This window comes from Anomaloglossus baeobatrachus, chromosome 11, assembly GCF_048569485.1.
Source record: "Anomaloglossus baeobatrachus isolate aAnoBae1 chromosome 11, aAnoBae1.hap1, whole genome shotgun sequence".
NCBI classification, from domain to species: Eukaryota; Metazoa; Chordata; class Amphibia; order Anura; family Aromobatidae; genus Anomaloglossus; species Anomaloglossus baeobatrachus.
The window spans coordinates 17,134,266-17,206,354 of NC_134363.1; the positions used below are offsets into that span (position 1 = coordinate 17,134,266).

The window sequence follows — 72,089 nt, forward strand, 5'->3', positions numbered from 1 at the left end:
TGACTTGTTCATCTTGGTTCTTTTAGAAACACAGCAAGGGGACTCCAACCACAGTCTCCCTCGTTTCCACTAACTGGGCCACACACACCCCACTTGACTGGCATCAGTTGACCTTCCCTTTTGAAAAAGAAAAAGATGCTTGGCATGAAGCACTCTCAAAAATACGCGTGCATTTCCCGTCCCCTGGCTGACCCAGGGGAAGAAAAGTCCTCTGAGAGCCATGACTTGTTCATCTTGGTTCTTTTAGAAACACAGCGAGGGGACTCCAACCACAGTCTCCCTCGTTGCCACTAATTGGGCCACACACACCCCACTTGACTGGCATCAGTTGACCCCCCCTTTTGAAAAAGAAAAAGATGCTTGGCATGAAGCACTCACAAAAATACGCGTGCCTTTCCCGTTTCCTGGATGACCCAGGGGAAGAAAAGTCCTCTGAGAGCCATGACTTGTTCATCTTGGTTCTTTTAGAAACACAGCGAGGGGACTCCAACCACAGTCTCCCTTGTTGCCACTAATTGGGCCACACACACCCCACTTGACTGGCATCAGTTGACCCCCCCTTTTGAAAAAGAAAAAGATGCTTGGCATGAAGCACTCTCAAAAATACGCGTGCCTTTCCCGTCCCCTGGATGACCCAGGGGAAGAAAAGTCCTCTGAGAGCCATGTCCACATTGTCAGTGGACAGACACATGTGCTTATCTGCCAGCAGACCCCAAGCAGCACTGAAGACAGGTTCCAAGAGAACGCTGGCTGCAGGACACGACAAGATCCCCAAGGCGTACGTGGCGAGCTCAGGCAAATTATCAAGATTGGAAGCCTAAAATGAGCAGGGCTCAAGTTGCACAATAATGGAATCGATGTTTCCTTGCATATACTCATATATCTGTGTGTCCTCCTCTTTTTCCTTGTCCAGATGTTTTGTTTTCGCATGAGTATATGTCCTTGTCACTTTCCCATGTGTTTGTGTTGTGTTGTGAGTTGTTTGTCACCTTTTGGACACCTTTGAGGGTGTTTTCTAGGTGTTTTTCTGTGTTTGTGATTGCCTGCCATTGTTTCCTATGCAGTTCGAGTTCGGTTCGTCGAATTTTCGACGAGCCGAACTCGAACGGGAGCTCCGTTCGGCGAACCGACCTCGAGCCGAACCGGACCGGTTCGCTCATCTCTAGTTATGAACGCTGCTGCTTCTGCTGTGTTTGACAGCTAAGGAGCAATCATAACAGCGACTTACAAGGTCGCTTTTGCATCACAGAAAATGGTGACGTAACAGCGACGTCGTTGTTGCTGTCGCTATGTGTGAACCCAGCTTAATACACATTTTTGATCATTGGTAAATGTACCAGATTTTTAGGATTATAAGACACACTTTTCCTCCCAAAAAGTTGGGAGGAAAATGAGGGGTGCGTCTTATAATCTGAATGTTGCTTAACAGAGATGGTGGAGTGAGGTCGCAGAAGCAATGCCATGGGCGTTGTGCTGGAGCTGTGCGGTGGCTGCGGGCCGATGACATTTTGCTTTGCTGGGGCTGCAGGCACTGTGTTGTGGCTGCGGGTGATGTGCTGGAGCTCCAGGCTACGGGCGCCATCCTTAAAATGTTGGATGTGCTGACTAGTGATGAGCGAGTACTAAAAAGCTCGGGTGCTCGAAGCTCGGGCCGAGCCTCCCAAGATACTCGTGTGCTCGGGCCAAGCAACGAGCCCAATGTTATCCTATGGGAGACCCGAGTATTTTTGTGAAATGACCCCCCGGCAGCATGGAGAAACCCTAAAAATGGCACAAAAGTCTCAGAAGAGTGCTCAAATGACATGGCAACAGCATGGGGAAGACCCCTTGAAGCATTTATCACTGAAAAGTCACAGCTGTGAACAATTTTGTCCGCGTTTTACGCCATTTTTACGGACTCACCAGAAAACCTTCCAAAATGACCCCAAAATGATTTTTCATGGCGGAAATGTTAAGGGCACATACCCAATAGTGAGATAGAGCTGGTGTATGTTACTTTTTGAGATTAATACATGAAAGATTTTACGTGAAAACATTGTGTGGCACTCCGATGTCCCTGAGAAGAGACGTACATGAAGGCCTCTTGAGTCTAATGTGCCCATTTTGAGGAAGTGAGTCTTTGTAGTATTTTCCTTTGCCAGGGCAGTCCAAAATTGTGAGGTTCACCAATGCCCCTGCATACAGACGTGCATGAGGGCCTGTAAACCTGAAGTGCCCATTGTAAGGAAGTGGGTCTATTTCAGTATAGCCCTTTGCCAGGGCAGCCAAAAATTGGGAGGCTCCACATTGTCCCTGGATAGAGACGTGCATGATGGCCTGTAAACCTGAAGTGCCCATTGTAAGGAAGTGGGTCTATTTCAGTATAGCCCTTTGCCAGGGCAGCCAAAAATTGGGAGGCTCCACATTGTCCCTGGATAGAGACGTGCATGATGGCCTGTAAACCTGAAGTGCCCATTGTAAGGAAGTGGGTCTATTTCAGTATAGCCCTTTGCCAGGGCAGCCAAAAATTGGGAGGCTCCACATTGTCCCTGGATAGAGACGTGCATGAGGGCCTGTAAACCTGAAGTGCCCATTGTAATGAAGTGGGTCTATTTCAGTATAGCCCTTTGCCAGGGCAGCCAAAAATTGGGAGGCTCCACATTGTCCCTGGATAGAGACGTGCATGATGGCCTGTAAACCTGAAGTGCCCATTGTAAGGAAGTGGGTCTATTTCAGTATAGCACTTTGCCAGGGCAGCCAAAAATTGGGAGGCTCCACATTGTCCCTGGATAGAGACGTGCATGATGGCCTGTAAACCTGAAGTGCCCATTGTAAGGAAGTGGGTCTATTTCAGTATAGCCCTTTGCCAGGGCAGCCAAAAATTGGGAGGCTCCACATTGTCCCTGGATAGAGACGTGCATGAGGGCCTGTAAACCTGAAGTGCCCATTGTAAGGAAGTGGGTCTATTTCAGTATAGCCCTTTGCCAGGGCAGCCAAAAATTGGAAGGCTCCACATTGTCCCTGGATAGAGACGTGCATGAGGGCCTCAAAACATTAAGTGTCCATTTTAAGGAAGTGGGTGTATTATAGTATAGCCCTTAGGCAGGGCAGCCAAAAATTGGGAGGCTCCACGTTGTCCCTGGGTAGAGACGTGCATGAGGGCCTCAAAACATTGTTCCCATTGCAAAGGAGCGGGTCTCCTGTCGTTGTAATGTCCATTCTGCAAAGAATGGGCGAAAAAATTTACCACTGGGGGTATACCTGAAACAAAGGCCTAAGTATTGCAATTTGTAACGGTCATCATCATGGTGGCGCATGAGGAGAAGGAGGAGCAGTCCAGCGATTATCCAAAGTCCAGAAGTGTGTACCCATGGGTGAGTGGAGGTACATGGCAAACTTTAAATTCCGCTCTCATTTGCTGGTGGTGTGGTGAAGTCTGTCCCAATCCAACCCTTGTTCATCTTGATCAGAGTCAGCCTGTCAGCATTTTCAGTTGACAGGTGGGTGCGTTTATCTGTAATGATTCCACCTGCGGCACTAAAAACACGCTCTGACAAAACGCTAGCAGCAGGGCAGGCCAGGACTTCCAAGGCGTAGAGAGCCAATTCATGCCACGTGTCCAGCTTGGATACCCAATAATTGTAAGGCACAGAGGAATGTCGGAGTACAGTTGTTCGATCTGCAAGGTACTCCTTCAGCATCTGGGCAAACTTAGGATTTCTTGTGGCACTACCCCGCACCTCAGGGGCTGTGGTACGTGAGGGGCTGAGAAAACTGTCCCACATCTTAAAGACTGTTCCCCTACCTCTGGCGGATTGGACTTGTGCCTCTCTCGGCTGTACGCCTCGGTTGTCCACTGATTCCTGACCTATGCCGCTAGCGTTTTGTGAGGGGAATGCTTTGCCTACTTCCGTGAGTATGGCCTTCCGGAACTGCTGCATTTTGGTTGACCTCTCCTCCACGGGAATAAGAGACAAAAAGTTCTCCTTGTAGCGTTGGTCTAACAGTGTTACCAACCAGTAATGATTGTCGGCCAAGATGTTCTTAACGCGAGGGTCACGAGACAGGCAGCTTACCATAAAGTCAGCCATGTGCGCCAGACTCTTAACAGCCAGGACTTCAGTAGCCTGACCAACAAGATGACTGAACATGCTGTCCTCCGCCTCCTCCTCCTCCTCCTCCTCCTCCTCATCTACCCTGTCCTCTGGCCAGCCACGCTGAACCGAGGATATGACTGGTGTGCATGTCATATCCTCAATTTGGCCGGAGAGTTGCTCCATGTCTTCATCCTCCTCCTCGTCATAGTCCTCCACTGCACGTTGTGATGAGACGAGGCTGGGCTGTGTGTTATCACCCACACCCACTACTGTTTCTTGCTGCAACTCATCGCGCTCCGCCTGCAATGCATCATGTTTGTTTTTCAGCAGAGACCGTTTTAGAAGGCAGAGTAGCGGTATGGTGACGCTAATAATGGCGTCATCACCACTCACCATCTTGGTGGAGTCCTCAAAGTTTTGGAGGATGGTACATAGGTCTGACATCCATCTCCACTCCTCAGGTGTTATGTGTGGAGTTTGACCCATTTCCCGACGGCTTAGGTGATGCAGGTACTCAACAACTGCCCTCTTCTGCTCACATATCCTGACCAACATGTGCAGAGTTGAATTCCAACGCGTGGGGACATCACACACCAGTCTGTGAGCCGGAAGATGCAAACGGCGCTGAAAGCCGGCAAGGCCGGCTGAAGCAGTAGGTGACTTTCGAAAATGTGCAGACAGGCGGCGAACTTTTACCAGCAGATCAGACAGCTCTGGGTGTGACTTTAGAAACCGCTGAACCACGAGGTTGAGCACATGGGCCACGCATGGAACATGTGTCAGCTGGCCTCGCCTCAAAGCCGCCACCAGGTTCCGGCCATTGTCACACACGACCTTTCCTGGCTTTAGGTTCAGAGGTGTGAGCCAGTGATCTGCCTGCTGTTTCAGAGCTGTCCACAGCTCTTCTGCATTGTGGGGTTTGTCACCTATGCAGATTAGCTTCAGCACAGCCTGTTGCCGCTTCGCCGAGGCAGTGCTGCAGTGCTTCCAGCTTGTGACTGGTGTGGAGGGCACAGTGGATGAGGATGCGCAGGAGGAGGAGGAGGCTGAAGAGCATGACATTCCGGAGCTGTAGAGTGTGGGTGAAACACTGACTGAGGTAGGGCCTGCAAACCTTGGTGTGGGAAGGACGTGTTCCGTCCCTCGCTCAGACTGGGTCCCAGCTTCCACAATATTAACCCAGTGTGCCGTCAACGAGATGTAGCGGCCTTGCCCACAAGCACTTGTCCAAATGTCTGTGGTTAGGTGGACCTTGGGTGAAACAGCGTTGTTCAGGGCACGTGTGATGTTTTGTGACACGTGGTTATGCAACGCGGGGACGGCACACCGGGAGAAATAGTGGCGGCTGGGGACCGAGTAACGTGGGGCAGCTGCCGCCATCAGGTCACGGAATGCTTCTGTCTCCACCAGCCTAAAAGGCAACATTTCCAGCGCAAGCAGTCGCGAAATGTTAGCATTTAGAACTGTGGCATGTGGGGTGTTGGCAGTGTATTTGCGCCTGCGTTCAAAGGTTTGCTGAATGGATAACTGAACGCTGCGCTGGGACAAGGACGTGCTTGATGATGGTGTTCTTTCTGCGTAGGCAACTGCAGGTGCAGGAGTGGAGGAGGCTTGTTCGCAGGCAGCATGGACAGAGGATTGGCTCGCATGCACAACCAGCGAAGACGTAGCAGTGACATCAGCAAGCACTGCTCCTCGACTCTGTTGTACTTCCCACAAAGTCGGGTGCTTGGCTGACATGTGCCTGATCATGCTGGTGGTGGTCAGGCTGCTAGTTTTGGTACCCCTGCTGATGCTGGCACGGCAGGTGTTGCAAATGGCCTTTTTTGAATCATCTGGATCCAACTTAAAAAACTGCCAGACTCGGGAAGACCTAACATTTGTACAGGCACCTTGTGTCGTCGTGTTGTTCCGGGGAACGGTTGCCTGACTTCTGCCTGGGGCCACCACCCTGCTTCTTACTGCCTGTTGGGATGCTACGCCTCCCTCCCCCTGTGCACTGCTGTCCTCGCTCTGCATATCCTCCTGCCAGGTTGGGTCAGTTACTGGATCATCCACCACGTCGTCTTCCTCTTCCGCACCCTGCTCCTCCTCCTGACTTCCTGACAATTGTGTCTCATCATCGTCCACCACTTGTTGGGACACGTTGCCAACTTCGTGAGAACGTGGCTGCTCAAATATTTGGCTATCTGTACAGACGATCTCCTCATGACCCACTTCAATATGAGCTGGCGAGAGGCCAGAATGTGTGAATGGAAACGTGAACAGCTCTTCCGAGTGTCCAAGTGTGGGATCATTAATGTCCGAGGAGGACGTGTACTCAGCCTGGTGGTAGGAAGGAGGATCAGGTTCAGAAATGTGCGGTGCAGTATCACGGCTACTGACACTTGACCGTGTGGAAGACAGAGTGTTTGTGGTGGTGCCAATCTGACTGGAAGCATTATCTGCTATCCAACTAACAACCTGTTGACACTGGTCTTGGTTCAAGAGCGGTGTACTGCTGCGGTCCCCAAGAATTTGGGACAGGACGTGCGAGCGACTAGATGTGGCCCTTTGTTGTGGCGAAATTAGAGCTTGCCCACGACCTCGGCCTCTGCCTGCACCACCATCACGTCCACTTCCTTGTTCCTTGCCAATGCCCTTGCGCATTTTGCAATGCTGTGCACTGCTGACGTGTATATTTACTACTTGTGCGTTATATCAAAGTTTCTGGAAATTGCACACAAGTGAACCTGTATGCTGCCACCAACAGGCACACACGTGCGGTTTTAAAACCAAGCACGGACGCAATAAGAACCTAACAGGTTTTTTTGGGGAGCGACAATTACAGACAAGTCAGACACTATCTGGACTGTTTTACACTGTGTACACCAGCCCCAGATATGATGAAGGCTGGTATACGGTCACCACTACCCTGCCTGCCTGCCTGTATACTGGTACAATAGTCCTGACAAGGACTCTTTTGGTCACTAGCCTGTATTCAGACCTGGCTATACCCTGCCTGTATATAGCAACAATAGTCCTGAGAAGAACTATGCTACTGTACTCCGACCTGGCTATACCCTGCCTGCCTGTATACAACTAGAATAGTCCTGAGAAGGACTTTTGGTCACACTGTTTGCAGCCCTGCAACTGAAAAAGCTATAAAGGGCCGCAAAGCTTTCCCTGAATCAGCGACACTCTCCCTGCACTGACAGTCTGGATAGCTGTGAGCACAGCACAGCGCGCCGGCCGATATAAAGGCTCGGTCACGCTGTGTAGGCCGGCCAATCACTGCAATTCCACAACTAACAGGGCTGTGGCATTGCAGTGGTCTGCCAGCCAATCCCTGCATGAGGGCTGGCTCTCAAAAGAGCGCCAACATGCAGAAATGAAGACCACGAGTACAGCACGAGTATCGCGAGATTACTCGGTCCCCGCCGAGCAGCCCGAGTACAGCGATACTCGTGCGAGTACCGAGTAGTGACAAGCATGCTCGCTCATCACTAGTGCTGACTTCAAAATTATGGTGCCCAGGGTTTACACGAACACAGATGGAACTCTTGGCTCAAGATCTCATCTGCGCACTCGCCACCTCTGGGTGCCATTTTCTTCATGTCCGCTGCTGGGAGATTAATGGGCCTGAGGCGGCTCATACACAGATGAGACCTTGAGCTGAGAGCTCCATCTGCGTACACATTGATTCCAGGCACCATTACTTTGAAGTCTGCACCGCCGAGAATTTCAGGATGGTGCCTGCAGCTTTAGCATAGCACATCACCCTTGACCTGCAGCCCCAGCACAGTGCAGCTTCCTTGGCCTGCAGCCCAAACAAAGCACAGCTGCAGCAAAACGCCTGCAGCCCCAGCACAGCCCCTGCAGCATCGTCCTATTCCACCACTGCCCCTGCCTTCTGTGACCTTGCTGCACCACCGCTTCCACCTGCTCCCAGTAAAACACCACTGGATTGTAAGACAGATCCCACTTTTTTTTATCTTTTTCTTCCCCTAACTTTGAGGTGCATATTATAATCGGGTGCATCTTATAAACCAAAAAATATTGTACTGTTAAGATCTATGGACAGAACAAAGATCCCCGAGTGTCTGCCTATGCCGTTATATACTTATTCCTTCTATATGATGTCAACGAATCATAAATAGGCATCAATACACAGGAGGAAAATGAGCATGTGCACACCAAAAGCTTAAAGTAGGTTTCTCAGTGTAATACATAAAATAATATACAGCCTTATGTTCTCCATGCAGAAAAATATGTGACTATGAAAAGTGAAGAGGATAGCAGGCATAAGTGTGATCACTTGCAATTCTTCAGTCAGTGTGGGGTACATGCATTACAGCAAAATTTACAGCATTGTTAAAGCAGGTCTGATATTGTGCCTGTAATGTGACAAAACTTAGCTCTGCTGTACTGCTCCTCTGAACAAACAGACTTTCATGATGAAAGTTGAAGGTGTTAGTTGTTACACACATTTTTGCTTTGCTCCAATCAATGTATCATCATGCACAGTTCAGTATGGAGTATTGACTTGCACTGAGAAACCTGCACTATTCTTCTGTGATGGAGTGTTCTTCTTTCTCATGTATGTTTCTGCTGGCTGATAATTGGTCAAAAGGAGGAAAAAGTACATATCACCAAAGGCAAACTCTCAACACCACGTCTAATATTGTAGTGTGTTGTTAAATATATGTCATGATATGTGCCAGGCTCAGGTACTGCTAAACCATAGCATGTATCTCTCCCCAGGTTTACAGGTCATGGGAGGTGCTTATTGCAATCTACCTTGTTTCGGTGATTAGGCCACTATATCTTTGTGCTGCAATTACTGGAACACTGCCAGTAATAGTTCCTGCTCTGTAGGATGTGAGTCTCACTACTGATCTGTCCTACCTTCCAGCTACCATTGTGACCTAAGCCCTCCCCATATCATCTGTCTGCCCAGTTCCTCCTGGCCTCCGAGTCTTGTTCCGTGTCTCTTTTGTTCCTTCATCTCCCTGTACCATCTGTCTGCTCAGCTCCTCCTGACTTTCTGATCCCGTCCTATGACTCTCCCGTCCCTGTTTGTAGCTTTGATCTCCCGGCCTTTGACCTTGCTTTGTTGTACTTGACTTAAGCTCCACTTTTCCCTTCTGTCATTGGCATTACTTCCTGGTTCCTGACCTCTGGCTAACACCTGACCACGATTTGGTTTTCCCCTGGTTTTGACTTGATATCCCGATACTGATTTGGCCTGCTGACTATTCTATTGTTTTTGTGCCCTCTAGCGGGTAGTCTGCTAACTGCATCTAGAAACAACTTCTCCAGTGTTTCTCAGTGACCTCACTAGTACAGCGTGACATTAAGCTATTATTTACCCCTAGCTGCCATCTGTTTTCCCCTAGCCATATAGATGTAAGGCTGCGGCTGTATTTAATTTACAGAGCCCAAAACTTGTTCAATCAACTCTAAGGAAAACTTGACACATATTTGAAGCTTTTTAAGCTATTTATGCACATATTTTCACCCCATTTTAAATTTTGGGAAATAATTTGTTGAAGTGTGTGCAGTGAATTCGTGAATTCGTATATACTGGCCAGTGGTTGAATGTATCCTATTCACAGGCACCTCAACCTGCCTATTAAATGCATGCCAATACCTACAGGATTATTTCTATGTATGACATTAATTAAATTGTAATAAACTGGATTTAAGAATGTAAACAAGAGCAAACTACAATATTACAACAAACAGAACATGAACATATTTCAACTACAATCATCATTTTGAGTCACTACTAAGATAAACAGATATTTTTCAGTGGAAATAAATTTTGCTCGAATCTTACAATAACTAAGCATTAGCAAAATATGGAATTTGTTTGTAATTTGCATTAGCATATATGCGGCAAAATGCCAAGAAAAAATAGGCCATCAAAAAAATAAATAAAATAGAATAATATTAAAAAATAAAATATATATATATATATATATATATATATATATATATATATATAATCTTTATTCCTTTTAAAATCTTCCTTCTGTTTTCTGATTCAGTGTGGATCACTTTGTAATCTTTGTGCCTCTCACACTGTGTAGACCTTCAGGCTGTCATAGCACTTGGAAGAGTTCTACGCATGCTTGATCAAAAGTCCTGGTGAATGTCATGACATCATAATGCCAATGACCTCTCGCATGCTTGCACAGAACCCTATTGAGTAACATGTAAGAAAGAGTTTAAAAGACCCCAATATTCCAACATGAGAAATAAGAGATCAGAAGATGCGATGAGGACTGGATTAGTGATGGTGAATCGCAAAAGGGCTGGAGAGGAGAGTGGAAAGGCGAGTATAAGGATTATTTGAATTTTTCTGAAGTCTGAAATGACCCTGGAAGATAACAAGGGACATTAACTCTTCATGACATGTCATATTAGTTTGAAAAAGAGAAGGCTGAGAGGAGAATTAATAGTGGTCTACAAATATCTGAAGGTAGTCACTGTGCAGAGGGAACTACCCTTTTCTCAATAGCACAAGGAAGTACAAGAAGCAATGGGATGAAACTTAAAGGAAGGAGATTCAGATTAGACATTAGGAAAAAACTTTCTCAGAGTGAGGGCAGTCAGGGAGTGGAACAGGTGACCACGGGAGATGCTGAGCTCTCCATCAATGGAAATCTTCAAGCCGAAACTGGATAAACATATAGCTGGGATGATTTAGGAAAGCCTGCACTCGCAGTGGGTTGGACCCGATGGCCCTTGAGGTCCCTTCCACCTCTATCATTCTATGATTCTATGATTCTATGACATACACTAATCTCATATGTCATGCTCCTGCCTTTGACTTGTGCTTGCATGTCAAGCCCGCATCTTTTCAGTTGATTTATTCAGCCATCATATGCTTCTAATAGCCACGGATGGATTGTAAATCCACCCACACTAGTAACTAGTTAAATCCCACTGTAAATTTCTGACTGCGGGATTTATCATGAGCCGGTAGAGGTGGTTCGAAAGGGGGGGAATGGTGCATTTGTGACACGATCGCAAATTGACAATGGTTTGTCTTAACTGCTAGGGGTCAGCTGATGACCACTGTGTCTATCATAACTATCATCCTGTGAATTCCATTTATGACCCGACATACAGGCTGCATATAAAATTGTTTTTGAGTTATTTTGGGACTGATTTGTCTTGCATATATGAGGCTGGTATAAAGAAAATCTTTAGATCACTATTTTCAGCCCATTACATCTGATTTAATTGTGCACAGATTTAGAGTGAATTATTTTAGTACGAAAATCAAAAGTAGAATTATTTTTATTCCTCTCAAGAATAACCTCTTCATGACCAATGATGTACTGGTACGCCATTGGTCGTGAAGCGATAATCGCTGCCGGCTGCTGCAGTGAGCCGGAGGTGATCCCTGCACATGTCTGCTTACTTGGTCTGGAGCTAACTGTAGCCTATACTGCGACCTTGACCTGCAAAGTCTCTGGACTTGTCTCCCATCGATCACATCTGGCATGTCACTGAATTGCACAGGAGCTGACAGCAGCGGATCTTGATAACTTCCATGCCCAAGTATATTTGCATTCTAATTTGTTACAACTTTATCACTAAAAATGATAAAAGTATTCTAGGAGCGATACCTTTATTGACTAACAAGAAAACATATATTTGCAAGATTTCAAAGCACAAAGGCTCCTTTGTCAGGTAGGTTTAGAAATGAACTATTGAGACAAACGTACAACATATATCAGATGTTACAAGACAACTGCCCATCGGAAAGATGGAGTGATGTGTACTAACGATAAACCTGCCTGACGAAGGAGCCTTTGTGCTTTGAAAGCTTGTAAACATATTTTTTTCTTGGTTAGCCAATAAAACTGCTATAATAGCGTATGCACCTTCCTGTTTTACTCATTCAATTATCGGGCCATGGCGGGACCTCTGTCCGGGCTCTGAACAAGGCGTGGATAACAGGAGTTGGATTTACTGCTACTACTACTGGCAAGGGAGAAATATTAGGTAAGACTGCTAATTGAGGCTTTGTTCGGGGCAGGTCCAGAGGCACGGGGCCAAATTAGCTATCTGCGTAGATATAATAAATGACTCAAAACAATGACCACAGAGACTGTGTTCACTCTTTGAGCCAGTGTTGGCGACTGACCGGTATAATGAATAGCTCAGATATTAGTAAAACATTTCAACCTTCAGACATGTAAAAAGTATCAAAATCTGTCTTTTCTCATACATCGCAGCCGTATAGGGAGATTTGGGGAGACGCATAGGAACATAGGACCACATTTCATCCCACAGATAACACATTCCTTCTTTGTGTGAAACCACTGATAAGACTTTCACTCATCATTATGAAGGCCTTCCCTGTTCATTGTTTGTACATTTACACATTAGTTTAATTCTCTTTGGTTAACCCTTTTTTGAACATATAACTTGCAACTTTAAACTATGTTATAAAGCAAAACTATTGCAATTGTTATATAGGCACAGATATTTATGCAATGACATCTATATTTTTATTATTTACATACACAGATAATCTTATTACATTTGAATAAACAATCTATAGCCCAGGCTACCTTCATGCTATTATTCCTAGAATACTTTGCCATTTTTGGGCATAAACATACTTTTCTATCAATATTTCTGGCTAACACGGTAGCACAATATAATTTTGTATTGTACATCAATTTGTTAAAACATAACCCAATTGACAAACAAATAAATCATCCGCTTTGTGAGTCCTAATAACACAAAGATAATGGTTCATTTTGGTGACAATTATTTAGTATTACAAATAAAGATTGTGCGTATATGATGTGTGTCAAACTTTACGATGTTTTTATAAAAATGTATAAAAGGCTGTTAATAAATCCTCTCGTATTTCTAGGCAGAATATTTGGAACTCTGTATTAGACACAACAAACTCCAAAACCTATACTGCAATAGAAAAGTACAAGACCAAAATTTATTTTAATCGTTAAAATATAAAATCTTGCTCAGCTTTAAAATTGACTTTAGGCATCTGAAAGGGAAACAAATAATAAGAAGCTTGTGCAAACAACCAAAGTGTATCCACTTACAATTCCGCAGAGAATGTGAATAAACAAACAAGACACCGTGTTCTCTTTTTGGGGCAAAATTAATTTGACATATGTTTTTATGTAATTCTAGTATCATAGGTCATTACATCATTGTTGTATTTGGGAAGAATATTTATTCTGGCAAATTTGGAACATGTGATGTGTCATTGCAAATGTTTTGGGATCAATCTCTTACATCTCATGATACCTTTCCAAAGAGAATTTATAGGATCCCGGTGTACAGACAACAGGACAATCCGAAAAGAATCCGAGAAGACGCCCAATCATCCACAATCAAGGAAAACTTTACACATATTTGAAGCTTTTTAAGCTATTTATGCACATATTTTCACCCCATTTTAAATTTTGGGAAATAATTTGTTGAAGTGTGTGCAGTGAATTCGTGAATTCGTATATACTGGCCAGTGGTTGAATGTATCCTGTTCACTGGCACCTCAACCTGCCTATTGAATGCATGCCAATACCTACAGGATTATTTCTGTGTATGACATTAATTAAATTGTAATAAACTGGATTTAAGAATGTAAGCAAGAGCAAACTACAATATTACAACAAACAGAACATGAACATATTTCAACTACAATCATCATTTTGAGTCACTACTAAGATAAACAGATATTTTTCAGTGGAAATAAATTTTGCTCGAATCTTACAATAACTAAGCATTAGCAAAATATGGAATTTGTTTGTAATTTGCATTAGCATATATGCAGCAAAATGCCAAGAAAAAATAAGCCATCAAAAAAAAAAAATAGAATAATATTAAAATATATATATATATATATATATATATATATATGTATATATATACATACATATATATATATATATATATATATATATATATATATATATATATAAAATCTTTATTCCTTTTAAAATCTTCCTTCTGTTTTCTGATTCAGTGTGGATCACTTTGTAATCTTTGTGCCTCTCACACTGTGTAGACCTTCAGGCTGTCATAGCACTTGGAAGAGTTCTACGCATGCTTGATCAAAAGTCCTGGTGAATGTCATGACATCATAATGCCAATGACCTCTCACATGCTTGCACAGAACCCTATTGAGTAACATGTAAGAAAGAGTTTAAAAGACCCCAATATTCCAACATGAGAAATAAGAGATCAGAAGATGCGATGAGGACTGGATTAGTGATGGTGAATCGCAAAAGGGCTGGAGAGGAGAGTGGAAAGGCGAGTATAAGGATTATTTGAATTTTTCTGAAGTCTGAAATGACCCTGGAAGATAACAAGGGACATTAACTCTTCATGAAATGTCATATTAGTTTGAAAAAGAGAAGGCTGAGAGGAGAATTAATAGTGGTCTACAAATATCTGAAGGTAGTCACTGTGCAGAGGGAACTACCCTTTTCTCAATAGCACAAGGAAGTACAAGAAGCAATGGGATGAAACTTAAAGGAAGGAGATTCAGATTAGACATTAGGAAAAAACTTTCTCAGAGTGAGGGCAGTCAGGGAGTGGAACAGGTGACCACGGGAGATGCTGAGCTCTCCATCAATGGAAATCTTCAAGCCGAAACTGGATAAACATATAGCTGGGATGATTTAGGAAAGCCTGCACTCGCAGTGGGTTGGACCCGATGGCCCTTGAGGTCCCTTCCACCTCTATCATTCTATGATTCTATGACATACACTAATCTCATATGTCATGCTCCTGCCTTTGACTTGTGCTTGCATGTCAAGCCCGCATCTTTTCAGCTGATTTATTCAGCCATCATATGCTTCTAATAGCCACGGATGGATTGTAAATCCACCCACACTAGTAACTAGTTAAATCCCACTGTAAATTTCTGACTGCGGGATTTATCATGAGCCGGTTGAGGTGGTTCGAAAGGGGGGGAGAGGTGCATCTGTGACACGATCGCGAATTGCCAATGGTTTGTCTTAACTGATAGGGGTCAGCTGATGACCACTGTGTCTATCATTACTATCATCCTGTGAATTCCATTTATAACACAACATACAGGCTGCACATAAAATTGTTTTTGAGTTATTTTGGGACTGAGTTGTCTTATATGAGACTGGTATAAAGCAAATCTTTAGATCACTATTTTCAGCCCATTACATCTGATTTAATTGTGCACAGAAATAGAGTGAATTATTTTAGTAAGAAAATCAAAAGTAGATTTATTTTTATTCCTCTCAAGAATAACCCCTTCATGACCAATGATGTACTGGTACGCCATTGGTCGTGAAGCGATAATCGCTGCCGGCTGCTGCAGTGAGCCAGAGGTGATCCCTGCACATATGTGCTTACTTGGTCTGGAGCTAACTGCGGCCTTAACTGCGACCTTGACCTGCAAAGTCTCTGGACTTGTCTCCCATCGATCACATCTGGCATGTTACTGAGTTGCACTAGAGCTGCCAGCAGCAGATCTTGATAACTTACATGTCCAAGTATATTTGCATTCTAATTTATTACAACTTTTTCACTAAAGATGACAAAAGATTTCTAGGAGCGATACCTTTAATGGCTAACCAGAAAAAATATATTTGAAAGATTTCACAGCACAAAGGCTCCTTTGTCAGGTAGGTTTACAAATGAACAATTGAAACAAACGTACAACATATATGAGATGTTACAACAAGACAATTGTGCATCGGAAAGATAGAATGATGTGTTTTAACAATAAACCTGCCTGACAAAGGAGCCTTTGTGCTTTGAAAGCTTGTAAACATATTTTTTTCTGGTTAGCCAATAAAACTGCTATAATCGCATATGCACCTTCCTGTGTTACTCATACAATTATCGGGCCATGGTGGGACCTCTGTCCAGGCTCTGAACAAGACGTGGATAACAGGAGTTGGATTTATACTGGCAAGGGAGAAATATTAGGTAAGACTGCAAATTGAGGCTTTGTTCAGGGCAGGTCCAGAGGCACGGGCCAAATTAGCTATCTGCGTAGATATAATAAATGACTCAAAACAATGACCACAGAGACTGTGTTCACTCTTTGAGCCAGTGTTGGCGACTGACCCGTGTAATGAATAGCTCAGATATTAGTAAAACATTTCAACCTTCAGACATGTAAAAAGTATCAAAATCTGTCTTTTCTCATACATCGAAGCTGTATAGGGAGATTTGGGGAGATGCGTAGGAACATAGGACCACATTTCATCCCACAGATAAAACATTCCTTCTTTGTGTGAAACCACTGATAAGACTTTCACTCATCATTATGAAGACCTTCCCTGTTCATTGTTTGTACATATACCCATCAGTTTCACTCTCTTTGGTTAACCCTTTTTTGAACATATAACTTGAAACTACAAACTATGTTATAAAGCAAAACTATTGTAATTGTTATATAGACACAGATATTTATGCAATGACATCTATACTTTGATTATTTACATACACAGATAATCTTATTACATTTGAACAAACAATCTATAGCCCAGGCTACCTTCACACTATTATTCCTAGAATACTTTGCCATTTTTGGGCATAAACATACTTTTCCATCAATATTTCTGGCTAACATGGTAGCACAATATAATTTTGTATTGTACATCAATTTGTTAAAACCTAACCCAATTGACAAACAAATAAATCATCCGCTTTGTGAGTCCTAATAACACAAGGATAATGGTTCATTTTGGTGACAATTATTTAGTATTATAAAAAAAGATTGTGCGTATATGATGTGTGTCAAACTTTACAATATTTTTATAAAAATGAATAAAAGGCTGTTAATAAATCCTCTCGTATTTCTAGGCAGAATTTTTGGAACTCTGTATTAGACACAACGGACTCCAAAACCTATACTGCAATAGAAAAGTACAAGACCAAAATTTATTTTAATCGTTAAAATATAAAATCTTGCTCAGCTTTAAAATTGACTTTAGGCATCTGAAAGGGAAACAATTAATAAGAAGCTTGTGCAAACAACCAAAGTGTATCCACTTACAATTCCGCAGAGAAAGTGAATAAACAAACAAGACACCGTGTTCTCTTTTTGGGGCAAAATTAATTTGACATATGTTTTTATGTAATTCTAGTATCATAGGTCATTAAATCATTGTTGTATTTGGGAAGAATATTTATTCTGGCAAATTTGGAACATGTGATGTGTCATTGCAAATGTTTTGGGATCAATCTCTTACATCTCATGATACCTTTCCAAAGAGAATTTATAGGATCCCGGTGTACAGACAACAGGACAATCCGAAAAGAATCCGAGAAGACGCCCAATCATCCACAATGAAGAACCTGGTCCCTTTGCTTTGCATGGTATCCAGCCTTATTGGAGCAGGTAAGACTTTTGTAGTCATTGCACATCATAATCACATTGTATACTGAGGACTATCATCAAGCTTTATTGTAATATCACTTTATGATGTTTGCCAGTATATGCGAATATAATTGGAAAAATGAAATGAATGGTGCATGTTTATATAATTGGTAAAATGCAATTAATGTTGTATGTTAATTAGGGATGATCGAATACTTCTATTATCCGGCTTTGCGAATATTTTCCGAATACCTCGCCGCAATTCGACTATTCGCGAATATTCAATGCGTAATGTAAGTCTATGGGAAACCTGAATAACAACTATTCGGAACTATTCGGGCTTCCATAGACTTACATTGCGCATCGAATAGTCGAATAGGGGCGAGGTATTCGGAAAATTTTTGCGAGCCGGATAATCGAAGTATTCGATGATCCCTAATGTTAATATAATTGGAAAAATGCAATGAATGGTGCAGTTAATGTAATTGTAAAAATGCAATTAATGTTGCATGTTAATATGATAGGAAAAATGAAATGAATAGTGCGTATTAAACCATTTTCAAAAATTAAAATAAACTTTAATAAATAAATAGCAAAATATTACAAAGAGTCATCTTTAATAATTCCTTAGGAGTGTTCATACGGATTAATCCCTTACAGTGGTGGTATGAGTCAATCATTAACTTTTGGTTAAGTCTGCATGACCACATCAAGAAAAAAATGGACAATTTTTAATCTGTATAGTCATCTTTGTTTGCTTTAAACATCAGCAGTGAATACAATTGACAAGATCTAAAACTCTTATATTAAGAATGGCAATGTATCCAAAAAATCAGATAATGTATGGTTGATCGTTATTAGGGATGATCAAATACCTCAAATATTCGACAATGCCCATATTTGCCGAATAGATTGCCGCTATTCGACTATTTGTGAATATTAAATGCACAATGCAAGTCTATGGGAAACCCGAATAGTTGCCGAATAGCAACTATTCGGGCTTCCCATAGACTTACATTGTGCATCGAATATTTGCATAGCAGCGACCTCTTCAGTGGATATTCGTGAAGCCGAATATTGCCGAATATTTGTGATATTCGATCATCCCTAATCGTTGTGGAATCCGAGTTTTCGAGTTTAATTGAAAATATGGAAGAAATTAGTGCACCAATGGATTTTTTTTCTCTAGAACATTTGGTCCATATGAAAAAATGAACAGCTTAGTTGGATAACATTGTCGTTAGTGTTGAGCTAGTAGGTAACTATTCGTACTCTCTATACTGTTAGCGAGTACTGTCCGCTACTCGCATATTCATTACAAGTAGCGGGCACAATGTAAGTTTATGGGAAATATTCACTAAGTAGCAAGTAACCCGAAAGCAGTACTATTCGCTACTCGTACGAAAAGTACGGCTTCCAGGTTGGTTACTACTCACTCAACACTAGTTGTCGTAGCACTGTCTATGTGATGTCAGTTTTCTTTTACACAGAATCACTCAAAATGAAAAATCGATCATATGAACATAGTCTTTAATTAAAACTGTAATTGCTACATATCCTTTTCCAGTTTCGGACATTAGTGACAATATACAATATTGTTGCAGCTGTACTGCTCTGACTCAAAGGTCAGATTACGGGATCACCAGTGAGGTCCAAATTGAATTAGTAATCTTAGATATCAAACGCTTGGAGAAGGGACACTTGTTGTGAGCAAAATCATTATTTAAAAATTAAATTAAACCATTTATAGACCAATGTGATATTGCATAAATGCTTCTAGTGGAAATTTACCAGTTAACCTCTACTGCTGTGTCATATGACCTTTAAGTCTCAAAACAATTTTTTAACAGAACTGAGAGTCCTCAGTGGTTGATACCTTTTAATGGCTAACTGAAAAATGGTAATAATAGCAAGCTTTCGAGACTGCTCAGGTCTCTTCATCAGGCTCAGTATAACACAATCTGAAGAGTCACATATTTATATACAACAGGACATAGAATGGAGCAGTAAATAAGACAAATTATGTGAAGCAGAACTATTAGTATGTCAAGGGGACAATCAGTTGTGGCAGTAAATATTGTAGCAGTTCATAAATAAGCATTGTGAAAGTTTTATTGTCCTCTGATTGGGGTCTGGTCTGGGCTGTGATGCCCCCAGATGGTCTGAGGAGCACATTTCTTAATTGATGTAAAAATACACAAATCCATGTGACACATTCATTCCTGCTCTGAATGTGTAGCATGGCTAACTTGTCATATTTACTGCTCCATGATATTTCCTGTTGTGTATATACTGTTTCTCGGTCACATTTACTTATATGCACTGACCCCAGGCACCATGACCTCAGTGTGTAACCTTTTCATGCTTTCGATGTTTATATTATTATATTCCTAGTTTATATTGCACTCCACCATGTGTTAGCATTGTGTCTAATGTAGTTTTAACTTTATCTTATTTTTATATTTGCACTGACCCATGACCCCATGATGTCCTTATGTAACCCTTTTTCAGCCTTTTTTTTAGCTATAAAAGCAATGTCTGTTACACTACTAGCAAACAAGACTGAAGAAGACACCTGTTCAATGTTGAAATGTGTAGCCTTGTATAAATTCCCTAAATTCTTATGTTGATATTACCTGCCTTTCTGGTTACACTCATCAATTCTTATATACACCAATTTTATTTTAATTTTTAATTTATTTTTATTTTAATTTTTTAACTATTTATCTACAAAAAGGGACTCTGTCAGTCCAAAAAGCTGTCCCCGTCCTGTTGAAAAACAAGTTGATCATTATACAAAAATATTTTTTCTGAAAGGGAAGCATAATTTAAATTATTTACCAATATTTTATGGTTGAAAGATTTGTAAAAAGCGACATACCGTATTTTTTGCTTTATAAGATGCACCGGATTATAAGATGCACCCCAAATTTAGAGGTGGAAAATAGGAAAAAACAATTTTTAATGTTAAAATGAGAGTCCGTCTTATAATCCTAGTGCGTGTTATAATATCTCAGCAGCGGTGGTGGAGCTGCTCAGGAAGGTCAGTGGACGAAGTGATGCTGTGGGCTCAGAGGAGGGAGTGTGATGGCTCAAGAGGGTCAGTGGATTTAGGGTTGACTATGCTGCGGACTGATTTGGGTGTGTCACAGCTCTGGACCATCAGTGGATGGAGGGTCGGTGATGCTGCTTGCCTGGGGGTACCGTGGCGGAGGCTGTCAATGATCTGCCGGCAAGCTGTGGGCTCCATTGAATTGCCGGCAGTTGACGCGATGGATTTCAAGAGAATGGCTGGGAAGGTGGCGCATATGCAGATTGATGTGATGGACAATGGCCTCGGATTCCAATCTGTGCGACCATTTTCTTGAAGTCCATCACATCAATGTAGCCCACACTCTGCCGGTGTGATGCCCCAGGGACATCGATCCAGCTTCAAGGACACCACAGGGTCTTCTTTTAATATGGCAAACAGGTATGTCAGATTTTGTATGTGTCGTGACACCACTCATGGCTTGCGGTCAGGGGTATGGATGACAGCCACCGCATATTTTATGAGTGTCTGGGGCTGATGGGGTCTGCAGTCAGATTGTGTGGCCTCCCATTAGTGAGGCAGGCCCCAGGGGCTAAGGTGTGTAGAATAACGGGTCCCAGAATAACTCAGGCAGAGTCCAAAAGTCATTTAACTGATTTTTACTCACACAGATGTTATAGTGAGCTGACTCGGGCGTTGATGGGATGAACCAGGTAGGACCAGGGACTCCTTCGGGCCAGTCTGAGGGTAAAAGGTTAGCTCGCCTTCCTAGTACTTCTGTGTTCGGATAACCCCCTGACTTTAAGTACCATGGGGGTCTATCCAGGGAGTCGCAACTGCCTTTTCTCCCCTTTATGACCGTTTTCTGGAAGCGTGGACCAGGTGAGATGGCTTCTGGCTATGTCTCCTTATGGGTCCCTGCGTTGCTGCTAAGGCTCGGACTCTGTCAGGTTGGTAAGGTACTTGTAGTTCCCCTAACTGGCAGGTTTAGCAGATAGTTACACTAGAGTCTGCTCTAGGGACCTGTACCCCATATGTGCCTAGTCACCAGGCGCACCTCTTCTTCTGACTCCCCGGTGACCGTTCTCCCCCTCCAACTGTCACTACACCGCGCAGGGTCTGACTAGTGGCAGCGCGCGAGTCCGCCTCGTGACTGTTGCAATACACTACCAGACTTGCGCTCTCCTCTCTTCCTTACAACCTCTGCACTTTAGTTCCCAGCCCCTCCGCTGCACCCATTAATAAGATTTGAAGGCTAGCCCCCCTCTGGAGACTACCCAAGGGTCCCATCTAATGGTGTGGGAAAACTGGTTGCTATGTGTCTGTGCGTACACACCTCATTCTGGCCCTTAGGATTACCTGGAAGTACTGTCCCAGCATGGGTGCAGTACTCAGTGGAGCCTGACCGGGTCAGGGGTGCCACACCAGCAGATCAATGGCGGACGCCGACCAACTTGACACCTCCGAGCTCACAGTATTGCCAACCCTCCTTAGATGCTCTACTGCAGTGACACCCCCTTGTCCGAGCCCTCAGTATCACTGACTCTGCCTTGACGCCTCTCCACCACCGCCACCCCAGTAAGCCATATCCAGATTATAAGACACACCCCCATTTTACCTCCATTTTGGGGGGAAAAGTGTGTCTTGTAATCCTGAAAATATGGTTTATTTCCTATTGTTCTTTACTTTTTCCCTTGACATCAGCAAAAAAATATCATTATAAGAATCAATCATGAAAGAAAGTTAATAGAATAAATGAGAAATCAATTTAAAGCAAATGTATTATAAAACCCCAAAATGTGCCAGGTGAGGAATAAGAAGAAATAGCCCGGTCCTGAACTGGCTAAAGCACAATCTTGATAGAAGACCATTTTAAATCAAGAATTCAAGTCATTTAAGGATCAAGACGTCAAAGACCAATGTACGTTTCTTGTCGGCTTTGATTATGAAAAAACAATAGTTTAATTTTATTACTTCACCTCAATGCCCCTTTTTTGACTGTCTCAATACATTTTCAATGGATTGTCCCATTTATTTTCCAGGGTTTTCCTATAAATGTTACTCTGTTTTTTCCCGCAACTCTTCGACGTATAATGTGTCTGAATGTGAATGCCTTGGAGATCAATATATGACCGTCTCCCAGTACGCATACATTGGGGAGTACAACTCAATTCTTCCATTTACCAAAAATACAGTATCCCCATCTCATTTGTGGCTTTGTGATATCTTTTTTTCTTGTTTTGTAGAAAAAGATTTTTTTAGGTCAGTAATAAAAGGTTGTGCCAATGAATCCGTGTGTGGAGCCAACGGCGCAGCAGCATCGGAAGGAAAGTTCAACTTTCACAGTTACGTGAATTGCTGCTCTGGTAATTTATGTAACACTGATGGCTTTAAACGTAAGTTTCGTAAGTTATATATAAAAATTTATTGAACTGTCTTTCAACTTTATTGGAGATTCTTGATCCTTTTTCTTTTCTCTTCAAAACGCCTCTTGATCCCTTTTCTCTTAAGAAGACCTGTGGATCTTCTCCGTGAAGCCTCCTGCATTCGGAGCCAATCATGTTCACCTTCCATCATCAGCATTCGAAAATGTATAATAATCACCTCTTTAAACAATTTTACCCTTTCTGACTGGTTCAATTGTGGAATAGCTGACTCATGACCCTAAAGCGGGCTTTACACGCTACGATATCATTAATGTTTGGTCGCCGGGGTCAAGTTGTTAGTGACGCACATCCGGCGTCATTAACGATATCGCAGCGTGTAATACTTAACAGCTACCTTAGGTGACCTAAAAAATGGTAAAAATCGTTCACCATGGAGAGGTCGTCCCAAAGTCAAAAATCGGTAAGGATTGTTTAGCGTTGTGGTTCATCGCTCATGTGGCAGCACACATCGCTATGTGTGACACCGCATGAGCGAAGATTGTCTCCTTACCTGCCGCCGGCCCCAATGAGGAAGGAAGGAGGTGGGCGGGATGTTACGTCCTGCTCATCTCCGCCCCTCTGCTTTGATTGGCCGGCCGCTTAGTGACATTGCGGTGACGTCACTGTGATGCCGAACGTCCCTCCCCCTTGAAGGAGGATTGTTTGGCAGACACAGCGACGCCGCCGACCAGGTAAGTATGTGTGACGCTGCGTAGTGATAATGTTCGCTACGGCAGCGATCACAAACAATCGCATGCGCGACTGGGGTGGGTACTTACACGGTCGCTATCGCTAGAAATTGCTAGCGATATCGCTACCATGTAAAGCCCCCTTTAATCCCTTCACCCCCAAGCAATTTTCCAGTTTTCATTTTTTTTTTTGCTCCCCTTCTTACGAGAACTGTCTATTTTTTATTTTTCCGTCAATCTTGCTATATAAGGGCTTGTTTTTTTTACAAGTTGTGCTTTTAAATAAAACCATATGTTTTACGATATAGTATACTGGAAAACGACAAAAAAAATTCTAGGTGCAGAAAAATTGAAAAAAAGTGTGATTGCATGATTGTTTTTGGGATATTTTGTTCATCGTGTTCCCTATATGGTAAAACTGATGTGTCGGTATGATGTCTCAGGTCGGTACGAGTTTGTAGACACCAAACATGTATACTTTTAGTTTTATCCTACGGGTTAAAAAAACCCAGATATTTGTCCAAAAAAAGTGGGACACTTTTTCCACAATTTTCCACGACCCATAGCATTCTCATTTTTCGGGATATACGGCACAGTGATGGCTCATTTTTTGAGATTTGAGCTGACATTTTTAATAGTATAATTTTACCATGATCGCCTGTTACTGAATTTTGTGCAAAATTTGCGGCGTTTGGATTTTTTTTGCTGCTACGCCTTTTACCGATCAGATAAATTGATTTTATATTTTGATATATCAGGCATTTCTGAATGTGACAAAACCAAATGTGTGCATATTTTTTAACCCTCTAATTTCAATGGGATGAATGAGGGGGAATTTGAACTTATAAAATGTTCTAATTTTTTTAATTTTTTAAAACTTTTTTTAACTTTTCCTCTTATTTTATTAGTTCCCCAAGGAGACTATAAAGGCTGCTTTACACCAGACAATCTATCGTGCGATAGATCGTCGGGGTCACGGTTTTTGTGACACACATCCAGCATCGCTGGCGATGCCGGCCTGTGTGACACCTCCTAGCGACGCAGTATCGCTCACAAATCGTGAGTCAGGTACTGCTCGCTAGGTTCCATAATATCGTTTAATTTAGTTGACCATCGTTTCCGTGGTATCACACGCCGCTCCTTGTGACACCACGGGAACGATGAGCAGCTCACCTGCCTCCCGTGGCCGCCGCCGGCTCTATGTGGAAGGAAGGAGGTGGGCGGGATGTTTACGTCCCGCTCATCTCCGCCCCTCTGCTTCTATTGGCCGGCGGCCGTGTGACGTCGCTGTGACGCCGAACGTCCCTCCCACTCCAGGAAGTGGACATTCGCCGCCCACAGCGAGGTCGCACGAGAGGTAAGTATGTGTGACGGGGTTTACTAACTTTGTGCGACACGGGCAACGATTTGCCCGTGACGCTAAAAGGACGGAGGCGGGTACGATCGATTGTGAAATTGCACAATCGGTCGTACCATGTAAAGCAGCCTTAAGGGTCAGCAGTCTGATCGCTCATTCATTTCTCCTGATCTTAGCTGTACAGCTCAAATTTGCTGAAATGTGGTCTCTTCTTATGGTCAGCTCTCTGCCGGCTGTAACTGGAAGTGAGTCATGATAGTCTCAGCAGTCATCACATGACCCTGTCCTACCATGACAAACATCGGCTCCCATGATCAAGTAATAGGGCCTCCGATGGCGGCAGGTAAGTGTGCGTTACCCGCTGCGGGCATTTACATTACGCTGTCACATTTTGACAGCGCGATTTAAATGGTTAACAGGTACGGGTGGTCACAGAACCACCTGCACCTTCAAGGCACATATTTCTGCTGTACAAAACAGCAGACATGTGCAGGGATCACCACCGGCTCATCACATCAGCTAGTGGTGATCACCGCTTCATGATTAGGATGTATCATTATATCCTCGGCTGTGAAGGGATTAAAAACTTTTAATAGTTCAATCCTATGTAAACTAGCCAATATATCTAATATATCTATTTATTGGAATGACTTTATCATGTATTCCTAACCATATATTTTAAAAAAATGTATTAAAACAATAATTGTATGTGTTCCTCCAGTTCCTGCAGAAGACTCAACACCAAATGGTGTAAAATGTCCAACTGCCTACTGTATCGATACTGTGGAGGAATGTAACAGTACCAAGGAGATGGACTGCACTGGATCCATGAATCACTGTTATGATTATCGGGAACAAGTGATAGACCCAGGCAAGTAAATCTATATTTCTTAAAGTGAATGTGTCATCAGATTTTACCATTTAAAGTGTATTTTACATTATTCAAATCTCTTAGCCCAAAATTGTCTGGTGTACTTACTTTGAGACTCCATGTCGGAATGGTTGTATTATCCTCTCTCTGAAAACTGTTATGTCTGATTTTGAAATGAAGTCCAACTTAATAAAATGCTAATTTCAATACCAGCATTGCACAGCTGGGCTTACTTAGTTCCAGAATGAGTACAACAGCTTCATCAAGTCTTAGCACATACATTTATAAAGGTGCTATTGACATGAAATTCTTACTACAGAAGTTCTGTCGCTTATCCATGTTATGTATATAAAAGTTTATAAACGGACTTTAAATTCATCCATTGGTATTATAAATTACTGTTTTGAAAGCCAAACCCTCCCAAATTTGGTTTAGGTTATGAAAATAAAGTTGCTGCAAAGCTGAAATATTGATCATTTAATGAACACAAAAAGGTCAGATTTTGGCAAGACAAAAGTTTTGTTGCCCACAAAAAGTAATGTGAAATTCAAACAAATAATTAACTTCTAATACAAAGATATGTTGCATAACATTGGTGAATGAAGTTGTTGTGCTATTAGAGCCATTGTTAGTATTTTGTGTGACTTCCATGAGCTTGAAGGACTGCATCCATGTGGTTCAACAATGATTCATACAATTTATTGATGAAGTCATCAGGAATAACAAAGAATGCAGTCTTACATGCCTCCCAGAGTTCATCTAGATTCTTTGGCTTTGTCTTCCAAGCTTCCTCTTTCATCCTTTCCCAAACATGCTCAATGATGGTCATGTCTGGTGACTGGGCTGGCCAGTCCTTGAGCACCTTGATCTTCTTTGCCAGGAGGAGCTTTGTTGCAGAGATGGATGTATGAGATGGAGCACCATCCTGCTGCAGAATATGACACCTTTTATGATTGGGAATGTAAGAGGTAACTAATACTTCTTGATATTTTAGGCTATTGATATTGCTTTCCACCTTGCAAATGTTTTGCACACCTCCATACTGAATGTAACCTCAGACCATGATCTTTCCACCTCCAAACTTAACTGTTTTCTGGGTGTATTTTGGATCCATACAGGCTCTAGTAGGTCTCCTGCAGTATTTGCGGTGGCTGTGGTGTAATTCAACTGAAGATTCATCAGAGAAATTCACCTTCTGCCACTTTTCCAGTGTCCATCTGTTTAGCAGGCTGTGGGACTTTGCAAATGACACACATTTTTTTAATTGCATTTTGTTTAGTGCTGGCTTCTGGGCACTGATTCCACGATGGAGGCCATTTCGAGACAGAATCCTACAAACTATTCTAGTTGACACAGGGGTTTGAAGTGACCAGGCCTGTTGGAGCTCTGCTGCAGTGGATGAGGGGCTGGCTTTGGATTTTCTAACCAATAAACATTCCTCCTGAGCAGTTGTCTTGCAGGGTCTGGAGGACCTGGGCTTGTCAAAAACATTTACAGTCTCTTCAAATATTTTTTAATTCTTTGTACTTGACGCTGAGACACATTAAAGATGCCAGCCACCTCTGCAGTGGATATGGTCTTCAGCCTCTTGATAATCAAGGCTTTGGTCGCAGGGTGGATTTTTGGCATGTTGTCAGTGGTCAAGTTGCAGGTCAAGCGAAGGTCTGGGGTGCTGGGTTTCTTTTTATACACACCCACTAATTAACCGATCATTTAGTGAGCGCAGGTGAAGATGTAAACTAGGATTGGGTGCATTATATGATAAAACTTTTGTCTTGCCAAAATCTGACCTTTCTGTGTTCATTAAGTGATCAATATTTCAGCTTTGCAGCAACTTTATTTTCATAACCTAAACCAAAATTGGGAGGGTTTCAGCTTTCAAAAGAGTAATTTATAAAACCAATGGATGAATTTAAAGTCAGTTTGTAAGATTTTATTTATATAACATGGATAAGCGACAGAACTTCTGTCAAGGAGTGTAGATGTTGCTAACAACCAATAAAATCCATACAGGTACAGAAATCAAAACATCGATCTTTATAAATTAAGTTATGTGTAATAATGAGAAATTACATAGGAAAAAAGTATGTGAGCGGAGTGGGAGGGGGGATCAACACAGTGGGGGTGAGCGGCAGAGTGGAGGGTGAGCAAAGTGGGGGTGAGTGGCAGAGTGGGGGTGAGCAGAGTGGGAGGAGGGTGAACGGAGTGGGAGGGGGGTGAGTGGCAGAGTGGGGGTGAGCAGAGTGGGAGGGGGGTGAGCGGCAGAATGAGGAGTGAGCAGAGTGAGAGTGGGGGGTGAGCGGAGTGGGAGGGGAGTGAATGGCAGAGTGGGGGGTGAGCTGAGAGGGAGGGGGTGAGCAACAGAGTGGGGGGGTGCGGAGGAGGAAGGGGGTGATTGGCAGAGTAGGGGTGAGCAGAGTGGGAGTGAGGGGTGAGCGGAGTTGGAGGCTGGGTGAGCAGCAGAGTGGGGGGTGAGCAGCGAGGGAGGGTGGTAGAGAGTGTAGGGGTCGGGAGCAGCACGCCAGGATCAGTTACAGTGCAATCACCGCTGCCCGGCACCGGTACTCACCCCATCCATTTCGGCGGGTGACAGGGGAAAGTTGAGCACACAGCATACGTTGTGAGCACCACAAAGATGGCGCCGATCTCCTCCCACTGCTGTGATCTGGGCAGCACAGGGGGTGTCCAGTTGACAGCAGATGCTATTTCTCTGTTAAGTATAGGGTCGCTGTCCGACAACGGTCTTCTATGCACAGAGGGCTACTATAAATGAGGTAAGTAACTGTCATTACTCTCAGCAAATCCAAGATGGCCACCCCCAGTGCTTCAGTAATACTAGAATTAAATAAAAACTAAATAAACAGTAAATTTAATTTGTGTTAAAAATACTTGATTTTATAATCACTAATTTTAATACAAAAATAAAAAAACACGACACCTTCCCATTAACAATCAAATAAATAAAAGTCAAGTTTTATTTATAGGTCTTAAGTTTCGGGGTTTAGTTGCCTTTGGCAAATACTAATGCTTTAAATAAAGTCACCCAACGTGTCATACTGTTACGCTAAAGTATTTTTGCTAAACCCAAAAAGGCATGAGGCATTTTACTGATGCTTGTTATTTTTGTGTCTACAGGTGCGAGAAATAAGAATTATTCTATGAAAGGTTGTATTAATTCTGATGCCTGCAAAAACAACCTTGACAATAACGTTGCGGTTGATGTATTAGTGAAGAAATACGCGAAGTGTTACACTCCATCAAAATTCAATAATACTCAATAAATAAGTCAATGAAGCTTATGCACTGCTCTCTTACTAAAAGATAGAAAATGATAACTTTACATGAAAATTAAGATGTGATTATCTGAACTTTTCAATAAATATTCACGAAGCAATGTTATGTATATTTCTAAAGAGAAATAGTAAGTTTCGAGGAATCCAACCACAGAATGGTTTTTGTACATTACTTTATATAAACTAAAAAGTTATAAATATTCTTTATCTAATGTATAAAACTCAGTGTATATGTGTGTGTATGTGTGTATGTATGTATGTGTGTGTATGTGTTTATGTATGTGTGTGTATGTCCGCTAAAGGAATTTGCACCGTCGCATTTACAATCACGAAATTTTGCACATACACCTAATGTGACCCAGGGAACGTCATAGACTATGTTTGGGCGGGAAAATTTAACCCCGTGCTTTCCAGTTACTCTACAAAAATCCTGCAGCCATTAAACTGAATGGAGCTGGGAGCTGCAGGCTATTAATAGCAATTGTCAGTGGTTGCTATAGGAACAAAATAAACTTAGTATAAGAAGCTTATGTGTGAGGTAAAAAGATGTCGGTAGTGAGACTGATAAAGAGACAGAGACAAAGACAGAGACAGACGGGGAAAGAGACAGACAGGGAAAGAGACAGACGGGCAAAGAGACAGACCTGGAAAGAGACAGACCTGGAAAGAGACAGACCTGGAAAGAGACACACCTGGAAAGAGACAGACCTGGAAAGAGACAGATCGGTAAAGAGACAGACCGGGCAAAGAGACAGACCGGGCAAAGAGACAAACGGGCAAAGAGACAGACGGGCAAAGAGACAGATGGGCAAAGAGACAGACGGGCAAAGAGACAGCCCTGGAAAGAGACAGACTGGCAAAAAGATAGACTGGCAAAGAGACAGACCTGTAAAGAGACAGACTAGGAAAGAGACAGACCGGCAAAGAGACAGATGGGCAAAGAGACAGCCCTGGAAAGAGACAATGTTGAAAAGAGGCAGCCGGGCAAAGAGACAGCCAGACAAAGAGACAGCAGGGAAAAGAGACAAATGCCCAAAGAGACAGACGGGCAAAGAAACAGCCTTGGAAAGAGACAACCCTGGAAAGAGACAGCCATGGAAAGAGACAGACTGGCAAAGAGACAGACTGGCAAAGAGACAGATGGGCAAAGAGACAGACTGAGAAAGAGACAGACCAGGAAAGAGACAGACCAGGCAAAGAAACAGACTGGTAAAGAGACAGACGGGAAAGAGACAGATGGGCAAAGAGACAGACTGGCAAAGACACAGACTGGTAAATAGACAGCCCTGGAAAGAGACAGCCATGAAAAGAGGCAGCCGGGCAAAGAGACAGCCGGGCAAAGAGACAAATGCCCAAAGAGACAGACGGGAAAAGAGACAGACCTGGAAAGAGACAGACCTGGAAAGAGACAGACGGGCAAAGAGACAGACCTGGAAAGAGACAGACCGGGAAAGAGACAGACCTGGAAAGAGACAGAGCGGGAAAGAGACAGACGGGGAAAGAGACAGATGGGGAAAGAGACAGCACTGGAAAGAGACAGCCCTGGAAAGAGACAGCCCTGCAAAGAGACAGACCTAGAAAGAAACAGACCTAGAAAGAGACAGCCCGGCAAAGAGACAGCCTGGCAAAGAGACAGCCCTGGAAAGAGACAGCCCTGGAAAGAGACAGACCGGGAAAGAGACAGACCTGGAAAGAGACAGACCTGGAAAGAGAAAGATCTGTAAAGAGACAGACCGGGAAAGAGACAGACCAGGAACACGACAGACCAGGAAAGAGACAGACCTAGAAACAGACAGCCGGGAAAAGAGACAGCCGGACAAAAAGACAGCCTGGCAAAAGGACAGCCGCGCAAAAAGACAGGCGGACAAAGAGACAGACGGGCAAAGAGAGAGAGAGACAGACAGATACAGAGATTGAGACAGATAGACTGATGCAAATACAGACAGAGAGCTAGAAACAGACAGACAAGGAAAGAGACAGACAGCAAGACAGAAAGACAGCGATACACAGACAGAGATTTGGAGAGAGACAGAGAGACAGTTACTATCCCGGGCAACGCCCGGGTACTACATCTAGTCTAATATATAAAGTTGAGTGTATGTACATATGTATGTATGTATGTCCGCTAAAGGAATGCACACCGTCGCATGTACAATCACGAAATTTTTCACAGACACTCCATTTGAGTCAAGGAATGTGATAGACTATGTATTGAGGGAAAATTTTAATTCTGCACTTTACAGTTATTCACCAAAAAAACTGTCTCCATTAAAGTCAATGGAGGTGGGAGCCATAGTGCAGCCAGAACGTCTGAAGAATGCGCAGCCATGCCCTTACATGGAATGTTGGCATGTCACAATGCAGCCAGGGAAAGAGACAGACAGAGGCAGACAGACACACAGGGAAATAGACAGACAGGGAAAGAGACAGAGAGACAGGGAAAGAGACAGACAAACAGATACAGAGAGACAGGGAAAGGGAAAGACAGAGACAGGGAAAGAGACAGACAGACAGGGAAAGCAACAGACAAAGAGACAGGGAAAGAGATAGACCTAGACGAAGAGATGGACATGGAAAGAGACAGACAGGGAAAGAGACAGAAAGGAAAAGACAGGGAAAAAGATAGAGAGACAGACAGGGAAAGTGACAGAGACAGACAGGGAAACAGACAGAGACTGGGAGAGAAACAGAGAGACAGTTACTATCCTGGGCAACACTGGGTGCTACAGCTAGAAGAAAATGAAAATCATTACATACTTGCAACTATCATATTCAGTACTTAGTTCCCAATTCAACAAAGCAATTTCCAACAGAATTTTGGTATAAATGACTTTGAAAAGTTGTAACATTTTTGCACAATGCAGAATTGCAAAATAATTTTGTGACTTTTGTTATTTTCAGACCAAATTTAGTAAGTTCCATCAAAATGTAAAGAACTGGGGGGAGTTAGGAGCTCTTTGAGGCATGGTGAAATTTGCTTGCCTAATTCACAATTAGCTGTTGGGTGCCTAATGCCTCAAATTAGAAACTAAAGTTAGATTTGTGATGCACAACACTTTCAGATGCCCCAGACTCATTAAGGGTCAGCTCTTCATGAATAAAGCGACTCTCCAGAGTGCCCCCTCATCAAGACCATCATGAGCAGCCCCAGTCCACATTACTTGGAGTCTTTTCTGCAAATTTCAAATGCAAAATAAGATAAAGAAATGTCACTGTTGAAGAATTCAAGTGATGAAAAGAGCTAACAAAAATAAGGCTGCTCTTACATCGGTGGTATTCTGCACCAATGCCGGATCCGTCACAAACGCGGTATAGTTAAATACAGTTCAATGGAATCGCGGCAAGATAAGTTCACATGCAGTCACATGCGGTTGCCGCTATTCCATTGTATTGTATTGAACTGTTCCGCATTTGTGCCGGATCCGGCATTATGGCAGAATACCGCTGATGTGAAGTCCGCCCAACTAATCGGGTGACAATGCTGAATGTTGTGATTTATTACATCTAAAAAGACAAAATATTGTTATACAATGAATTTACCCAAACAAGTCTTTAATAGTGCTACTAGTTTTTAAAATCCAAAAAAATGAAAAAAAAAAGTCACCAGAAAAAAGCCACCAGCCAATACAGGTTAAAATGGCAAATGCACTTGCAGGATGAGTTGGTAGGCTAAGAGTGGCTGTCTCATCGGTATTCTGGACCTGTGTTACCCCATGATAAAAGTGGGGGTAACACAGGTGCAGAATACCGATGAGACAGCCAGTCTCAGCCTACCAACTTATGGAGGGGGTGGTTGCTGGTATTAAATATGTACATTAATGAGGTTTTACATAGGGCCCCAATCACACAGGTATGTGCAATGCACAATGTCTGTCTTACAGCCTATTAAAACCAGCAACCACCTCTTGTGAGTGGTTGTATCATCGGTATTCTGCATCTGTGTTACCCCCACCTTTATCATAGGAGGCAGCAGCATTAGAGTTTTTCTTTGAGTTTATGTCCTTTTTGGTGAATTAGCTTGTAAAACCATTACCGCTCTCTAACCATTACCACAATATAAGAGGCTAAAATGAGCACATAGCAACCATGCCTTCCATAGTAACGCATCTAGGCTGAGATAATGGCCTAAAAATTGCTGTACAATCAGGTTAAGCACATGAGCCATTCATATCAACCAGTTAACCAGTAGGCTGAAAGTCCTTTGTAGTGATGCAAGTTCATTAGCTGAGGGGTGTGTGTGGCGCCCTGGACAAGCCAGGGGCCACAGAGCACAACACCACCACACCCCACACTCCCGGTCAGGCACACCGAAGTCAGACAAAAATCCTTGTTGCCTTCCTCCAGGGGCTGATGATCACACCAGGGGGTGGGGCCAGGCGGTTGGTCCCCGCCCGCCAAGGAGTTCACAGTCCTGGAGGCAGGAAAAGGCAGGCAGATAGTGTTGAGAGGTGAAAGTGGAAGGAGGGAAGTTGTAGTGGAGCAGCCTGAACTTGGTCCGGGTGTGTGGCCCGGACGGATCAGCAAGGCTGGCAGACGGTGGTGACCGTCTGCAGGAGTGGCCTATCTGAGTTACCGAAAAGGACCGTGGACGGGCAGTGGCCCGGCGGTACCGGACCGGTACACGAAGAGAAGTCAGGGCAGGGGATTGCGGACCCCGGCAAGGCTAGGAGTCGCCGTGAATTTGCCAAATCCGTTAGCAAAGGGAACCTCCTGGGTTTCCTAGCAACCAAGTCCCGAAAGAAGGTAACAGTCCAACCATGAAAGGGAAACACTGCACCGCCAAAAGCTACCGTTTCTCAGGGCCAGCGCCTGCGGGCAAAAGGGGCTCCTCTGGCCCATATCCAAGTCGGGGAGCGGGTTACCGGTGGGAACCCATCGGAACCAAATAGTACATAGGTGCAGGGAAAGGCAGTCACCATCAACCTGCCAGGAGGAACAACAGCAACCGTCTGTGGGACCCGTCCATCCAGCCGTGTGTTTTACCGAGAACTGTGTCTTCATCATTGGGCTGAGTGAGTACCACCGTGCCGTGCGGCACAGCGCTGCCCCCGCGACCCTTCACCTCAACAGGCCCTGCAACCCGCCTGTCATCCATCCCTACCTCCCCCATCACTGGGCCCCGGGATAACCAACCCCCCTACCCACGGAGGGGAGAACTACCAACAAAGCTGCTCCCTGTCATCGCTCCTGGGAGTCCCGTCTAGAGCAGCGGTGGTGATACCAATATCACCACAACCGTGGGTGGCGTCACGAACAATATCACATCCCCACAATCATCCCCCTTTTCACTCACGGGCGAGGAGCGCCGCTCGAGTCCCCGGGATCCGGCCCACCGCTCGAGCCACCACCGAGCAGTAGTAGTAGCAGCAGCAGCAGCAGCCGGACCCGAGCAGTGGGAGAGCGCGGCGTCCCCTCCTCCGCCCGCGACAACTAAACAACGGAAGTGAGCACATAGTGCCTGTGCCTTCAGCCTGTGCCAAGCTGTGATAGTGACCTAGAAATTGCAGTTCAGCCAGGTTGAAGACATGAGCTATGAAAGGCATATGTGTGATATTGCCCAGGTGTAGGGCCTCCACCTAGTTTGCACCCTTTTCGCACACGGCCTTCTCTGGCTCCAGGTTCAGTGGAGACAGCCATTGACTAAACTTAGCCTGGATAGCGGTCCACAACTTTACAGCTGTATGACTGCGTTCTTCAATGCAAATTAATTTCATCACTGCTTGATTGTGTTGAGCCCTGGCTGCACTGTACAAAGGTACGGGATTCTTTCTTCACTGTTGGAATGCGTGTTACATTAAGGGAGAGGTTGAAGGCACAAGTGAAGAATTTCAAGACATGGGAAGCAGCCCCTTCCCTGCCTGCCCCCATCAGCACCAGAGTAACCCGGTGCCCTTCAGCAAGATGTAACGCCCCTGGCCATACTTGGTCACCCAGGTGGCAGTGGTGAAATGAACCCTTGGAGACACAGTTTTTCAAGGAAAAGGTAATGTTGTCTGCAACATGGTGGCATAGTACAGACACGGCTTTATTAGAGAAGTAATGTCAATTGGTCAACTTGTACTGGGGACTGCCATGCCCATCAGCTTTTGTAAACCCTCTATATCTACCATTTTTGGAGCCAACAGATTGATTATGGTGATGTTCAAGCTTCACCATAGGAGGAAATAATCTTTTTCATGAACAGAACTGTGGGATCGAGGACTGGCTGGTAAGGTGAGAGAGGGCAGAGTAGGCTGTACACAACAAACTGATGGACCGTGAAGGAAGTGCAGGAAGAGATGTTTTGGTGGATTGTGAAACATGTGGTGTTCTCAGTCTGGGAGATTAGTCCAAATCCAGAGGCATGTCCACTTCTGCAACAACTGACAGGCTCTCACTCACCCCAACTGTAGTTGGTAAACAAGTGGACGTTCTGCAGGTAGAGACCTTGGTGAGAACAGTTTTGAGGGTGATATAGGAGGAAGTATCAGATGCGATTGATGGGGTGTGAGGTGACTTGGAATACCTGCAAGGCCAAATTTTAGAGCAAGTAAAATTCCCAGAGTAGCATATGTTGGTTGGTCACTTGATGGTTTATGCATATATGTCACGCTTCCTGGGTCCCGGCGCTGCCTATCACTCACCACTCCGGTCCCCGGTCCTCCTGCCCGCGGCTGTCCCTGTCGCTCCCCCTCCTGTGCGTCCTCCGTGCCTCCCGTCCGCCGGCCTCGGCGTCCCGCTGTGACTCAGAACTCTCTGCCTGGCTCCCCTGCATCTCCTTCACCTTCCTCTCTGCTTCCTGCGCTGGTCTCTGGCACTCGGGCCTTACGCATGCGCATTAGGACGCACGCATGCTCACTCACCTCTTCTTAAAGGGCCAGCATCACTGGAACAGGATATGGCGGATTACAGGTACTGGGTATATAAGACTTCCTTTTCTGTGTGGGCGGCGCCTGTTCAACGTGTTCCCATAGCTAGGTGTTCAGGTCCATTTGTGCCTTGTCCCCAGACTAACACTGTCTCTTCCGCAGAGCCCGTCTGCCGTCCTGACCTTGTCCAGATTGCTGATTTCCCAGGAGTGGCCCCGGTGACTGCTGAGGATCCTGGATACTTAAGCCTTCACGTCTCACTGGATCCGGACCCGTCTGCTGTTACTACCTGGCACCTGAACCCGGTTCCAGTCATCTGTCCTGCCTCCGGTTCCCTTTGGACTAATAGTCTTCTCCTGTGCAGAACTCTGAAGGACTCGTACTTCGTACCCCAAGTGTTCCGGCTACCGTGCATCTAGGCTTTCTGAGAGTCCCTGTATAGGGGTTAGCTCCGGGTTGCCTCTCTGGAGGAGTCCGGTGCACGGCCCAGTGAATCCACCTCCAGGACGTTTACAATATAGTAGACAAATGATTTGAATTTCTGCCTCTATTGACTCAGTTTTTAACAAAGATTGCAGAGAATGGGATTTGGGTCATCCATTCTGGTAGCAAAAAAGGCCCAAACTATTCAACCATTGATGCTTTTGCGAAATGTATACCTGCCACCGCTGCTGGACACAGCCAGAGTTGTGGCTGAGGTTGCAGTGGCTGTCCTTGTTGCATCACTTCATGTCTGTGTGGGAAGCACTTCATCTTCCTCCTACTCTACCTCCTCTGCTGAGCTACTCAGCTGCATGTCTCTGTGGTCACACCCAGTGGGATCTACAACTTTTTTGTCATCCTCTCTTTTGTTCCACTCCTCATCCTGACAGTCACCCTTCTACTGTTCCTGACTTGACATCACAGTATAGTACGCCTGTGCCTCGGGTATTTAAGTCTCATCATCATCACCTTCACCCCAGGAGATTACATCTGTTGACAAGGGTCTGGATGCTGCTTGGCCCTACTTTATCAGGGCCCGCATCCAACTGATAGAGATTCAGATGCTTTCCTCCTCTTCAGTCTGTGAATCTTTGGAGCAGACCTCTGATGCCCAAAGGATGGTTTATGAACAGCTCTGGAGACTCGCCCATGTGTTGTTCCCCAGTCAGTTGGGCAGTTGGAGAGTTTTGATGTGGGGAAACAAGTGTAATTGGAGTGACACCTCTGAGGATTGAACTGTGTTTTTATTTTAAGGTGCAGGAAGAGGAGGAGAGGCCACTTGATGCAGCACTTGCCCTCCAGACAAGCACATGCTGTTTCTGGCCGTCAAGTTGAAGCGATGTGCAGCTGACAAAAAAATGAAGTGGAGTAGCCCATCTAGAGATGGAAGGTGTTCTCCATTCTCTTAGGATAGGATGCGCCAAGGCTTGGTCAGTAAAGCTTTAACTAACATTAACACATCCCCATATACACCTGGAACACACCACCTATTCCCCCTTCAACCATGACCTCATGATTTACCACTCATGTTTGATGTACCCTTCCCCTTTGAAACAGATATTTTGCAACCCTATGCCCACACCTGTCATACACCTTATACAAAAGTAATATTCAGTATTTCTTGGCTGAGATGGCAATATTGGGATGGCACGCAGAAGTGCCAATAACTAGTTAGATGGTTTACAGGCAAGTTTTACCAGGAACGCAAAAGTAACAATACCTATTGAGATGATTCACTAGCAAAGCAAATATTTAGCAGCCACTCTAAAGTACCTATACCTGTTTGGATTTTACTGGCAACTTTTTATCAGGTACTCACAAGTAGCAATCCCTATTTCTGATTTCACGTGCCAATTTGTGGCCCACACCTTTCAGTACATTGCACGTCCCTATTCTACACTATTGCTCTCCAATTTATCTCAACTACCTATGATTAAAACCCAAGCTAAGCTAACTGTCTAGCAGCAGAGGTGGAAACACCTTCCCTAAGCTTTACAAATGCCAAAATGACGCCAATACCGCATGTCCGTATTTTATATGCAGAGGGACATGTGAATTAGGCAACCGATGACGCAAGCCCTTGTGTCTGCACTAGAGATGAGCGAACCGGTCCCGGTTCGGCTCGAGGTCGGTTCGCCGAACGGGGGTCCCGTTTGAGTTCGGTTCGTCGAACGTTCGACGAACCGAACTAGAACCTATAGGCTATAATGGGAGGCAATCACAAACACATAAAAATGCATGATAAATGTACACAAACAGTTAATAAACATTGCCATAACACTTACCGGTCCTCGCGATCCCTTCTGCTTTCTGTCTCCTGCCGCTATTCCATCCGATGATCGCTGAAACCTCCCGGTGACCTGCACTGCCAGCAGAGATGCAGGACCTATCGTGACGTCAAAATAGCCATGTGACCAGTCACGTGGCTATTATCTCATTGGCTACAGACTGGTCACATGACTATGACGCGTCATGTAGGACCTGCGAGTGCATCTCTCCGGTACACGGTGCACATATGTGTATCGCCGTGTACCGGCGACATGCTCTAGCACACGGTCGACTCCCCGTTCCGTTAGGGACCGGCTGACACAGCCGGTCATTAACGGAGATCACCGTTGCCATAGCAACGCAGTTAGCGGTGACGCCGAGAGCACCGTTGCTATGGTAACGCGTCTGCCAGCGTTACCGCTGTTACCGCTAGCAGCCAGCACTGATCACTCACGGAGTGAAGGCTGCACGCTTCTTCCCGATTGTAGTGATGATTGTAGTGAGGATGAGGTGCCCCAGCCCCAAGTGATGAGCTGGTGAACCTCATCCTCACTACAATCGTCACTACTACTACACTAGTGAGGATTGTAGTGAGGATGAGATGCCCCAGCCCATGATGAGCTGGTGAATCTCATCCTCACTACAATCGTCACTACTACTACACTAGAAAGAAAGAAGACAGAAGAGCAGGATCGTGGAGGGCTGACAGGGGGTAATAAAGATGGAGTCTCTAATGTGTCTGTGTATTTATTTCTATTAAAGTATTTTTTCTCTGTGTGGTGTTTTTTTTAACCCTTTATTGGAGATTCTTAATGGCTGGGTCAAACGTGCCTGACATTAAGAATCTCTGGCTTAATACTGGCTAGTAAAACAAAGCCAGTATTAACTCATGATTACCCAACAAGCCACCCGGCTCCAGGGCTGTTGGAAGAGTTGAATACAGCGCCAGATGATGGCGCTTCTATGAGAGCGCCATTTTCTGGGACGGCTGCGGACTGAAATCCGCAGTAGAGGCGCCCAGAAACCTCTGGCTAACCTGTGCTGCAGATTCCAATTCCCAGCTGCCTAGTTGTACCCGGCTGGACACAAAAATGGGGCAAAGCCCACGTCATTTGTTTTTTAATTATTTCATGAAATAAGTGAAATAATTAAAAAAAAACGGGCTTCCCTATATTTTTGGTTCCCAGCCGGGTACAAATAGGCAACTGGGGGTTGGAGGCAGCCCGTGGCTGCCAGCTGTACCTGGCTAGCATACAAAAATATAGCGAAGCCCACGTCATTTTTTTGGTGGGCAAAAAAATTCTGCATACAGTCCTGGATGGAGTATGCTGAGCCTTGTAGTTCTGCAGCTGCTGTCTGCTCTTCTCCATACAGACAGACAGCAGCTGCAGAACTACAAGGCTCAGCATACTCCATCCAGGACTGTATGCAGAAGTTTTTTGGCCCCTGAAAAAATTAGGTGGGCTTCGCCATATTTTTGTATGCTAGCCAGGTACAGCAGGCAGGTACGGCTGCCCCCAACCCCCAGTTGCCTATTTGTACCCGGCTGGGAACCAAAAATAAAGGGAAGCCCTTTTTTTATTATTTCATGAATTTCATGAAATAATTAGAAAACAAATGACGTAGGCTTCGCCCCATTTTTGTGTCCAGCCAGGTACAACTAGGCAGCTGGGGATTGCAATCCGCACCACAGAAAAAGAAAATAGAATCCGCACCATAGAAAAAGAATGGAGAAAAAGTGGAGAAAAAGTGGAGAAAAAATGGAGAAAAAGTGGAGAAAAAGTGGAGAAAAAGTGAAGAAAAAAATGGAGAAAAAGTGGAGAAAAAGTGGAGAATAAGTGGAGAAAAAGTGGAGAAAAAGTGGAGAAAAAGTGGAGAAAAAGTGGAGAAAAAGTGGAGAAAAAGTGGAGAAAAAAATGGAGAAAAAGTGGAGAAAAAGTGGAGAAAAAGTGGAGAAAAAAATGGAGAAAAAGTGGAGAATAAGTGGAGAAAAAGTGGAGAAAAAAATGGAGAAAAAGTGGAGAAAAAGTGGAGAAAAAGTGGAGAAATAAATGGAGAAAAAGTGGAGAAAAAGTGGAGAATAAGTGGAGAAAAAGTGGAGAAAAAGTGGAGAAAAAAATGGAGAAAAAGTGGAGAAAAAGTGGAGAAAAAGTGGAGAAATAAATGGAGAAAAAGTGGAGAAAAAGTGGAGAAAAAGTGGAGAATAAGTGGAGAAAAAAATGGAGAAAAAGTGGAGAAAAAGTGGAGAAAAAGTGGAGAAAAAGTGGAGAATAAGTGGAGAAAAAGTGGAGAAAAAGTGGAGAAAAAGTGGAGAAAAAGTGGAGAAAAAAATGGAGACAAAGTGGAGAAAAAGTGGAGAATAAATGGAGAAAAAGTGGAAAAAAAGTGGAGAAAAAGTGGAGAAAAAGTGGAGAATAAGTGGAGAAAAAATGGAGAAAAAGTGGAGAAAAAAATGGAGAAAAAGTGGAGAAAAAGTGGAGAATAAGTGGAGAATAAGTGGAGAAAAAGTGGCGAAAAAGTGGAGAAAAAGTGGAGAAAAAAATGGAGAAAAAGTGGAGAATAAGTGGAGAAAAAGTGGAGAAAAAAATGGAGAAAAAGTGGAGAAAAAGTGGAGAAAAAGTGGAGAAAAAGTGGAGAAATAAATGGAGAAAAAGTGGAGAATAAGTGGAGAAAAAGTGGAGAAAAAGTGGAGAAAAAGTGGAGAAAAAAATGGAGAAAAAGTGGAGAAAAAGTGGAGAAAAAGTGGAGAAAAAGTGGAGAAATAAATGTAGAAATAAATGGAGAAAAAGTGGAGAAAAAGTGGAGAAAAAGTGGAGAATAAGTGGAGAAAAAGTGGAGAAAAAGTGGAGAAAAAGTGGAGAAAAAGTGGAGAAAAAGTGGAGAATAAGTGGAGAAAAAGTGGAGAAAAAGTGGAGAAAAAGTGGAGAAAAAGTGGAGAAAAAAATGGAGAAAAAGTGGAGAAAAAGTGGAGAAAAAGTGGAGAAATAAATGGAGAAAAAGTGGAGAAAAAGTGGAGAATAAGTGGAGAAAAAGTGGAGAAAAAGTGGAGAAAAAGTGGAGAAAAAAATGGAGAAAAAGTGGAGAAAAAGTGGAGAAAAAGTGGAGAAATAAATGGAGAAAAAGTGGAGAAAAAGTGGAGAAAAAGTGGAGAATAAGTGGAGAAAAAAATGGAGAAAAAGTGGAGAAAAAGTGGAGAAAAAGTGGAGAAAAAGTGGAGAATAAGTGGAGAAAAAGTGGAGAAAAAGTGGAGAAAAAGTGGAGAAAAAGTGGAGAAAAAAATGGAGACAAAGTGGAGAAAAAGTGGAGAATAAATGGAGAAAAAGTGGAAAAAAAGTGGAGAAAAAGTGGAGAAAAAGTGGAGAATAAGTGGAGAAAAAATGGAGAAAAAGTGGAGAAAAAAATGGAGAAAAAGTGGAGAAAAAGTGGAGAATAAGTGGAGAATAAGTGGAGAAAAAGTGGCGAAAAAGTGGAGAAAAAGTGGAGAAAAAAATGGAGAAAAAGTGGAGAATAAGTGGAGAAAAAGTGGAGAAAAAAATGGAGAAAAAGTGGAGAAAAAGTGGAGAAAAAGTGGAGAAATAAATGGAGAAAAAGTGGAGAATAAGTGGAGAAAAAGTGGAGAAAAAGTGGAGAAAAAGTGGAGAAAAAAATGGAGAAAAAGTGGAGAAAAAGTGGAGAAAAAGTGGAGAAATAAATGGAGAAATAAATGGAGAAAAAGTGGAGAAAAAGTGGAGAAAAAGTGGAGAATAAGTGGAGAAAAAGTGGAGAAAAAGTGGAGAAAAAGTGGAGAAAAAGTGGAGAAAAAGTGGAGAATAAGTGGAGAAAAAGTGGAGAAAAAGTGGAGAAAAAGTGGAGAAAAAGTGGAGAAAAAAATGGAGACAAAGTGGAGAAAAAGTGGAGAATAAATGGAGAAAAAGTGGAGAAAAAGTGGAGAAAAAGTGGAGAATAAGTGGAGAAAAAGTGGAGAAAAAGTGGAGAAAAAAATGGAGAAAAAGTGGAGAAAAAGTGGAGAATAAGTGGAGAATAAGTGGAGAATAAGTGGAGAAAAAGTGGCGAAAAAGTGGAGAAAAAGTGGAGAAAAAGTGGAGAAAAAAATGGAGAAAAAGTGGAGAAAAAGTGGAGAATAAATGGAGAAAAATTGGAGAAAAAGTGGAGAAAAAGTGGAGAAAAAGTGGAGAAAAAAATGGAGACAAAGTGGAGAAAAAGTGGAGAATAAATGGAGAAAAAGTGGAGAAAAAGTGGAGAAAAAGTGGAGAATAAGTGGAGAAAAAGTGGAGAAAAAGTGGAGAAAAAAATGGAGAAAAAGTGGAGAAAAAGTGGAGAAAAAGTGGAGAAAAAGTGGAGAAAAAGTGGAGAAAAAGTGGAGAATAAGTGGAGAAAAAGTGGAGAAAAAGTGGAGAAAAAGTGGAGAAAAAGTGGAGAAAAAAATGGAGACAAAGTGGAGAAAAAGTGGAGAATAAATGGAGAAAAAGTGGAGAAAAAGTGGAGAAAAAGTGGAGAAAAAAATGGAGAAAAAGTGGAGAAAAAGTGGAGAAAAAGTGGAGAAAAAGTGGAGAAAAAGTGGAGAAAAAGTGGAGAAAAAGTGGAGAAAAAAATGGAGAAAAAGTGGAGAATAAATGGAGAAAAAGTAGAGAAAAAGTGGAGAAAAAAATGGAGAAAAAGTGGAGAAAAAGTGGAGAAAAAGTGGAGAATAAGTGGAGAAAAAGTGGAGAAAAAGTGAGGAAGCAGCAGAGCCGGGCTGGGTCTGAGAAGCCGACGGGCGCCGGGAGCGGAGACCAGGACGCCTGGGAAGCGCAGGCGATGGACGCTGGAGAGCGGGGAGCGGCGGAGACCGGACCAAAGAACTGGGAAGCGAGGCAGGGGAGCCGGAGAGCGTGACAGGTGAGCCGGGGAGCAGCGCAGGGGACCCGGAGAGCGTGACAGTACCCCCCCCCCACGCCCCCCTCCCCGCAACCGGGACAGGAAGGCACGGATCAGCGGAGTACCCACATTCTCCCGGGGCTTCCAGGACCTATCCTCAGGACCATACCCTGCCCAGTCCACCAGGAAGAACTGTTGACCCCGTACGGTTTTCATGGCCACGATATCTCTTACCGCATAGATGTCGTCATCGGCAATAGGAGGAGGAGCCGAACTGGCAGCAGCGGAGAAGGGACCAAGGACAACCGGCTTGAGCAGGGAGACGTGGAATGAGTTGGGTATCCTCATCGTGGCCGGGAGCTGTAGCTTGTAGGAGACCTCATTAATCTTGTTGAGGACTTTAAACGGCCCGATGTAGCGAGGACCCAGCTTGTAGGATGGTATCTTCAATCGGACGTACTTGGAAGCAAGCCAGACTAGATCTCCAGGAGAGAAACACGGAGGGTCCAGACGTCTCTTGTCTGCGTGTCTCTTCATCCGCAGGGAAGCACGCCCAAGGGACGCCTTGACAGAGTCCCAAATGGTTGCAAAGTCACGGGCTACAGCATCAGCAGCAGGGACATCCGAAGAAGCGGATACAGGCAATGGGACGGAGGGCTGAAGTCCGTAAACGACATGGAAGGGAGAGCTGGAGGACGACTCACTGATGTGGTGGTTATGGGAGAATTCAGCCCAAGGAAGAAGCGTGGACCAGTCGTCGTGATGGGCGTTGACGTAGTGATGTAAGAAGGAGGTCAAGATTTGATTGACCCTTTCCACTTGGCCATTAGACTGAGGATGGTAGGCAGAAGAAAAGTCCAGAGTCACTCCCAGATGTTTGCAGAGAGCCCTCCAGAAGCGGGAGGTGAACTGAGTTCCTCTGTCGGATACGATGTGTGATGGAAAGCCATGCAAGCGGAAGATGTGATGTATATAGGCGTCCGCGAGTTCCTGAGCAGAGGGCAGTCAAGCCATAGGGACGAAATGAGCCATTTTAGAGAACCGATCCACCACGACCCATATGACTGTGTGTCCGGAGGACAATGGAAAGTCCGTAATAAAGTCCATCGCTATGTGTTGCCACGGAACTGAGGGTATCGGCAGAGGCAGAAGACGGCCATATGGCAGGTGTTTGGGCGTCTTGTTCCTGGCACAAGAGGAGCAGGCAGAGACAAAAGCAGCGACGTCCGTGCGAAGGGATGGCCACCAGTAATGACGTACAATCGCACCCCATGTTCTCTTCTGACCAGCATGACCGGCTGTTTTCGAGGCATGTCCCCAGTGTAACACTTTTTTCCTGTCGGTCTCAGAGACATAGGTCTTCCCGGGCGGTATCTGGGCCAGGGTGACAGGGGCCACCGGAATGATTTTGCTAGGACAGATGATGGGTTGGGAAGTCTCCTCCTCCTGCTCCATGGGCATGAAAGACCTGGACAGGGCATCAGCGCGTACATTCTTGTCCGCGGGTCGGAAATGGAGCTGGAAATCAAACCTGGCAAAGAATAAGGACCACCTGGCTTGCCGTGGGTTCAGTCGCTGAGCGGACCGCAGGTATTCCAGGTTCTTGTGGTCCGTGTAAATAATCACGGGGTACACTGCTCCTTCCAGAAGGTAGCGCCATTCCTCCAGAGCCAGTTTGACTGCCAATAACTCTCGGTCACCGATGGTGTAGTTGCGTTCAGGCGCTGAGAAGCTCTTGGAGAAGAATCCGCAAGTCACCATCTTCCCGGAGGAGGACTTCTGCATGAGCACTGCTCCGGCTCCCGAGGAGGAGGCATCCACCTCCAAGGTGAACTGGCGGTTTAACTCCGGACGGTGGAGTACAGGAGAGGAGGCAAATGCCCACTTCAGAGAGCCAAACGCGGCGTCGGCCGCAGGTGACCAGTCCTTTGGATTAGCCTCCTTCTTGGTCAAAGCGGAGAGAGGAGCAGTCAGAGCAGAGAAGTGAGGGATGAACTGGCGGTAGTAGTTGGCGAACCCCAGGAAGTGTTGGATTGCCTTCAGTCCAGAAGGAGGAGGCCAGTTGAGAATGGAGGAGACCTTCTTTGGATCCATCTGCAGTCCGGTATCGGAGATGATGTAACCCAGGAAGGGGAGAGAAGACTGCTCAAAGACACACTTCTCGTACTTGGCGTACAGACGATTCTCTCTCAGTCTCTGTAGAACCAGCTGCACGTTCTCTCTGTGGGTCTGGCGGTCCGGAGAGAAAACAAGGATATCATCCAGATACACCACCACACAGACGTAGAGAAGGTCCCGGAAAACGTCGTTCACCAATTCTTGAAAGACTGCTGGTGCGTTACACAGGCCGAAGGGCATCACGCAGTATTCATAGTGCCCATCGCGAGTATTGAACGCGGTCTTCCATTCGTCCCCAGAGCGGATGCGGACCAGATTGTAGGCACCCTGAAGATCCAGCTTGGTGAACACACGAGCTCCTCTAAGCCGGTCAAACAATTCGGGGATGAGCGGCAGAGGGTACTTGTTTTTCACGGTGATTTGGTTCAATCCCCGGTAGTCTATACATGGGCGTAAGTCGCCTTCTTTCTTCTTAACGAAGAAGAAGCCTGCTCCAGCAGGAGAGGAGGATCTCCGAATGAATCCCCTTGCCAGGCTCTCTGTGATGTAGGTAGACATGGCCCTTGTTTCGGCTGGAGACAATGGATATATCCGTCCTCGAGGTGGTGTTGTTCCCGGAAGCAGGTCGATGGCGCAATCGTAAGGACGATGTGGCGGAAGTACCTCAGATTCCTTTTTATCAAAGACGTCCGCGAAGGACCAATAGGCCGAGGGCAGTCCCGGTAGGTTCTCTGGAACCGGAGGTCGTCGGATGGGTTGTATGGTCTTCAGACATTTATCATGGCACGAAGAGCCCCATCGGGTGATTTCACCAGTGCCCCAGCTGACTGATGGTTCGTGTGTTCGTAACCAGGGAAGTCCCAGCAGGATTTGATGGGACATGTGTGGGAGGACGTAGAGAGCGATGTTCTCGGTGTGCAGGGCACCGATACGCAGTTCGACCGGCCTGGTGATTCAGGAGATGGTGTCAGAGAGGGGTCTCCCATCCACAGAGGCAATCACTAGGGGCTTGTCGAGTGGAGTAACAGGCACCTGGTACTTGTCCACCGTGGCCTGCTGGATGAAATTGCCTGCGGCCCCAGAATCGAGGTACGCCTCAGCCATGAACCGCGTCTCTCCCGTTGTCACTTGCACAGTCCACGTAACCGGGTCTGAGAGAGTCCCAGCACCTAGGGTGGCCTCTCCTACCAACCCTAGGCTTTGGAGTTTCCCGGCCTCTCTGGACAGGAGCGTAGCAGGTGTGTGCCCTCTCCGCAGTAAAAGCAAAGGCCCTTGGCGAGTCGCTCTGCTCGACGTTGTTCAGACTGCCGCACACGGTCGATCTGCATGGGCTCGTGGACGGAGGCCCCAGATGCCGTTGACTGAAGTACGGCGGGCTTCTGCGGAGGAGACGAATGCCGTACCGGTCGTCTCTCACGGGACACCTCTTTGGATCGCTCCTGAAAGCGAATGTCCACTCGAGTCGCTAGAGTAATCAGGGCATCCAGGGTGGACGGTACGTCACGACCCGCCAGCTCATCTTTAATTCGCCCCGAGAGTCCTTCCCAGAAGGCAGCGGTTAGGGCCTCGTTGTTCCACCCGAGTTCCGAAGCCAAGGTGCGAAACCGGATTGCATATTGACCCACCGTCAGAGTCCCCTGACGTAACCGGAGAAGAGATGAAGCAGACGCGGAGGCGCGTCCGGGCTCGTCAAAGGTGCCACGGAATGCCTGCAGGAACTCTTGGATGTTCGTGGTCACAGGATCCCCCTTCTCCCACAAGGGGTTCATCCACGCCAGTGCCTCACCCTCTAGATGGGACATGATGAAGGCGACCTTGGCTTGGTCGGAGGCAAACAAATGCGGCAGCTGCGTGAAATGGAGGGAGCATTGGTTTATGAATCCCCTGCAGGTCTTGGGATCTCCGGCGTACCGGGGTGGTGAGGCCAAACGAAGTCTGGAAGCATCCGAAGAAGTCGCCACGGGAGCTGGAGCCGTGGATTGACTAGTGGAAGCCCGGGATGCTGAAGACGTAACTGACGCTTGTAGCGTGTTCAGGCGGGCGTCCACAGAAGACATGAATTGCAGCATGCGGGTCTGAGTCTCACGCTGGCGTTGGAGTTCCTCCTGTACGGCTGCTAGTGCTTCAGCGGGATCCATGGCCTGATCTTACTGTTAGGGCCAGGTGGACGGACAGACCCAGGAGGTGGATCCACTGGGCCGAACTCCTTGATGATGGTAAGGGGTCCGGTAGCTGGAGCACTACAGATAGCTGAACAGTCCGTGCACAAGAGTATAACGGAGAAGTCCCTGGGACCACGGAGTCACTGATGGTAGTCCAGGTGACGGAGCTCAGGTTCAGAAGCCGAGATGATGTCAGGCGGAGTCCGGAACCTTGGGAGCGAGATGACGGGTCACCGCAGGGATCAGAGATGGTACGGACTGTCAGGATGGCAGATAGACAGCGTTCGGGTCTCGGGATTCGGCAGGACCGGATGGCACGGCAGGATCGGCTCTAGAAGAGAGAGAGGTGAGTATCTCACAGGAACACAAGGAGACCTGACTCCTAGCTAGAGAAACACGAAGATCAGGCCCCGCCCACTTGGACATTCAACCCCTTTATACCCTGCACCTGTGTGCTTCATTTCCTGTCAATTGACGCTGGCCCTTTAAGAAAGGGTCAATGACCGCGCGCCCTAATGCGCATGCACGCGGCCCGGGTGCCAGAAGCCAGAGCAGGAAGCTGAGGGGAGGAAGCAGCAGAGCCGGGCTGGGGCTGAGAAGCCGACGGGCGCCGGGAGCGGGGACCAGGACGCCTGGGAAGCGCAGGCGATGGACGCTGGAGAGCGGGGAGCGGCGGAGACCGGACCGAAGAACCGGGGAGCGAGGCAGGGGAGCCGGAGAGCGTGACAGGTGAGCCGGGGAGCAGCGCAGGGGACCCGGAGAGCGTGACAGAATCCACCACAGCAAGATTATTAGGTGAGTATTATAAAGTGTTTTTTATGTATTACACAGCGGCCTGGGCTCTTATATACAGCAAGTTATAATGCCGTATATAAGAGCCCACTGGTGGTGGCCACCGCTTATACGCCAAAAAACTGGTGACAGGTTCCCTTTAACCTCTGGGAAAGAACCAGTGACAAGACTGTGCCTCTATAGGAATAAGTATCTACAATGGGAACAAGATCTACAAAAGAAAACCATCAAATGAATTAATCATAATGAATAAAAATTATGAAGGGAAAAAATAAATAAATAAATAAATAAATATATAAAAAATATATGAATAAATGAAATAAAATGCAATTACTGTTTTTAATATATTTATATATTTATATTTTTTTATTTTTAGATTAATTTATTTCATTTATTCATTTATTTTTTAGATTTATTTATTTATGTTTTCCCTTACTTAGGAATAAGTATCTACAATGTGAACAAGGTCTTCAAAAGAAAACCATCAAATTAATTCATCATAATGAATACAATTTATGAAGGGAAAAAAATAAATAAAATAAATATAAAAAAATAAATGAATACATGAAATAAAATGCATTTTTTTAAATGTATTTATATATTTATATTTTTTTATTTTTATATTCATTTATTTCATTTATTCATTTATTTTATATATTTATTTATTTTTTCCTTTACTTAGGAATAAGTATCTACAATGTGAACAAGGTCTTCAAAAGAAAACCATCAAATTAATTCATCATAATGAATACAAATTATGAAGGGAAAAAAAATAAATATAAAAAAATAAATGAATAAATGAAATAAAATGCATTTTTTTAAAATGTGTTTATATATTTATTTTTTTATCTTTATATTCATTTATTTCATTTATCCATTTATTTATTTATTTTTTCCTTTACTTAGGAATAAGTATCTAAAATGTGAACAAGGTCTACAAAAGAAAACCATCAAAACAGAAAAATGATATAAAAAAATACATAAAATAAATATGCATATGTTGCATGAGATGGTACAATAAATAGGTATTCTGCATAATAAATATAAATTATAAACAAAAAAAATAAATAAATAGTAAATACATAAATAAATAAATATAAAAAAACTAAATGAATAAAGGAAATAAATGAATATAAAAATTAAAACAACTATAAATATATAAATAAATAAATAAAATGCATTTTATTTCATTTATTAATTTATTTTTTATATTTTTTTATTTTATTTTTTTTTTTCCCTTCATAATTTGCATTCATTATGATGAATTGATTTGATGGTTTTCTTTTGTAGACTTTGTTCACATTGTAGATACTTATTCCTTTTGAGGCACAGTCTTGTTATTCTTTTTTTCCCAGAGGTTAAGGCCCATTTCACACATCCAGCATTTCGCCGGATTGCCGGATGCGGCACACTCCAGTACAGTGTAAATACTGTACAATGGCATCGCGGCAAGCTCCGGTCACATGCTCTGGTCACATGACAGTGTGCCGGATTCGGCAATCCGGCGAAATTATGGATGTGAAATGGGCCGAAGGAGTTAAGCTTTTAGCCTGCCCTTGCTTCTCATCAATGTTTAGTCAATTTCACCTGAGGCTCAGGTCATATCCACAGTAGGGTATATAAAATATTTGAAATGTATGTTAATGCAGTACTTACGACTAAGGACTGATGTCCAAAATGCATCAGGTGTCCTGTATTCCATGATGTTTTCATTTTTTTTTTTTATTAAATTAAGAGTTTTATCCATATTGGTGTTGGACAAACATTTTTCTTTTTTTTGCGTTGTACAGAGTTAAGTTCTGTACGCTGTTGATAACCCCTTAATTGCAGCTTTAGTCTTTGACAACCTGATACCAAGCATGATTTGAGGGGTAAGGGTGAGTCGTTGTATCTGCCCATTGCACCACCACTTCTATCCACTAATGCTCATGTGCCTTTAATAACATTGCTCTTGTGAAATGCATCAAGTTCTTGGAAAAGAAAATAAAAATTTGGAATTACCTTAAGTAGTGTTGAGGGAGCACAACCATACTCAGGTGCTTAGTAATCGATAAGAGCAGTTAGATGTTCGGATGGGCGCTACTCGAGCACTTGAGTATAATGGAAGTCAATGGGAAACTGTTACGAATCTGTGCCGCCATAGCCGCAAGCAGCCGGCTGCTGTTCCGGTCGCGCCCAGGCGCCGGCTGCCATTTTTGCCCGTGCCTCGGGTCGTCCAGCTGGCTGCTTCCTCCTTCACATCTAAGTGTGGAGAGGCGGCTAGTGCACATGCGTGCACCAATTTACCCCAGCCAGAGCCTACAGGGTGCTTTACACGCTGCGACATCGCTAGCGATTGCTAGCAATGTTGCTGGTTAAGCCCCTGCCCCCGTTGGCTGTGCGTCACGGGCAAATCGCTGCCCGTGGCGCACAACACCGTTAGTCCCTGTCACACATACTAACCTTCCGAGCGACATCGCTGTGACCGGCGAACCGCCTCCTTTCTAACGGGGGCGGTTCATGCGGCGTCACAGCGGCATCACTAAGCGGCCGCCCAATAGAAGCGGAGGGGCGGAGATGAGCGGGCTGAACATCCCGCCCACCTCCTTCCTTCCTCATTGCGGGCGGCAGCAGGTACGGTGATGTTGCTCGTTCCTGCGGTGTCACACATAGCGATGTGTGCTGCCGCAGGAGCGACCAACAACCTGCGTCCTGCAACAGCAATGATAATTGGGATTTGAATGTCGTGTCAACAATCAACGATAAGGTAAGTAATTTTGATCGTTAACTGTTGTTCGCAGCTGTCACACGCTACGACGTCGCTAACGAGGCCAGATGTGCATCACGAATTCCGTGATCCCAACGTCATCTCGTTAGCGATGTCGCAGCGTGTAAAGCGGCCTTATGTCCAGTATTTCGCCTAGTGAGCATGCTCAGCCTGATAGTGCCATTTTTGAAACCAAGTCCTCGGTTCAGGCTACTGAGCATGCTCCTACACTTAGTGCGAAAAGCCTCTTTGCACAGGTACTTGGACATTGTGCTGTGTCGAAGTCCTGTGTTGTGCCTACTGAGCATACTCAGGCAGATAGTCTGATTTCTGAGACTGTTGATCAGGCTACTGAGCATGCTCAGGCACTTATTGCATGAGAGGCTAGGCCCGGTAAGGCCCTCACTGGGCATGTCCATGAGGAGGCAGGCTCTGATAGGCTGACACGCATCAGGTGTCCTGATGATGTGGCCACTCTGGACTGGCTCGTGCAGGCCCGCCCCTATGATACCGCACCTCACCATTGGTCATCAGACGATGACTGGTGAGGTGTTTGGGGTGTGGCAGCCATGAGGTCATCAGTGACGTGGCGGTTCCGGATAGGTCGCTGGTGATGTCGCTGGTGACATGGCACTCCACTATTGGATCCCGGAGGTGGCATTGGGGTCCACCCTGTGTTTGGGGTGGACCCAGGTTATAAAAGGGGCTGGAGACAACATGGAGGTGCGCAGTCTTCTCATATGCTTGTTGTGAGCATACCTCCATGTATAGAGCCCATTGTGGCAAAAGCCTTTGTTTGGAAGCGGTAGATAGAGTTACGCGTCCGGTGCTTGTCAAGCCAAGACACCCATGGCTCAGCACCTTAGGGTCAGGCACCGGGCTTCCACCTCCTACTGTCCAGTCCTGCTTGTGCAGCCCAGTGGAGTTAACTGGACTGTGGCTGTTCCGCAACGTGTCCAGTTGTGCACCCTACGCACACGGACAGCTTACCCCAGGACCCCTGTGGCGTTAACAGGGAGTTCCTGGGCTGGGTATATGGACCTTGTTTCCCTCGTATCGGCTTCACAGTCAACGCTACCAGTGTGACCACCTGGCCTGACGTGTCCTTTACACACGTGGCTAGTTGAGAGCCTTGGTGGCCAGAAACGCTAATCGGGGGACCGCTCGGACGTGTCATACACACATGGCTGACAGGGTGCTTTTGCGGTGTTCTTCCGGTCAACGCTTCCTGGTCACCACCCGGACTCACGTGTTCCCTGCACACGTGGTCGGTGTAGCGCCATAGGTACACTGAAATGCTAACTAGGTTGTCGTCCGGTCTGACGTGTTCCTACACACGTGACCGGTTCCCTGGTCTCCTGTCTTATTTCAGAGCTACCCAGCTCTGTATTCTCTGCCTAACCTTTGGGTTGCCAGCAGCTCCTTTGTCACCTGGGGAACGGTGGGCCCCGACTAGTGATTGGGATATTTACCACTTTATCCTGATCTACCAGTCCCCCCATAACAGAAACTCAAGTATTTTTCTGGAATATTTCCAGGAAAAATGCTTGAGTCCCCCCTTGATTTCCATTATATTAGGGTGGTTGAGTTGCGCCTATTCGAGCATCCAACTAATCATAATGAATACTGAGCCTTCGAGCATGGTAGTGCAAATTCATCACTAAACCTAATCATAATGAATTGGAGAATCATGGTTCTAAGTAATTCTGTTTTAATGAAATATATGTGATGAAAACAAAACCTCAAAAATAATTGTGTTACTTGGAATTTTTCCTTTTTTCTCACTACATTGAATAATATGGCTAAGTTGGTGGAAAAGGCTTCATTTGGGGGAATTGCGCATAAGTATGATGTCAAAGGCAGTTTTGTCCAACCTATACGCATATTACTATGAATGTAGATATTAAGTGCTGGCTAGGGATTGGGGCACGCATGCACCAATCAAATGGCTATTAATGGAGGACTTAAGTATAAGGAAGAAGGACACCATATGTAACTGTCCCTTGAAAAAGCCGGATACATATTGTGCTTTATTATAGAAAGTGATGATTGCCCCTCGTCAGTGCAAAGTATGAGATCAGATCTGGATGTATAAGAAGCTATAAGGGGGTCTAAGGGGAAAACTTTTTTCTTTATGGAGACTCACAAACCAATCTGGCTGCCAGTGAGGAGACTTATAGCTGCAATGCTCCTCTGGGAAATATGCAAGGGAAGGAAGGGAGGGAGTAACTGCGTTCACTGCTAAGCACTGCACTGAACTTCATACATTATCTAAACAGATCTCTTAAAACTGAAGAAATGGTTGTACTTATTTTGAAACTCCATAACCGTATAACTGTATAATAAAGACTTAAAAATTAGTATTTTATTAAGTTGGTTGAAATTCATATAAAAATCAGACTCATGACAGATGATTATGCAGCAATTTTGACAAGGAGTTTCAAAGTAAGTACATCAGCCGTTTCAGAGCGAAGAGATTTGTTTAATACCGGCTATGCTTTCTATTAAGCTCAGGTGCTCGGTACTCAAATTGAGTAGATTGGTCTGCGAAAGTGCTCAAACCAACTAACGAGCACAATAGGAGTAGATGGAAAACTCAAACATATTTTTTTGCTTGGGTCCTTGTTCTCTTACCTGCCCGGACATAGCCCTCAGCCATGACAGTCCTCATTATCCGCAGGAAGCAGATATTGTCCGGCAACCTCCCAACTGTCTTTCCGGCCTCCACAGTCTCCACCATGCATGTGAAGCTGGCATCACTCACCAACTTCCGTTGTGTGTGTGCACACCTTCCAAATGTTCCCCCTGGCCAAATTAACTGCACAGCTAGTTCCACTGGACTGCCCATCCCTCTCTTTTACCGGCCAAGGCGAAAATTTGGATAGCACACATGTCACCAAAGTTGCCAGCTGCATGCTCATGATGGAGAATGTGGAGGCAAGGTGGAAGGAATGGAGGTAGCCTGGTGATCTCTGCTTCTTTGTGGATTGTGGTGTTGGGGGTTGTGTCACAACAGGCAACAGAATAGGGCCGAACATTTAGCACCTGCGGTACTCGTTTGAGCATAGAGCAGTGTCAAGCACCGCAATGCTCAATGTAGTAGCACAGCATCCTCTTTAATAAATATATTATTTGCTTTCCTTGATTTATCACACGCTGCCGATACTCAAAACAGTGATTCAGTGCAGTTCATCTCCTTGTCACTCTCACAGTCCTCCAGAGTACCGGTACAGTAGGCGGATGGACATGTTACACCATTTGGTGTTGGATCTTCTTCAGGAACTGGAGGAAAACAAACAATAATTGTTTTCATCAAAAGTTTTAAATAGTTGGAAAAACAAACATGATAATGTCATTCTCACTTCTTGCTCTTGAGTGATCTAACCTATAAAACCTTTTAATCCCTTCACCCCCGAACGATTTTCCAATTTTCCATTTTTGTTTTTGCTCCTCTTCTTCCAAGAGCCATAACGTTCTTATTTCTCCATTAATCTTGATACATAAGGGCTTATATTTTGTGGGATGAGTTGTTCTTTTAAATGAAACCATAAGTTTTACCATACACTATACTGGAAAATGGCTAAAAACTTCCAAGTGTGGAAAAATTGCAAAAAAAAGTGCAATTGCTCAATGGTTTTTGAGATATTTTATTCACCATGTTCACTATATGGTAAAACTCATAAGTCAATGTGCTGCCTCAGGTCAATATGAGTTCGTAGACTCCAAACATGTATAGGTTTACTGTTATCTAAGGGGATAAAAAACATTCAGACATTTGTCCAAAAAAAGAGGCACACTTTTTGCGTCACATTCCGCTATTCATAGCGTTCTTATTTTTCAGCATCTATGGCTCAGTGACAGCTTATTTTTTGTGTCTAGAGCTGAAATTTTTAATGGTACTATTTTTGCAGAGATGCTAATTTTTGACCACCTGCTATTACATTGTGCGCAAAATATGCAGCAACCAAAAAACGTAATTTTGGCATTTAGATTTTTTTTGTCGCTATGCTGTTTACCAATCAGGTTAATTAATTTATATGTTGATAGATCGGGCATTTCTGAATGCGGTGATACCAAATATGTGTATATTTTTTTAAAAATTTGTTTAACCCTTTAATCTTCAATGGAGTGAATAGGGAGTGATTTGAAGGTTTTTTTATTTTTTTTTAAATTTTTTTAAAGCTATTTTTTTACTTTTTATTATTTTACCAGTCCCCCTAGGGGGCTATAAGGATAGGCAGTCTGATTGCTTATTCTTTTGTGTAGATCAGAGCAGCATCGCTCTGTTCTCCACAAAAGCAGCTCTCATCTCACACTCAGCCCTCTGACGGCTGTAAGAGTAAAGGCCGCTTTACACGCTTCAACATCGCTAAAGCGATCTCGTTGGGGGTCACGGTATTTGTGACGCACATCCGGCCGAGTTAGCGATGTTGTTGCGTGTGACACTTATGAGCGATTTTGCATCGTCGCAAAAACGTGCAAAATCGCTCATCGGTGACATGGGAGTCCATTCTCAATTATTGTTGCTGCGTGTACGATGTAGTTAGTCATTCCTGCGGCAGCACACATCGCTATGTGTGACACCGCAGGGACGAGGAACCTTACCTTACCTGCGGCCGCCCGCAATGCAGAAGGAAGGAGGTGGGCGGGATGTTATGTTCCGTTCATCTCCGCCCCTCCACTTCTATTGGGCGGCCGCTTAGTGACGTCGCTGTGATGCCAAACAGCCGCTCCCTTAAAAACGAGGTGGTTCGCCATCACAGCGACGTCGCTAGGCAGGTAAGTAGTGTGACGAGTCTGGGTGATGTTGTGCGCCACGGGCAGCGATTTGCCCATGTCGCGCAACCGATGGGGGCGGGTACCCACGCTAGTGATATCGGTAACAATATCACAGCATGTAAAGCGGCCCTAACTGACTCATGATAGCTACAGGAGTCATCACATGACCCTGTGCTACCATGGCAACCATCAGATCCACGTGATCAAGTTAGATTCACGTGATGACTTCCGATGGAGCTCGGTAAGTGAATGCTTACCGCGGCTGCGGTGTACACTGCGCTGTCAAATTTTGACAGTGCGGTGCAGGGCATGAGTGGAGAGCAGATCCACTCGGGCCTGATAGTCGCACATGTCAGCTGTTCAGATCAGCTGACACATGCGGAACTCACCAATGGTTGCCCACAGCAGTTGGCAGTCAGTATACTGACATGAGGCATGACTTACCCAGTACATCCAATACCGGTAAGAGGTTAAATTCTTAAGGACTTTGGCCAAATTTTTCACTATAATTATTAACATTATGACACTTACGTTTATATCCATCAGTGTTGCATAAATTCCCAGAGCAGCAATTCACACGAAATTTAAATTGGAAACTTTCTGCTGCTGCTAAGCCATTGGCTCCACACACAGTTTCATTGGCGCAACCTTTCATTGATGACCTATAAAGGGTTCCACCTACAAAATAAGTAAATAGAGATGACAAAAAAAGAAATATTATGAGGATACTGTGTTTTTTGTAAAATGAAGAAATAATTTGTACTCACCAAAATAGTCGTACTGGCAAGCGGTCATACATCGATCTCCAAGGCATTTGGTCACATTCTCATTACATGTTGTAGAGTTGATGCAAAAAGCAGAGTAACATTGATAGGAAAATACTGTAAAATAAAGGGGACAATCCATTGTCAGTTTATGGAGACAGTACAAAAGGGGAAATTAAAGTTAAATAATGACTATTTTTTATTGTAATTAAAATAATTTTTTAACAATCATAACCAACAAAAACAGACATTAGTCATTGTCACCTTAATCATACAGTGACTAGAATTCTTGACTCATAAAGGTCATCTAATAAGATTATGCTTTTATTAAATCAGGAGCTGTTTTTCCCATTTATGAGTTTAATTTACATCCATTTTTAATGGCTGCAAAGTTATTTCTCCTTTTGATATTAAGTTAACTTTTAGACATTTTTTTTTTGCAATTCGTTGTTATACTTATATTTTTCTTTTTGCTGATATCAATGGAAAATTAAAATAAGATTTAAAAATATAAGTCGATTTTTCACATTTTTTATGTTTACGATCATTTAGTATTTTTTGGCCCTACAATAATTTTGTGGACATTACTGGTCCAACTGTGTTCATTTTTTGTCATATATTGAAAGAACCACTGGTTTGGATTTATTTTCTGGCCTAACAATACTGACAATCTTTTGGTGAACAACACTGGTCCATCTGTGTGCATTTTTTGCATTTTTGTATTAGTAACCCTACTTCATTTTCCAGGGTTCATTAGGGCCCTTAGGGCAACCTGAAGGAGAGTGAGGGCACCAATTGTGCAAGTGTAACGTGCCATCTTTGCGGAAAGGTAGGGGAAGCTTAGAGCAAGATAAGGTAAAGACCCTTTCCCTGTTAATCACGCAAACCTATTACTCAGTATTTTTTGCACACATAGTATTCAAAACAGAGTAGAGAGGGGGTTAACGCCACGCATCAGCCAAATGAAAGTGTAGAGATGTTGATGAATAATATCTTTTTTATTTCATCGGTCTATACGTTTCGAGGTCAAATCCTCTTCCTCAGGACCAGGACATCAAAAAAGCATGCTTTGTTGATGTCCTTGTCCTGAGGAAGAGTGTTTGACCTCGAAATGTGTAGACCGATGAAACAAAAAAGATATTATTCATCAACATCTCTACACTTTCATTTGGCTGAGGTGTGGCGTTAACCCCCTCTCTACTCTGTTTTCAATTCTCATCCACGTGGGGCTGCAGCAGATGCCATTTTCTCATGCATATCAGTGGTTGTGACTCTCACAACCACAATAGGTGAGTGTATATTTCCTGTATATACTGCACTTGTCATCTGGTGTTACCCTATCAGCGCTCCTTATTTTAAATTTTTTATTTGCACACATAGTGGTACCTTTTATTGCTTCCATGTTTGGAGATTTCTCCAATTTTTAATGTATTTTAATAAATCTGAGCTTTATATTTGTCAAGGGGGGCTCTCTCTGACAAAGGTTATATACCAAAACGCACGTTGGGATTTTGGTTGCGGCACAGCAGAGAGGAGTCATGACTACAGGTAGTGGTTCTTGATATCAACACTTATTTGAAGTAATTATTTACATAATATAATAAGAGTCACCACCTGCTTTCTTGTCAGCAGATTTTACTGTTTTTACATGCACTGTCACCTTTGTCCTGGCCTTATTACTGGGTATGACTGATTTCTTCACTTTTTGATTTATATTTTTTCATGGCCAGAATTGTATAGATATCTTCACGTTGCTTATATAATTGTGTATGATTTTTTTGCTGACAGGCCAGGACAAAGAGGACAGAATAATTAACAACAGTAAAATCTGCTGACAAGAAAGCAGGAGGTGATTCTAATTATAAAAAAAATCCCAACACGCATTTCTGTAGGTAACCTTTGTCAAGGGGGGCTACCTCTGACAAAGGTTACATACTGAAACGTGCGTCGGGATTTTGGTGTCGGCACAGCAGAGGGAAGTCATGATTACAGGTAGTGTTTCTTGATATCAATACTTATTTGAAGTAATTATTTATATAAATATAATTAGAGTAACCACCTGCTTTCTTGTCAGCAGATTTTACTGTTTTTACATGCACTGTCACCTTTGTCCTGGCCATGATTGATTTATCCCCTTTTTGATTTTTTTTTTTATGGCCAGAATTTTATAAATATCTTCAGGTTGCTTATACAATTTTGTATGATTTTTGCTGCCATATTTATACCCCATGTGCTGATTTTTTTGGTTATTTTGTTTACCATTTATTATTCCTTATGATATACCTTTAAATTGTTAATTTTATTCTCTAATAAAATATATTTGATATTATTTTTATTGGATATTTTTTTTTTGCGGTTATATAAAAAACGGACATTATACAGACAGCACTAGGACAGATGTTACTCAATCGGGCTGTCAGAAAAACATTTTCTCACATGCTAAAAAGGTCAGTGTGAAAAGCATCCCAACATGAACTTGCTCATTCCACATCTCAGATGAGACTCAAAACAGTCAGATACCCTATGGATCAATCATAAAGCATCTGAATGAATTTTAGGATACATTCCAAATTTTAACTTAGGAAATAGTTTTACGTCTTGTAAAGTTTATTCATTCCTTGATGTAAAATAACAAATGCCATAAAAGTGAAGTCAAGTGAAGTTAGCCAAAGGTTGAGGATTAACTCAACAATGCCACCAATGAAAGGGGCAACACTTTCTCTACACTCATCTGGATATTTTAGAGGGAAATCTTTGATATACATTTATCAAAATTTTTTTTTTAAAATCCGTGAGAACAATTCAGTGTTGACCACTTTTACCAAAATTTACGAGAATGGTGTCATAGTCATTATTATTTGTATTGTAAACAAAGAGGACGAGAAGAAAAATGGCACAAGGGTTGGATGCAAAAAATATCAAATTTTATTAACACCGATATTAAAATTGTATAAATATCAGAACAGTCATAAGAATTGCATAGTCAGGTAAGACAAAAAGGATGGAGTCACAAGGCTGCGGATGGATACAAAACTTAGTATAGAACACAATTGATATTAAAACAATCCAAGCCGCCACTGAAGGAAACGAGGAGGGCCCATAGGAATTAGTAAAGATGGTGATAAAAAATTGTATATCAAAAATATGGGCCCAAGAAAAAACCCCTAGACCCCAGCAGGAAAAAGTGAAATAAAGCCCTTCCACAGCTGAATGTAAAACACAGTACAATAACTATTCAATAGCTGAGGAGATGTGCCAGGAAAATGGACAATGGAAGAAGAAATGTAAATAAAGAAAAAGAGTAAGGTCAGGTGTATCAGTGGCAGTCCATAACTGAAAAATGGGTCAGGGAAATTACAATCCAGATGCAGAAACCTGTATGTGACAGGGAATGCCAAAGGAAAAAGTAGTGAACAAAAATAAGTAAATCTGGATGGTAAGGACTGGCAGTGGTTCACCTGAGCACCAAAAGAGTTAGAAGGTGAGAAATGTGAACAAAGTAGTCGTAAGCAGAGAGGTACAAGTGGTGTGCAGAGTTTACAGGAACTAGTCGTGGAGCTTAAGAGAGGGGACACTGATGGCAAATAGTATTGTCAAAAATAGTCATGGAGCCGAGAGGTACGATGAGCATGTAATACAATTACGACCAGACCTGAGAAAGAGAGAGCAGAGCACAGCTCCTAGGCGAGGAAGTGTGGGCTGAGCGAAGGAAGAAAGGAAAGGAGAAGCAGTACATATGCCAGCCAAAGAGAGTACAGTGCAATATAATGCGTTGCTGGCATAAATGAATGAAAGTGCAAGTATACCTGGTGGGGTGGTAGAGCGTGGCGGCGGATAGGCGGTCCCAACGTCCGTTTCGCCTGAGTGCTTTTTCATTTATGCCAGCAACGCATTATATTGCACTGTACTCTCTTTGGCTGGCATATGTACTGCTTCTCCTTTCCTTTCTTCCTTCGCTCAGCCCACACTTCCTCGCCTAGGAGCTGTGCTCTGCTCTCTCTTTCTCAGGTCTGGTCGTAATTGTATTACATGCTCATGGTACCTCTCGGCTCCATGACTATTTTTGACAATACTATTTGCCATCAGTGTCCCCTCTCTTAAGCTCCACGACTAGTTCCTGTAAACTCTGCACACCACTTGTACCGCTCTGCTTACGACTACTTTGTTCACCTTTCTCACCTTCTAACTCTTTTGGTGCTCAGGTGAACCACTGCCAGTCCTTACCATCCAGATTTACTTATTTTTGTTCACTACTTTTTCCTTTGGCATTCCCTGTCACATACAGGTTTATGCATCTGGATTGTAATTTCCCTGACCCATTTTTCAGTTATGGACTGCCACTGATACACCTGACCCTACTCTTTTTCTTTGTTATTTACATTTCTTCTTCCATTGTCCATTTTCCTGGCACATCTCCTCAGCTATTGAATAGTTATTGCACTGTGTCTTACATTCAGCTGTGGAAGGGCTTTATTTCACTTTTTCCTGCTGGGGTCTAGGGTTTTTTCTTGGGCCCATATTTTTGATATACAATTTTTTATCACCATCTTTACTAATTCCTATGGGCCCTCCTTGTTTCCTTCAGTGGCGGCTTGGATTGTTTTAATATCAATTGTGTTCTATACTAAGTTTTGTATCCATCCGCAGCCTTGTGACTCCATCCTTTTTGTCTTACCTGACTATGCAATTCTTATGACTGTTCTGATATTTATACAATTTTAATATCGGTGTTAATAAAATTTGATATTTTTTGCATCCAACCCTTGTGCCATTTTTCTTCTCGTCCTCTTTGTTTACAATGTTCATTGAAGTAGGCACTTTTCCTGTGGGACCCTTGAACTGTTTCCCTCAGTGTATACATAACTAGCCATGTATTTTTTGTTTACAAATTATTATTTGTATGTCTTATTTCCATACACTGGCAAAAAGCTACATAAATCTAATATATAAAGCTGAATGTGTGTGTGTATGTATGTGTGGGTGTGTGTGTATGTATGTATGTATGTATGTATGTATATGTGTGTGTATGTATGTATGTATGTATGTGTGTGTGTGTGTGTATGTCCGGGATTGGCATCTGCATCGTCACAGCTACAGGCACAAAATTTTGCACACGTCTGGACCCCGAGAGCGTCATAGGCTATGTTATGAGGTGGAATTTTAACCCCGCGCGTTACAATTTACCAATCAAGTTTGCCCCTATCTAGATAATGGAGAAAAGTGAAACGAAAAGTGTATCCGCACCGTCGCATTTTCAATCATAAAATTTTGCACAGACACCTCATGTGACCCAGGGAAATTTAACACCGCGCTTTACAGTTACTCTCCAAAAAACATGCCTTCATTAAGGTAAATGGAGCCTGGAACTACAGGTTATTAGTAGGAGCTGTGATTGGTTGCTATAGGAACAAAAGACATTCATAGTATAAGAAGCTTATATGTGAGGTAATAAGATATCGGTGGTGAGATGGATAGAGAGAGACAGACAGAGAGAGAGACAGACAGACAGGGAAAGAGACAGACAGAGACAAACAGTGAAAGAGACAGACAGAGACAAACGGTGAAAGAGACAGACAGAGACAGACGGTGAAAAAGACAGAGACAGATGGGGAAAGAGACAGACAGAGACAGACATGGAAAGAGACAGACCTGGAAAGAGACCGATGGGGAAAGAGACAGACAGACATGCAGACAGGGACAGAGACAGGCAGACAGGGAAGGAAGAGACAGCCAGAGAGAAAGACAAAGATAGATGGGGAAAGACACAGACCTTGACAGAGGCAGACGGGGAAAGAGACAGAAAAATAGGGACAGACAAAGACAGGCAGACAGGGAAAGAGACAGACAGGAAAAGACACAGACAAAGAGACAGGGAGACAGACGGGGAAAGAGACAGACCTGGAAAGAGACAGATGGGGAAAGAAATAGAGATAGAGACAGAGAAAGAAAGAGACAGACAGAGATAGGCAGATGGGGAAAGAGACAGATGGAGAAAGAGACAGACAGGGAAAGAGACAGACAGGGAAAGAGGCAAACGAGGAAAGAGGCAGAGGAGGAAAGAGGCAGAGGAGGAAAGAGGCAGACGAGGAAAGAGGCAGATGAAGAAAGAGGCAGATGAGGAAAGAGGCAGACGAGGAAAGAGGCAGACGAGGAAAAAGGCAGACGAAGAAAGAGGCAGACCTAGAAAGAGACAGACCTGGAAAGAGACAGACGGGGAAAGAGACAGACAGAGACAGACGGGGAAAGACAGACAGTGAAAGAGACAGATATAGAAAGAGACAGACAGAGCACATTATTTGGCCAATTTAGTTAAATCTGTGTGGAATATCTGTAGTGTTGAAATATATGTTGTGAAATGCTTCTATTAGCTTAGTTTTTACCTTTTAATAATTACATTTCTATCTATTTGTTTTGTGGTTTTTGTGTGCAGAATACTTTTTTGTTAATACATTATATTTTGTTAACAGCAGTTATTAACCCGGGCGAAGCCGGGGAGTACAGCTAGTATTACAATAAAGTTTGTTTATGCTCTTTAGTATACTGCATGTTTTTGCTAGGTAATGAGTAAATATGTCTTACCGGAGTTGATAAACGCAAAGATCACACAAACCAAAGTGACCAGGTTCTTCATTGTGGATGATGAGCAACTTCTCGAATTCTCTTCGGCTCGTCCTTTCGTCTGTACACCGGGATCATATAAATATAATTTGTAAAGGAAAAATAATCTATTGTATCATGGGATGGATGAGATCACTCCAATGACACCATGTCACACCACCCTTCCCAGAATTCACAGGTTAAATATCGTTCCCCAATAGAACAATGACATGATAAGATGAAATACTAAGAATCCATCAGAATATCTGTCATTTTGTACTTGCCTAAATGAGAAGAACACTTTGTCCTGTTTGTTTTTTTGGCAATATTTAATTTTGGAGAATGTCTTTACTTTCTCTAAGGAAATGTAACGAGATACATTTTGTTGTATGTACTAATTCCTTATTGGGTTTTTTTCTATTTCAGGTGAATAAAGTCATTTTCCAGCACTGAATAACTTTTATATTTTTATAATTTAAATACATTTTATTCTCTTCTTTTCCAATTACAAAGCAGACTCAGAGTTTTATGTATTTGATTTAAATCTCCAAATACCCCACATAGACATAAGTGGATTTTTATTTTATGCAGCCTTTTACCATTTTTTTTGCCAATATTTATTTTATTAAGAAAAATACACAAGACAGAGCCAACAAATCAGAAACAAACAAGCATAAGTCATATTTGAGGGGCTGCTGATAAGTCTTTGACTTTGTGATTTTTTTCATTTCCATGGTAACAAATGTTCCATCATATGAAAGCCTTATGTATCTAATATATGTTTTCAAAATTTTGTGTTTGTTGCTTATGGCAATAGTGTTCTACGCACTCAGGAAAACAAAAAGGCCTAGTCTAATGCGATATTCACAGCAACTGAGAGCAGAGGAGAAATAAAATTCTTGTTTCTGCAAGGAGAGACTGCGAAGAATATTCATGGTGATATGTCGCAGACATTGGGGGATCAATGCCCTTCATAGTCCACAGTTAATAACTGAGTTGCTTAATTTGAAACAGGCCACTTCAGCTCCAATGATAAGGAACGTCCTGGATCACCGAGAGTGGTTGTTTTTTTGGAGATCATCGATGTCATGCACGACCTCATACTGGAGAATCCACAAATTTCAGCTAAAGCAATTGCAGACATCATGGAGATTTCCCGTGAACATGTTTGTATCATTATCCATGAACATTTGGACATAGGAAGCGATCTGCAAAGTGGGTCCCCAAATCTTTGACAACAGATTAGAGAAGCAGCGAGGGAAAACTTCCCGCTCCATTTGTCAGTGTTTCTGGACTGATAAGAACTTCCTGGATCACCTGGTCACTATGGTTAAGACCTGGATTTATTTATATAAACCTGAAAACAAGGAGCAGTCAAAGAGTGAAGGCACAATGGTTCTCCTCGCCCAAAGAATTTCAGGGTGAAAAAATGAGCCACTAAGGTGATGGCATCTGTGTTCTGGGATAATGAGGATGTGCTGCTAGTGGACTACCTTCAAAAGGGTTCCACATCAATGCAAGGTATTACATTGAACTTTTGGATCATTTGAAGTCAACACTGAAGGCCAAAAGGGGCAGCAAGCTGTCCAAAGAAATCTTTTTGCTGCAAGACAACACCTCCGCTCACACTACACAAGCGACCATGGCAAAACTGGCAGAGCTGGACTTCCAGCTGGTTGACCACCCACCTTATTCACCAGATCTAGCTCCCTCTGACTATCATATGTTTCCAAACTGGAAGAAACACCTCAAGGGTACCAAATTGCACACCATTTCTAATGCCATGGCTGCTACGAATGCCTGGTTTGAGGCACAACCAAAATCCTTCTTTTTGCTAGGCTTACAGAACTTGGAATACCGATGTAAGAAGTGTGTTGTCATCAGTGGAGAGTATGTGGAATAAATGGAATGTTTCATCCTCCTATCTTGTTTCTTTTTGGGTAAAGCCAAAGGCTTATGAGCAGCCCCTCGTAATTGCAAGGAGACTGAACGCATTGGATCTGAGAATTGATATTTAGCTCCAAGAGAAAAGTGATAGATCTAGGTGATAATTTCTGGAGACTATGTTTCTTAAAGGATCTGTATCTTTTTTTTAGGCATATAAAATGAAATAAAGCAAATGCACATGTACACTTGAAAAAACATTTTTTTGTTAAGTGTATAAAACGTCCGTGCATTCTTTTTAAATCTGGAGTATTTTTTAAATTGAATTATTGCTGCATCAACATATTTTTACTTAATAAAATATTTTTTAATTTTCATATAATATATTTGATGAAACAATGTATTTTGTTTTATGTCTATAGATGGGAAAGTAAAGATAAATTCCATAACAGCTAAAATAGGGATGCCAGCAAATTTAGGTTTCACAACATCCTAACAGTTATAGAACTAGAAAATAGCCGTAATTCTTAGTTGTTATAATTAGTGATAAGAAAATATGCTTGATCAAGTACTACGCATGCTTGAGTTAAATTTTGTTACAGTCCTGGCCACCACAGACCCGATCATCAATGTGTGGCAGGCAGCAGACATTGCAATCTCCATTCCATTGTCCCAACCACCGTCCTCGGCACCATCCTATTTGTAACCTTCTCCAATCTGGTAAAAATTTGGATACGGTCAAGGTCAGCTCCACTCTGTCGCAGTTCTTGTCAAGATGATAAACGTCCTGCGCCGATATTATGGACACAGTCCTTGTCATCACAGACTCAATCATCCCCATACAGCAGAAAGAAGACATTGCCCAACTATCTCCATTTTATCTTCCCAGCCAACACAGCCCACTTCAACAACGTGCAGTTAGCATCAACCAGCAACGTCCGTTTGTGTGCATCATCCAAAATGTTCCCCCTTGGCCAAGGAAACTGGTTGGCTAGTTCTGCTCCAATCTCCGTTAAGGAAAAGAGAGAGATTTATTTTGGAACTTGAGTGGAACTAACCAAACAGTTACTTTGGCCGGTGAGAAAATTTGGACAGCGCACATGAAACGGACGTTGCCGGCCGAAGCCAGCTGCAGCCAGATGAAGGTGACAGTGGTGACCGGGAAATTGGAACGGAGGTTGCCAGGTGACATCTGCTGTCTGTGAAAGCTGGACACTTTGGTGGCCAGGGGCTGTGTCAGGGCAGGGAGCAGCTCACGTCTTTGGGTAAAATATGCACAAGTCACCCATTGACTCCTATTTTGCTTGGTACTCGAGTTAAGCATTTCCGAGTATCCGTCATGCTTGATTTGAGTAGCCACCATGTTCATGCTCGCTCATCACTAGCTAGAACTTATTCCAGTTGTCAACGAATGCATCCATCATATTTGTCCTAATTATTGAAGGAAACAATACAAATGCCTTTCCTGGGGCATCTTGGGGCAAATTATTTATTATTATAAAGCTGCATATTGTAGCACGGATGTGATATGTGCCAAAATTGACTATAGTTTTAGAGAAATGGTAAAAGGCATTTGGATTAGAATACAATGTCATCACCGCTGACTTGATGGGCGTGAAGAACAGAAATTTAGCCAAAACCCTGTCCAATTACCGCCTTGTACCCTGTCAAACAGTTTTCCTGCATCTAAGGAAAGGCGCACTCTGAGGGCTCCCTTCAACTCCGCCATTCCAATCAGATTGATCTGTCTCCTCGTCCCATCTTTGGCTTGTATCCCTACTAGAAAGCCCCCTTGGTCAGGAGATATTAATAATTTAATAATAATAATTTTATTCATTTATATAGCGCTATTAATTCCATAGCACTTTACATACATTGGCAACACTGTCCCCATTGGGGCTCACAATCTAGAGTCCCTATCTGTATGTCTTTGGAATGTGGGAGGAAACCGGAGTACCCGGAGGAAACCCACGCAAACACGGGGAGAACATACAAACTCCTTGCAGATGGTGTCCTTGGTGGGATTTGAACCCAGGACCCCAGCGCTGCAAGACTGCAGTGCTAGCCACTGAGCCACTATTACTTTATGAAGTCTAGTACCTAATAATTTGGAATACATTTTGAATTTGTAGTTAGGCATAGAGATCGGCCTGAAGTTCTCAGGAGACACTGGGGGTTTACCTAGTTTGGGCAGGGTAGAAATGGTGGCTTCTAAATTAGAAGAAGCTATGGCTACAGACGCCTGTCTGTGCTGGAAGGTTCTAAGCAAGTAAGGTTATAGGGCATCTGCAAGTTAGCGAAAATATGCATTTGACAGCCCATCAGGGCAACTGGTCAATTGCACGTTGTTGACTTGATTACTTGCTATACTTCGGGGATCGGGAAAAGAGAGTTGCGACAGTCGAACTGTGCAGCAGTAACTTGGGGAGTCCAATTCCATCTAGAAAAGACTGGATCGGCTCAGAGGTCAAATGGGGGATGGAGAAGTTACCTTTCATCCTATAAAGATTATAGTAAGGAGTTTGTTAGAAAAGTATGTTCAGAGAAACAATTAATGGGCTGTATATGAGTATCAAAGTGCTTTTAATAGGGAATGTGATAAACCGCCCTAAAAAGATGTGTTTTTACAGGGCCTCTTAAACTGTGTAAGTTGTGGTTAGTCCAAACTTCCTATATCAATTGTCCTATATCAATAGGATTATGGATTTTAGAGTTATTTGGTCCCAATATACCAGCTTTATTGAGACAATGCGTAGATGCAAAATGGAAGGACTCTTCTATCTCGAGTCTTTCATAACTTAATAGGGTCAACACTCACTTTCATTATGAAGGAGTTCTAGCCCCTAACTTACAAAAGAGAAATTTTATATTGAAACAATGGGCTATTTAAGCCTCCTCCTACATCTTCTTGAAATCTAAGGCTTTACTTTCCTCACATCCAGTTGACGTATAACCTTTCTATTATTTCTCTGTAGATCCCATTCCTTTGTTAGATCTTCTTTTCAATCTTATAACATATTGTAATGCCCATGTTGGCATCCTCACACTCTCCTGCTGTCCTACTCCAGTGAGGTCGCCGGTTCCCTCACCTGTACAGGTGCACCTGCAGCAGTTGTCCTGTCCCCATCCCATGCTGCAGCTTCACAGAGTGTCTGTACACCTGAAAGGCTCCAGACCTCGGCCTGGAGGACATACCTTTGGCCACATCCCTTTCTTAAAGGGCCAGCTTCCTCCTAACTAGGAAATGTACCTCCCAGGTCAATTGGGAGGTTGTAGGCACTTAAGGCACCTCTGCCCTATCAGTGGAGCCTGGGTAACAAGTCTAATATGTTGCTAGTTATCAGATCCCCTAGCACTGTGCTGCAGCCTGATAGATTGTGCTAGTTCTGTTGGCTGATATCTGTTTGCATTACAATTGCTGCTGCCGTATCCCTATCTGTCACTGCAGCGAGACGCTACCCCGGCCACCTACCATGATACCTGCTACCAAGAAGTATCATCCCCTGCTGCCACAAGTGTTAATGCCGACTGACTTACACGATACCCATCCTTACAAGTATCTACGCTGGACGCTGCTGCTTTATCCACCCATCTATCTCAGACAGATTCTCGACATATGCTGCTGCCACAACTTATTGTCAGAGAATGTTGCTTCCGTACCCCTGGAGCCATCCAACGCAACACCAGTATTTCCGAGATGTACCAATACGTGCAGCGTAGCACCTTCACCTTTAGGGGCTCTGGAGAAGACTAGGCTCAGGTCCACAGTCAAGCCCCTCTAGGTTTTCTGAGTGTTGCGGCCCAGTGGGTTCACTAACATCTCTGCTCACCCGGCGAACGTAACAGACATGCCTACCCTCCCCTACTCCAACATAGAATAAAGTAGTTTACATCTGATTTCATGCGTTCTATTATTGTTTCTGATTGGTTCCCAGGTTTATATATGACTTACACTTATTTTTTTCTCATTTGTTGACTTTGTCTTGTGTATTTTTTATTAATAATAAAAAAAGAAATAGCAAAAAGCTGTATAAAAGAAAAATCTCCTTATGTCAATGCAGGATATTTGGAGATTTAAATAAAATACATAAAACTCTGAATCTGTTTTGTAATGGGAAAAGAAAGAATAAAATGTATTTAAATTCTAACAATAATAAAGATATTCAGTGCTGGAAATGAACTTTATTCACCTGAAATAGAACAAAACAATAAGGAACTAGTACATACAACAAAATATAAATCCTTATATTTCCTTAAAGAAAGTAAAGACATTCTCCAGAAGTAAATATTGCCCAAAACCAAGGACAAAGTGTTCTTCTCTTTTAGGCAGGTACAAATTGACAGATATTCTGATGGATTGTTAGTATTACATCTTATCATGTCATTGTTGTATTGGGGAACAATATTTAACCTGAAAATCTGGGAAGGGTGGTGTGACATGGTCTCATTGGAGTGATCTCATCCATCCCATGATACAATAGAATCTTTACCTTTCCAAAAAGTATATATATGATCCCGGTGTACAGACGAAAGGACGAGCAGAAGAGAATCCGAGAAGCTGCCCATCATCCACAATGAAGAACCTGGTCGCTTTGGTTTGTGTGATCTTTGCTCTTGTCTACTCCGGTAATATTTCTTAGTTATTTTATAGCAAAGACATGCAGTACACTAAGAAGCATGTAGCAACTGTATTGTAATATTTGTGTGCGTTGTTTGCCAGTATATGGAAATATGATATACAAATTATAACTAATATGACACCATTCTGGTAAATTCTGGTAAAAGGGGAGAACATTGGGTAATTCACTTTTAATAAATGTATATTAGAAAAGGGGAGAAACAGACAGGTACTGCAGCTCCAAACATTTACTCACAGACCGCAATTGTGCTCAGTAATGGACTTCCAGCAGTCCCAGGTGGTGCTCAGCCAGCTGAATCCAGAGAAGAAAGAAGGGCGGCACTTCACAGTAGGATTCTGTAGTTTTAATAACTTTTTTAAACAATTTACAACATGTAAGGGGAGAGGGGAGTGCAGGCAAGCCGGACAACGGCCATTTTGCACTAAGGCAAAGTGCTTCCATGGGTCTAACCAAAGGGACCCGTGGAAGCACTTTGCCTTAGTGCGAAACGTCCGTTGCTTAGCGTGCCTGCACTCCCCTCTCTCCCTTACATGTTGTAACTTGCTTACAAAAAGTTATTAAAACTGCATAATCCTACCGTGAAGTGCCGCCCTCCTTTCTTCTCTGGATTCAGTAAATGTATATCAAAGATTCACCTCTAAAACATCCAGAGGATTGCATAGAAAATTAATTTATTAAATTAATTCAATACAAAAAGGGAAATGCATATATTGTATAGAGTCATTACAAACAGAGTGATCTATTCCTATATATTATATATTATATAGAGTCATTACATACAGAGTGAAATATTCCTATATATTATATATTATATAGGGTTATTACACACAGAGTGATCTATTCCTATATATTATATAATATATAGAGTCATTGCATACAGAGTGAAATATTCCTATATATTATATAGAGTCATTACACACAGAGTGATCTAGTTCATGTGATTATTTCTGTTATTGTTGATGATTATTGCTTACAGCCAATGAAAACTCAAAAATCATTTTCTCAGAAAATTAGAATATTATATAAGACCAACTAAAAAAAATATTTTAAACTCAGAAATGTTGGCGCCTGCTGCTACTGAAAAGTCTGTACAGTAAATGCCTCAATATTTGGTCGGGACTCTTTTTGCATGAATTACTGCATCAATGGGGCAATGTAGCATGGAGGCGATCAGCCTGTGGCACTGCTGAGGCGTTATGGAAGCCCTGGTTGCTTTAATAGCAGGCTTCAGCTCATCTGTATCGTTTGGTCTGCTGTCTCTCATAGATTCTTTATGGAGTTTAGGTCAGGCCAGTTTGCTGGCCAATTAAGCACAGTGACACTGTGGTTATTAAATCAGGTATTGGTACTTTTGGCAGTGTGGACAGGTATCAAATTTCCATCTCCAAAAACCTTGTATGCAGAGGGAAGCATGAAGTGCTAAAAAATTTCCTGATAGACGGCTGTGTTGACTTTGGTCTTGATAAAACCCAGTGTTTCTACACCAGCAGATGACATGGCTCTCCAAACCATCACTGATTGTGGAAACTTCACACTAGACCTCAGCAGCTTGGATTGTGGCCTCCACTCTTCCTCCAGATTTTGAGACTGCGATTTCCAAATGAAATGAAAAATTTACTTTCATCTGAAAACAACTCCTTGGACACTGAGAACAGTCCAGTTCTTTTTCTCCTTGGCCCAGGTAAGACGCTTCTGACATTGTCTATTTGTCATCAGTGGCTTGACACAAGGAATGCGACAGTTGTAGCCCATGTCCTGGATATGTCTGTGTGTGACACTTGAAGCACTGACTCCAGCAGCGTCCACTCCTTATGAATCTGCCCCAAATGTTTGAATGGCCTTTTCAAAACAATCGTATCAAGGCTGCGGTTATCCCGGTTGCTTGTGCTCCTTTTTCTACCACCCCACATTTTCCTTCTACTCAACTTTCAGTTAATATGCTTGAACACAGCACTCTGTGAACAGCCAGCTTCTTTAGCAATGACCTTTTGTGGCTTACCCTCCTTGTGAAGTCTGTCAATGACTGCCTTCTGGACATCTATCAATTTAGCTGTCTTCCCCATGATTGTGTAACCTACTGAACCAGACTAAGGGTCCATTTGCAATGCAGAGGAAGCCTTTGCAGGTGTTTTGTGGTAATCATTTCAATTTTCTGAGATAATGACTTTGGGTTTTCTTTGACTGTAAAGCCTGCTTTACACGGTACGATCTATCGTGCAATTTCACGATCGATCGTTCCCGCCCCTGTCGTTTGTGCATCACGGGCAATTAGTTGCCAGTGGCGCACAAAGTCGTTAATCCCCGTCACACCTGCTGTGCGATGTCGCTGTGGGCGGCGAACATCCTCTTCCTGAAGGGGGAGGGACGTTCGGTGTCACAGCGACGTCACACAGCGGCCGGCCAATAGAAGTGGAGGGGCGGAGATGAGCGGGACATAAACATCCTGCCCACTTCCTTCCTCCCGCATAGCCGGCGGGTGCCGCGGAATGGAGGTAAGCTGTGTTCATCGTTCCCGGGGTGTCACACGGAGCGATGTGTGCTACCCCGGGAACTATGAG

The 72,089-nt window shown here is 43.5% G+C and overlaps 2 protein-coding genes across 4 annotated transcripts in view; both read left to right on the forward strand.

The window, feature by feature from the left end:
- The first annotated feature begins 14,263 nt into the window (after positions 1 to 14,263).
- On the forward strand, positions 14,264 to 29,088 carry LOC142256274 (uncharacterized). The gene is made up of 5 exons (XM_075327880.1): positions 14,264 to 14,366; positions 17,322 to 17,448; positions 22,705 to 22,854; positions 25,652 to 25,801; positions 28,937 to 29,088. The coding sequence occupies exons 1-5, from the start codon at positions 14,283 to 14,285 to the stop codon at positions 29,080 to 29,082; spliced, it is 657 nt and encodes a 218-aa protein (XP_075183995.1). The 5' UTR covers positions 14,264 to 14,282; the 3' UTR covers positions 29,083 to 29,088.
- A 40,348-nt stretch (positions 29,089 to 69,436) lies between these two features.
- The window catches only part of LOC142257067 (uncharacterized), a 25,040-nt gene continuing 22,387 nt past the window's right edge, over positions 69,437 to 72,089 (forward strand). Inside the window, exons 1-2 of one of the 3 annotated variants that reach the window (XM_075329126.1) lie at positions 69,437 to 69,517; positions 71,019 to 71,212. In XM_075329126.1, the coding sequence (XP_075185241.1) occupies positions 71,137 to 71,212 (76 nt within the window). In that variant the 5' untranslated portion in view covers positions 69,437 to 69,517; positions 71,019 to 71,136. The remainder of the gene's footprint in view (positions 69,518 to 71,018; positions 71,213 to 72,089) is intronic. The other 2 variants (XM_075329127.1, XM_075329128.1) reach the window with 2 other exon arrangements.

Coding starts and splice junctions, on each gene's coding strand:
- LOC142256274 (XM_075327880.1), top strand. CDS start 14,283: ATGAGAAATAAGAGATCAGAAGATGCGATGAGGACTGGATTAGTGATG. Junction 17,449..22,704: donor ATCCAGCCTTATTGGAGCAG/GTAAGACTTTTG, acceptor CTTGTTTTGTAG/AAAAAGATTTTTTTAGGTCA. Junction 22,855..25,651: donor TAACACTGATGGCTTTAAAC/GTAAGTTTCGTA, acceptor GTGTTCCTCCAG/TTCCTGCAGAAGACTCAACA.